At 37.0% G+C, this 72,089-nt stretch overlaps 2 protein-coding genes across 2 annotated transcripts; both read right to left on the bottom strand.

Moving 5' to 3' along the window:
- Window positions 1-36,240: 36,240 nt before the first annotated feature.
- On the bottom strand, window positions 36,241-37,859 carry LOC110797128 (basic blue protein-like). The gene is made up of 2 exons (XM_022002223.2): window positions 37,573-37,859; window positions 36,241-36,697 (listed from the first exon to the last, which is right to left on the bottom strand). The coding sequence occupies exons 1-2, from the start codon at window positions 37,751-37,753 to the stop codon at window positions 36,498-36,500; spliced, it is 381 nt and encodes a 126-aa protein (XP_021857915.2). The 5' UTR covers window positions 37,754-37,859; the 3' UTR covers window positions 36,241-36,497.
- A 19,745-nt stretch (window positions 37,860-57,604) lies between these two features.
- On the bottom strand, window positions 57,605-69,323 carry LOC110790594 (uncharacterized). Its single transcript, XM_021995378.2, has 10 exons — window positions 68,897-69,323; window positions 66,436-66,503; window positions 64,993-65,018; window positions 64,260-64,350; window positions 62,200-62,295; window positions 58,980-59,048; window positions 58,724-58,782; window positions 58,501-58,623; window positions 58,208-58,279; window positions 57,605-58,103 (listed from the first exon to the last, which is right to left on the bottom strand). Exons 1-10 carry the CDS (start codon window positions 68,984-68,986, stop codon window positions 58,039-58,041), a joined length of 759 nt encoding a protein of 252 aa, XP_021851070.1. The 5' UTR covers window positions 68,987-69,323; the 3' UTR covers window positions 57,605-58,038.
- Between the last annotated feature and the right edge of the window lie 2,766 nt (window positions 69,324-72,089).

Genomic DNA, 72,089 nt, shown 5'->3' with positions numbered 1-72,089 from the left:
GTTTTAGGATTTAATCACACTTCGAATCCCGATTGCTTCAGGATTCCCGCACAAGCATTGCACGAGCACCGTACACCCGCGCAAGCCTTGCGGCCCACGCTAGGCGCACAGCGCTCGGCCCACTGTTGTGCTCTCGCGCGCGCGCCCAAGGCTTTGGCTGGGCCTGTCCTTGCGCTGGGCCTGGTCGAGGCTTGGCGTGCGATGGTGCGCGTTGGCTCGCTGGGCGACGGCCTGGCTTCGTGCTGGGCCTTCGTCTAGCGGGCCTCGTCCGATGCTAATTCGTACGATACGCTTCCGATTAAATTCCCGATTCCGGAATTCATTTCCGATACGAACAATATTTAATATTTCCGATTCCGGAATCAATTTCCGTTTCGAACAAATATTTAATATTTCCGTTTCCGGAATTATTTTCCGATTCCGATAATATTTCCGATTCTGACAATATTTCCGTTTCCGGCAATATTTCCGATTCTGGCAATATTTCCATTTCCGATAATATTTTCCGATACGTACCATGTTTCCGTTTCCGGCAACATCTACGACTTGGATAATATTTATATTTCCGATACGATCCATATTTCCGTTTCCAGCAATATCATCATTTCCGGAGTATTCATTTCTTGCCTGTGAGGATCTCAGCTCCCACTGAAACCAAGATCCGTCGATTCCGAATATCCATAGATGGAGTATTTAATGCCATTAAATACTTGATCCGTTTACGTACTATTTGTGTGACCCTACGGGTTCAGTCAAGAGTAAGCTGTGGATTAATATCATTAATTCCACTTGAACTGAAGCGGCCTCTAGCTAGGCATTCAGCTCACTTGATCTCACTGAATTATTAACTTGTTTAATTAATACTGAACCGCATTTATTAGACTTAACATAGAATGCATACTTGGACCAAGGGCATTATTTCCTTCACCTACAACTAATGTAGCATTGCCATGCTTCATTTCCCACTTGTAGGACATTAGTGTAGCCTAGCTTCCATTGTTTGAGTTGTTACCGAAGTAAGAACCTCAAGCGGTATATGATACCAAGGAAGTTTGATTGCTAGGTCACTTCTCTTTAAACATAAACTTATAGGTGGAAACGGAATCGTAAATTCCTTTCATTTGTTCCTTTGTTTTCCTATTTCTTGTACCCTTTCTTATAGTCTTAAGAATTGAATTCTTTAGTGTTGACTTTTATACTTTGTTAGACATGTCCAATGTCACTCCAACAAGGTTCTTACCATTTTATGTTGAATATTAAGTTTCAACTAGATGATCTTACCAGAAACTTCTAAAGTTCTCTAAGCATCAATCTTTTCGAATGTCTAGGGACTAGACTCATTCGAGAATTAAATGGACAAAGATATTAGGTTGTTAACCATTGGTAATTTTGAGCGTTTAAACTCAATGCTTTATGATCTCAAAACTACATTGTATTTTGAATTCACAAGCACCAGTCGGTTTGCCATTCGACTTTGATACTCAAAAACAACCATAAAAGTCGCTATAAGAAACGTACATTTTAAATTGCTCATTTTCTTTCATTTCCGTGAATCGTTCTTGGATTCACTACCAATCGAGGAAATTTACTGTTACCTTTCTAAAAGGATTTATTGCAGTGCAAGATATTTAATTATAAACAATAATTAAAACATACATTGAAGCATGCAAAGTCTAAACATTTATCATGAATAATAACTTGAAATTAAAGCAATCATGCAATTCAAACAAGTTATTAGCATTTTATTCGATTTTATTGTTCCGGCAGGTGTGAATAAAATGATTCCAAGATCCTAAAACCATTGAAGAATTAAGCACAGTTTGTCGACTCAATCCTAAAACATTTTAGGTAAGCAAAAACCTTTTGCTAATAGTCTAGAAACTATTCTTGGTTGATAGGTACGTCTAAGAACTTATTAGGTAAACCTATCGATTTTGCCACGACATAAAAGGACTCCTTACTTATATCGTTGAGTTTCACCAAAACTAACATGTACTCACAATTATTTGTGTACCTTGCCCCTTTAGGACCAATAAGTAACACCTCGCTGAGAGAAAACTATTACTAGATTGATGTAAAGGATATCCAAGCAAGTGTATATTTTGGCATGGCACCTTTTAACTCAATTTTTAAGTTTGGAACTTAAGGCTCTTACTGGGTTGGTTAGATTTTAAGTGAACTAAAATCCTTAATCATGCAACATAATCAAGCCACAATCTCATGCATAATTAAGACATATTTAAAGCAATAAATAACTTAAAACATGCATAAGATAAATGTGAGCTAGTATGGCCCGACTTCATCTTGAAGCTTCAACTTCAAAGTCCGTCTTGAAAATCTCCATGGGAGGCACCATTTTCTTCAAATAGGATAAGCTATAATTAAAACTAATTACAACTATTTGATGGTACGCAGACCATATTTGAATTGAAAAACAATTTTGGTACTATAGACCAATTACATTCAAATTAATGGTACGCAGACCATATTTTCTATCCTATTTGGGTCATACTAGTCACTTCATAACCTGCAAAACAGTACATATACAATATATACCATTCACCCATTCATTATCATGAATGGCCCACATAGCTGGTTAGTAAAACACATTATACATCACATAAACATTTGCAGCATTTAATCAAGGGCACCAATAATCTACAAATTATTCAGTCCTTATTAATTCTAATCAAGTTGTTTTAACCTTAAGGATTTGTAGACCTAATCAAGAGTTTATGACTAAAAGGGCTCCCACTTAAACCAATAAATTCATATGCTTTACTAATTTCAAACATAAAAATGTATTTCTAGTCTAACCGGAAACATACAAATTTAATTAAAATTTAAAGCTCATATAAATTTATAATTGAATCCGCCTATTTAATTTATTTTTCAGTCGTATTTAAATTAATTCATGATTTTAATTTTAGTAAAATAATTAGAATAAATAAAATTTATTATAATTACAATATTCAAAATTAAAATCCAAGAAAATAATTTTAATTATTAATTTTAAAATTAATTAAAATTACGAAAACTGAAAACTTCAAATTAAAATTTTAAAACGATCTAATCGTAACGCAACAACCCCACGCAACGCACAGCCATGGGCCACACGCACATAGCCATCGCTGGCCATGTGCGCGCAGCCCATGCGCTGCGTCGCATCGCTGCTGCTCACCATCGCAAGGCGCGCGCCAGCGCTTGTCGCAACAAGCATGCTGCTCACAATCGCTGGGCGCAGCGCTCGTCGCACGCGCACGCTGCTCACCATCGCTGGGCGCAGCGCTCGTCGCACGCGTTCACTGCTCACCATCGCTGGGCGCAGCGCTCGTCGCTCACGAGCTTGCGCTCGCTGCGCGCGAGGCAGTGCGCGCTGTGGCGCAGCTCGCTTGCTGCCCACACACGACTGCTCGTGCCTTGCTCTCGCCCTTGCCCATGCGCCCATTGCACACAGCCCACGACACAAGGCAGGGCTGCTGCCTTGTGCTCGTGCACCATGCCCTTGCTCGCTGCATTCGTACCGCATGGGCGACGAGCTCCCTTGCTCGTCGTCGCATGCCCGCACTATACAAAACCCCTTAAGGGTAAAACGTAGCGTCCATTGCTTGGTGCGTGCAAGTTATATGAGCGAATCGCAAAAAAATTAAAAATTTTATTTTCAAAATTAATGACAAATTAATAAATCATATTAATTTCATAATTTTAGGGCGAAAAATCGAAAATTTATTAATTTATTGATTTCCGATTAACATGGATTCAAGTCTAGGACATAAAAATTTAAAATTTAACATAAATTTACAATTTTTATGGTGGTTTTTAATCATAGGTATCTAATTAAATTATAACTAATTATGAAAATCAAATTAATTCTAAATTATTCCAATTTTCAACAAATTAATCATAATTACAAATTAGATTTACATAATTAACAAGGCTAGACATTCAAACTTGTTATACATATACAGTAGGTCAATCAAAAATTCAAGATTTATCAACAAGAATCGCAAATATTTAATTTAACATCTTAAATTTACGAAATTTTGCATTCGAAAAACTAAAACCTCCGAAAAGTCATAGTTAGGCTTCGAATTTGAGAATTCTGGGTTCGGCCGAAAAATACCTTTTTTGTCAAAATTTTAGAATGCCTTTTACATGCGGAATTGACACAAAAATCACTCGATTTGGATGAGTAACGAAGAAACTGCCGAAAAACTGCGTACGTATAATTAAATAAACGCAATTTGCAATTAATTAACAATTACGAAAATTAATCACCCCTTTTAATTCTTGCAAATTTGTAATATTTAACCATGTTCATGCATTATAGATTATGAAAATAATAAGAGGCTCGTGATACCACTGTTAGGTTATGATACATATGACAATTCATAAATCATGCGGAAAAACCAAAAAACCAGGAAAGCATATTATTTACACCATTTAGCAAAGAATAGATGCATACATGTTGTAGCGTGCCTTCCCTAGCTGCGCCCGAACCGAACAAGAACAAGTCTTTAGGACTCCAAATGTCGTCCCTCCGTAGATAGTCCACAGTACGTCCGGATCCGCCTCAAGTTAGACCAACTAGAATCGCCCTTAAGGTGCTTAGGAATTTTGGCCAGTGTTTGCAAGTGTATGGCTGATTTTTATTTCAAAAACTTACCCTTTGAATACTTCAATCGTACCCATAAATTGTGACCCTAGGCACCTATTTATAGGAGTATGGAAAAGGAATTGTAATCCTACTAGGATGTGGATTTGCTAGTTAGAACTTTATTAGGACTCTAAATAACAAAACCAATCTAATAGGATTAGGATTTTAATCTTTGCACAAATCCTAATAGGATTAGGATTTCCCGCACAAGCGTTGCACAAGCCGTGCACCCGCGCAAGCCTTGCGGCCCACGACAGGCGCACAGCCCACGCTGCTGTGCTCTCGCGCGCGCGCGCCCTTGGCTGGGCCTGGCCTTGCGCTGGGCCTGGTCGAGGCGTGCGTTGGTGCGTGCGGCTCGCTGGGCGATGGCCTGGGTTCGTGCTGGGCCTTCGTCTAGCGGGCCTCGACCGATGCTAATTCGTACGATACGCTTCCGATTAAATTCCCGATTCCGGAATTCATTTCCGATACGAACAATATTTAATATTTCCGATTCCGGAATTAATTTCCGTTTCGAACAAATATTTAATATTTCCGTTTCCGGAATTATTTTCCGATTCCGATAATATTTCCGATTCTGAAAATATTTCCGTTTCCGGTAATATTTCCGATTCCGGCAATATTTCCATTTCCGATAATATTTTCCGATACGTACCATGTTTCCATTTCCGGCAACATCTACGACTTGGATAATATTTATATTTCCGATACGATCCATATTTCCGTTTCCGGCAATATCATCGTTTCCGGAGTATTCATTTCTTGCTTGTGACGATCTCAGCTCCCACTGAAACCAAGATCCGTCGATTCCGAATATCCATAGATAGAGTATTTAATGCCATTAAATACTTGATCCGTTTACGTACTATTTGTGTGACCCTACGGGTTCAGTCAAGAGTAAGCTGTGGATTAATATCATTAATTCCACTTGAACTGAAGCGGCCTCTAGCTAGGCATTCAGCTCACTTGATCTCACTGAATTATTAACTTGTTAATTAATACTGAACCGCATTTATTAGACTTAACATAGAATGCATACTTGGACCAAGGGCATTATTTCCTTCACCAACGAAGGTGGTTGGAGTTAATCAAGGACTATGATTTGGATATTCAGTACCATGAAGGAAAAGCCAATGTAGTTGCGGATGCCTTGAGTAGGAAATCAAGTCATAGTGTTAATGCGTTAGTAGTTGCTAACGAGCTGTGTAAGGACATGCAGCGTTTGAACCTTGAAATAGTAAGTGGTGAAAGCCTTGAGGGAATGATGAATGCCTTAACCATCCAGTCGTCAATATTTGATGAGATTAGGGAGAATCAAGCTGGTGATGTAAAGTTGGAGAGAATCAAGGAAAAGATTTCGCAAGGCAAGGAGTTAGATTTCCGAATCCATAGTGATGGAAGTTTGAGGTACAAAGGCAGGAGGTGCGTGCCTGAAAAATGTGGTGAATTGAAGGAGAAATTGATGGGAGAAGGTCACAATACGCCATATTCTGTGCACCCGGGTGGTGAAAAGTTGTATAAGGATTTGAAAAAGGTCTATTGGTAGCAAAGAATGAGGAATGAAGTAGCTGAATTTGATGCAAGATGCTTGACTTGTCAAAAGGATAAGATTGAACGTAGGAGACCTCAAGGAGAGGTTATACCATTAGAATTCCCAAGTTGGAAACCAGACTATATTTCAATGGACTTTGTCACGTGTTTACCCAAGTCAAAGTTAGGAAATGACACCAATTGGGTTGTGGTAGATAGACTGACCAAGCCAGCAGTGTTTATACCAGTGAAGAAGCTAGAAATATGGAGCAACTTGATAAGGCTTGCATTAAGTATGTTGTGAGACTACATGGAGTTCCTAAGGATATCATGCCAGATAAGGATTCAAGGTTTCTTTCAATCTGGGAAAGTGTACAGAAGAACTTTGGCACGACATTGAAAATGAGTATAATGTTCTATCCATCAACATATGGACAAACTTAGACACTTGAGGATATACTTCGTGCATGTGAAATAGATTTCCAAGGAAGTCGGGAAGATAGTTTAGATTTGATTGATTTTCCTATAACAATAGCTATCATGCCAGTATAGGAATGACACCATTTGAGCCTTGGATGGAAGGAAATGTAGAAATCCACTATGTTGGAGCGACGTCAGTAAGACAGTTTTGTTAGGACCTCAAATGATAGAGGACACAATGAACCAAATTAGAACTATTCAATCAAAGATTCAAGCAGCGCAAGATTGCCAAAAGAGCTGTGCATACTTGACAAAAGTTTCTAGTGGGTGACAAATTGTTACTCAAAGTTTCACCAATGAAAGATGTGATAAGATTTGGCAAGAAAGAAAAGTTTATCCCAAAGTATATAGGCCCATATGAAATCCTAGAACGGATAGGAAAGGTAGCTTATAGACTAGCCTTACCAATGGACCTGCATAGAATGCATAATGTGTTTCATATATCTCAATTGAGAAAGTATGTTCCGGATAAGTTGCATGTGTTACAACCGGAAATCAATAGAATTAGACCAAAATTTATCTTTCAAGGAAAGACCAGTCAAAGTCCTGGATTGTCAAGTCGTAGTACACGAACTAAGGGTGTTAATATTGTGAAAGTTTTATGGTCTAATGAAGTTTTGTGGTCCCGGGAAGCTTAGGACGATATGAGAAAGAATTATCCCTAGCTATTTCCCAAGGGTAGTTAAGTTACGGGGTCGTAACTCGTTTCTTTTAAGGGGGGTAGAGTACGGTAGAATTTCGCACTTTTACCTTATTTTCCCTCATTTTGTGCTTAATTTAGTGTCTTCTATGGATATTGCACTTCATATTGTCATGTTGAATTACTTAAAGAGTACAACAACTAAAACTTTTTGCAAAGAAAACGCAATAAAGTCTCATAAAGTCTCAAGTTTTTATTTTAAGTTTTGATTTCCGAGCCCAAGTTTCGGGACGAAACTTCTTTTAAGGAGGGTAGACTGTAATACCTCGTATTTTCTGCATTTTATAAATATATTTTATTATATTTATAAAGTATGTTTATGATTTTTAGAATTTAAAACGCATTTAAATGTTATTTAAATGTATTTTATTTAATTAGAATATTAAACGAATTTATTATTTAATGTTGGGAATTTAATTGGGTTTCAAAAGTAAAACGATTTTAAATGAATCTAGCCCAATTCAATTCCAAGTTCAAGTCCAAACAAATTAAACAAGCCCATCCTATGTTTAATGAAGCCCGAAAGGGAATCCTAAAGCCTAGCCCATCTTTGAGTTTCCTAAGTCTATAAATATAGGTGCTCACCCTTAAAATCGCTCCCTATTATTCATTAAACCTAAAAACAAAACCCTAACCCTAAATTCTTCTTTCTTTCGTCGAACTTATGTTTGGCCGTTTTTCTTCTACTTTAGTTCGTTTTCAGAAAAAGGTTTCTTCTTCAAAGTTGTAGATCTCGAAAGGTTATTGAACTTTGCCTCAAAAATTGATCAATTCCGAGTTGTAGATTAAAAGTTATGAGCGTTCTAAAATCCTGCTGCAGTAATTATTCTCCCTCTTGCTCCCTCGCGCAGCGCTCGCCCTTCCCCTTGCGCGCTGCTGCTGTGTGCTATTGTTGTTGCTGTGTGCGCTGCTCTCGCCCAGCCACACGCCCCTCGCCTCACTCTCTTGCTCGCCCCTTGCTCTCGCCCACACCCTCTCGCGCACCGCAAAGCCCGACTTCCCCTTCGTGCTGCTGTGCGCGTGTTGCTGCTGCTATTGCTGTTGTTGCGTGCCCCGTGCTCGCGCCCAACACTCGCCCTCGCCCTCTTATCCCGCGCGCCAGCTGCTGCTGTTGTGCCTACCTTCGGTCCTGCTCGCGCGCGCACACACGAAACGTGTGTGTGTGTGTGTTGTTTTTGTTCGGTGTTCTATCTTTTTCGCCCAACCACTTAAATTCGTGGTTGTTCCGTGCTATAAGCCGGATTGGTATAATTCTCTTCTTCCTTGCCTATTCTATTTCAATTTCGTATTTTAAATTATATTAATATTATTGGTTTTGTTTAATTAAAATGCTGGGATCGGTTATGAACACCGAATTTTGAGGATTTGTATGTTTGAATTATTGAAGGATGTTTTGAATTGAAATATTATAATTTTCAGATTTGAAGTATATATTAAAGCTTTAATTTTTATTAGTTTTAATGGTTTTAATTACAAACTATGATTGGAGTTTTAACCTAAGCCTTATGGGTGATTGATTAGCATAATTAGATGATGAATTTAATTATGATAATCAATTATATTTTTCATAATATTATAAAGACTTAAAACGTCGATTTTTAATGGTTTTATGCATGAAAATAAATTAATTTCATGCTAGGGTCTTAAACGATTGATTGAGACTATTATTTTATTAATGAACGATTAAGCTCTAATTAATTCAAGTGTTTTAAAAATAAACAAAGTTGCTGGAAATTTAGTAAACATGGATAATAATTAAGTTTCTCCATTGTGTTTATATGAGTTGTGATTCGCACAGTGGCCCCCGTACTTAGGTATTCCAGGTACGTACAAGTCTAGGGCGACCACATTATTTGTCATGGGACATTACGTGATCATTTATTGATGTGAAACATATTACGTGAACTTGGTGGATTCATATTTGATTTGGTGGACAATCATGTGAATTATTATTATTATTGGAATTCTCGATTTGTTGATTGAACAAGCATGTTGGGACTATTGTGAGTATGGATTTTATTGTCAATCATGTTGTTCAATATTTATGCATGTATGGTTGTTTCACATGCAAGGGATGAATTATTTATTGTTATGCTATTGTACGGGATGTCTAGCATACTTTTGAGCCAATTATTCGTGCCTCGTTGCACTACTTATTTTACCACATGTGAAGGGTTCGCTCACGTAAGCCACCGCACATGTAGGGTTCAGTTGGGAATATTTTGTATGAAATGAATTAGGATTTGTCGTGCAAGGGCACAACCCTCATGTTAACAGGCATGATGTGGAATCTCACCTTTTGTGAGAAGGAACTTGGTAGTAATTTCACTACGTCTTGATGTATTGATCACAAGTCCTAAAGGATTAAAATAAGATTGTTTTGGTTGTTGTTTATTAATTGTATGCATGCATGTCGTTGAATCTCGAGTTCGCCTTTAATAAAATATTAATAAACGTAAAGTGCAACCAGAACAAGCTTCAAAACTCTTGGAACGTATATACCTTGAGTATGAACAATGGGGGGAGACTTGCCGGAAAGCTTGATCTCCTACTAATGATACAAGACGTTGTTTCATTTAAATTATGCGCTGGAATTCCGTCGGTATGGTCCGACACTCGGTATGGTCCGATATTTTATTATTTATTATGGTGTTTGGTGGGCTCCCAACACCCTTCCTTTATGGAATATTCTTTTGGCCCGTTCGAAGCTTATTCTAATTAAATTGTGAGTCAAGAGTCGAGTCAAGAGTCGAGTCTTGTATTCATGATTTTTTTGTTATTTATTAAATGGCTTTTGCATGTTGATTAGTACTTTAGCGAGTGATGCATGTCTATAGTTTTATTTCATTCTAGCCTTGTAAGTACTCAGCTTTTGCTGACTACGTGCTTTGTGTCTTTTGGTCATGGCCTTCGCCTTAATGACCCTATGATGATCCACCATTTGCACTCGCATTGTTGGGGAGTAGATTAATTTAGAAGGTTGGTAGATCAAAGTACGATCGAAATCATGTAGCTTGGGATGGTTGAGAGAGTTGCATTCTTTTGTGCTTTGAAACTATTTCAAATTATACTTTAATTATGTTTTGGAGTTTATGGATTTTTAATACTTTGGTTTTGGGCCGTTATGGTTCTAACTTGTAGGAGGCCTCAATAAATAGTATTTATAATGGTTTGAAAGTTAGTTGACATTAAATTCCGCTGCGTAATTCTGGTAATAGCCTTAACCGTTATCACGGTGGCGGTAATACTTTAGTAATTCCTTTCTTTTAAGTTGGAAAATGGTTTTATAAAAGCAAGGAATTATTAGGGTGTTACAAAGTGGTATACTAGAGCTTAGTTTCATTCCTTCTTTGTAGTAAGCAATACTACAAAGTGGTAATCGGAGACTAATGCTTCTTTGTAGTAATTCATACTACAAAGTGGTATTTGCGGAACTTTAGGATTTTTAAATATTATTTTCCTAAAGTCAAAACGTATTATTTTGAGTACTCAATATTTTAAAGGTCAAATACCAATTATTTTGGGTCGTTTGAAATGAGTTGAAAAGTTGGGATTAATATTTAATTAGTTTTTCCGAATTTATTTTTTTATTTTTCGAGATTTTCGAATTAAGTTCGAATTATTTTATTATTTTCGGAAATTCTTTTATTTAAATCCGAATTAATTTTATTTATTTTTTTATTTATTTATTTATTTATTATTCGAATATTTTTTCGAATATATATTTTTAATTTTCCGGATTTCTTTTTTTTATTTTTAATTTTATTTATCCGAAATTAATTCGTTTAATTAATTAATAATTCTTATTAATTTTCGATTTTAATTTAAATAATTTCAACTAAGTTAGGGGTTATTTCTTAATTAATTTCGAAAATTAATATTACTTCCAAGTGAGGAATGGGTAGATTAAGAAGGGCATATTTAGACTAAGTGTGCATTTAATCTAAGTATGCAATTTAATCAAGTGTTTATGTGATTATGCCTTGATTTTGTGATCTTTTTTTTAAGATTGATCATGTTTTATGTTGCTTTATGTGATTATTTGCATCACGATTCATGATTATGCATGTATTTGTGCATTGAAATTGTATGGCTCCACGAACTTAAACAGTTTTCTCTCCTTGGGGGTTTAATTTTGTTGGGAACACGTTAGTGAGACTCTTAAGTGTGTGTTTTTGGGACTTAAGAATGTTGCCTTCAAGGTTTCCTAATCCAGGACAGTTAGAGAAGATTGATAGTGAAACTCCACTTTAATTGTGAAAGAAGATTGAGTTTGCATGCAATTATTTTGCTATACTTAAGAATTTGCCATATTTGAGAAAAATTAATGTTATGCCTTGAGGTGATTGTATATTGTTTACCCCATATGACGCCTTATATAGAGCTTAAGCATAGTTTAGTGATATGCATTTTGAGGATGATACACCTAACTGGAGGAAATATGGAATTGTAGATGGTAAATGGAGGTATGATTCTGAGGTTATGATTACTATCACTGAATTAGCAGAAAGGTGCTATGAAGATGGTATGCTTCCTATGGGATTAGGCCTAGGTGACATAGATGATTATGATGGGTATGAGATGGTGATAATGATGATGATGATGATGATGATGATGATTGAGTATGAAATGGAAAAAAAAATGAGAAATTGAATGATGTGAAGGAAATAATGCCCTTGGTCCAAGTATGCATTCTATGTTAAGTCTAATAAATGCGGTTCAGTATTAATTAACAAGTTAATAATTCAGTGAGATCAAGTGAGCTGAATGCCTAGCTAGAGGCCGCTTCAGTTCAAGTGGAATTAATGATATTAATCCACAGCTTACTCTTGACTGAACCCGTAGGGTCACACAAATAGTACGTAAACGGATCAAGTATTTAATGGCATTAAATACTCCATCTATGAATATTCGGAACTGACGGATCTTGGTTTCAGTGGGAGCTAAGATCGTCACAGGCAAGAAATGAATACTCCGGAAACGATGATATTGCCGGAAACGGAAATATGGATCGTATCGGAAATATGAATATTATCCAAGTCGTAGATGTTGCCGGAAACGGAAACATGGTACGTATCGGAAAATATTGTTGGAAATGGAAATATTACCAGAATCGGAAATATTACCGGAAACGGAAATATTGTCAGAATCGGAAATATTGCCGGAATCGGAAAATAATTCCGGAAACGGAAATATTAAATATTTGTTCGAAACGGAAATTAATTCCGGAATCGGAAATGTTAAATATTGTTCGTATCGGAAATAGATTCCGGAAATGGAAATTTAATCGGAAGCGTATCGTACGAATTAGCATCGGACGAGGCCTGCCGGACGAAGGCCCAGCACGAAGCCGGGCCATCGCCCAGCAAGCACGCACGCCACAAGCCCAGCGCGCACCAAGGCCACGGATGCGTGGGCCGCGCTGCATGGGCTGCTGCTCGCATGCGCATGGGCAGCCCTTGTGGCTGCCGTGTGTGTGTGTGAGTTTGTGCTCATGCGTGATTCCTAAAACTGCAAGAGTTAGTGTGTGATTAAATTCCTATTCCTAATTAGATAAATTAATTAAATAGAATTCATGTAGGATTCTAATTTCAATTAATTCGTATCCTACTAGGATTGCGATTCCTTTTCCATAACTCTATAAATAAAGGCCTAGGGGTCATTATTTATATACAAGTTTCAAAGTATTCAAAAGTGAGTTTTTTGAGAGAAAATCAAACACACATCTTGCTCAAAAGTGCCGAAATTTTCTAGTACCTTAAGGGCGATTCTAGTTGGTCAATCTTAAGGCGGATCCGGACGTGCTGTGGACTATCTACGGAGGGACGACACTTGGAGTCCTAAAAGACTTGTTCTTGTTCGGTTCGGGCGCAGCTAGGGAGGGCACGCAACAAAGAGTATGCATCTAAATTATGCTATATGATTATGTGTAAATAATATGTTGTCCTGGGTTAATGGTTGTTTCCGCATGATCTATGTAATGTCATATGTATCATAACCTAACAGTGGTATCACGAGCCCCTTATTATTTTCATAATCTAAATTGCATGAACATGGTTAAATATTACAAATTTGCAAGAATTAAAAGGGGTGATTAATTTTCGTAATTGTTAATTAATTGCAAATTGCGTTTATTTAATTATACGTACGCAGTTTTTCGGCAGTTTCTTCGTTACTCATCCGAATTGAGTGGTTTTTGTGTCAATTCCGCATGTAAAAGGCATTCTAAAATTTTGACAAAAATAGTATTTTTCTGCCGAACCCAGAATTCTCAAATTCGAAGCCTAACTATGACTTTTCGAAGGTTTTAGTTTTTCGAATGCAAAATTTCGTAAATTTAAGATGTTAAATTAAATATTTGCGATTCCTGTTGATAAATCTTGAATTTTTGATTGACCTACTGCATATGTTTAACAAGTTTGAATGCCTAGTCTTGTTAATTATGCAATCTAATTTGTAATTATGATTAATTTGTTGAAAATTAGAATAATTTAGAATTAATTTGATTTTCATAATTAATTGTAATTTAATTAGAAACCTATGATTAAAAACCACCATAAAAATTGTAAATTTACGATAAATTTTAAATTTTTATGACCTAGACTTGAATCCATATCAATCGGAAATCAATTGGATAATAAATTTTCGATTTTTTCGCCCTAAAATTATGAAATTAATAATATTTATTAATTTGTCATTAATTTTAAATATAAATTTTAAATTTTTATGCGATTCGTTCAAATAACTTGCACGCACGAAGCAATGGACGCTTCGTGTTACCCTTAAGGGGTGTTGTATAATGCGGGCATGCGACGACGAGCAAGGGAGCTCGTCGCCCGTGCGGCACGAATGCAATGAGCAAGGTCGTAGTGCACGAGCACAAGGCAGCAGCCCTGCCTTGTGTCGTGTGCCACGAACAATGAACGAATGGGCATGGGCGAAGGGCGAGCCAAGGCAGTCGCGTGTGGGCAGCAAGCGAGCTGCGCCACAACGCACGCTGCCTCGCACAAGTGCGCGCAGCCTCGCGCGCAGCGAGCGCAAGCTCGCGTGCCACGAGCGCTGCGCCCAGCACTGCTCGCGCGCGCAGCGCGCAGCGCGCGATGTCGCGCCCCAGCGAGCGATGGCTCGCGCGCGCAGCGCGCGATGTCGCTCGCCCAGCGAGCGATGTCGCGCCCCAGCGAGCGATGGCTCGCGCGCACAGCGAGCGAGCCAGCGCGCCCAGCGAGCGATCTCGCGCGCGCGCACTGCGAGCGATAGCTCGCGTGCGATGGGGCGCTGTGCGGAGGCTTGCGATAGGACAGCAGCAGCTATGCGACGAGCGCATGGGCTGCGCGCACATGGCCAGCAATGGCTGTGTGCGTACGGCCCATGGGCGTGCAACGCATAGGGTGTTTGCGTTACGATTAGATCGTTTTGAATGTTTAATTTGAAAATTTCAGTTCACGTAATTTTAATTAATTTTAAAATTAATAATTTGAATTAATTTCTTGGATTTTAATTTTGAATATTATAATTATAATAAATGGAATTTATTCTAATTATTTTACTAAAATTAAAATCATGAATTAATTTAAATGCGACTGAAATTAAATTAAATTTTTGGATTCAATTATAAATTTATATGAGCTTTAAATTTTAATTAAATTTGTATGTTTCCGGTTAGACTAGAAATACAATTTTATGTTTAAAATTAGTAAAGCATATGAATTTATTGGTTTGAGTGGGAGCGCTTTTTAGTCATAAACTCTTGATTAGGTCTACAAATCCTTAAGGTTAAAACAACTCGACTAGAATTAATAAGGACTGAATAATTGGTAGATTATTGGTGCCCTTGATTAATTGCTGCAAATGTTTACGTGATGCATAATGTGTTTTACTAACCAGCTATGTGGGCCATTCATGATAATGAATGGGTGAATGGTATATATTGTATATGTACTGTTTTGCAGGTTATGAAGTGACTAGTATGGCCCAAATAGGATAGAAAATATGGTCTGCGTACCATTAATTTGAATGTAATTGGTCTAAAGCACCAAAAGTTATTTTTCAATTCAAAATGGTCTGCGTACCATCAAATAGTTGTAATTAGTTATAGCTTATCCTATTTGAAGAAAATGGTGCCTCCCACGGAGATTTTCAAGACGGACTTTGAAGTCAAAGCTTCAAGATGAAGTCGGGCCATACTAGATCACAAATATCTTATGCATGTTTTAAGTTATTTATTGCTTTAAATATGTCTTAAAATGCATGAGATCAAAAGCTTGATTATGTTGCATGATTAAGGATTTTAGTTCACTTAAAATCTAACCAACATAGTAAGAGCCTTAAGTTCCAAACTTAAAAATTGAGTTAAAAGGTGCCATGCCAAAATATACACTTGCTTGGATATCCTTTACATCAATCTAGTAATAGTTTTCGCTCAGCGAGGTGTTACTTATTGGTCCTAAAGGGGCAAGGTACACAAATAATTGTGAGTACATGTTAGTTTTGGTGAAACTCAACGATATAAGTAAGGAGTCCTTTTATGTCGTGGCAAATTCGATAGGTTTACCTAATAAGTTCTTAGACGTACCTATCAACCAAGAATAGTTTCTAGACTATTAGCAAAAGGCTTTTGCTTACCTAAGATGTTCTAGGATTAAGTCGACAAACTGTGCTTAGTTCTTCAATGATTTTAGGATCTTGGAATCATTTTATTCACACCTGCCGGAACACATAACTTGAATAAAATGCTTAATAAACATTGAATTATGCATGAATGCTAGAATTTAAGTTTATTAAGAGAAACTGTGAATGGTTATTTATTTGTTTATTCTTTTCAATTGTAGTTTTTAATATGGCAAACAACAATTCATTCAACATTCGATCAATTCTCGAAAAGGAGAAGTTGAACGGGAAAAACTTCCTTGACTGGCAAAGGAACTTGCAAATAGTTCTTATGCAGGAAGAAAAGGAGTATGTCCTAGATGAGGCGATGCCCGAAGCTCCTGGCGACGGGGTCACTCAGGCTGCCCTCAATCGTTGGATTGATGCCAACAAGGATGTGAAATGTCTAATGCTCGCCACCATGAGTGCGGATCTGCAGAAAACGTTCATCAACTCAGATGCTTTCACAATCATCAGTGAGTTGAAGAACATGTTCCAAGATCTGGCTCGAGTCGAAAGATTCGAGACTCATAGGCAAATTCTTGAGACCAAGCTTAAGAAAGGCGAGCCCGTAAGTCCACATGTTCTCAAAATGATTGGACTCATTGAGAATATGAGTCGGCTGGATCAGCAATTTTCTCAGGAAATGGCTATAGACACCATCCTCCATTCTCTTCATAGCGGGTATGATCAGTTCAAACTGAACTACAGTATGAATAGTCTGGACAAAACGCTCACTGAGCTTCACGGTATGCTGAAGACCGCTGAAAAGACGCTCAAAAGTGATAAGCAGGATGTGCTTATGGTGCGTGGGGGCAAGTTCAAGAAATCTGGAAAGAAGAGGAATGCTAAGAAAGGTGGCAACAAGGCCAGCCCAACTAAGCAAACTGGCGCCAAATCTGCAAAGAGGAAGGTCAGTCAACCCACTTCTGAATCCGAATGCTTCTACTGCAAGAAGAAGGGGCATTGGAAGAGAGATTGCTTGAAGCTAAAGGAAGATCAGAAGAACGGAACAGTCGTTCCATCTTCAGGTATTTTCGTTATAGACTGTATACTTGCTAATTCAACTTCTTGGGTATTAGATACAGGTTGTGGCTCACACTTATGTTCCAATCCACAGGGACTAAGAAGAAGTAGAAAGTTAAGCAAGGGTGAAGTCGACCTACGAGTGGGAAATGGAGCACGGATTGCTGCATTAGCCGTAGGAAATTACTATTTGTCGTTGCCCTCCGGGCTAGTTTTGGAACTGGAAGAATGTTTCCATGTTCCAAGTCTTACTAAAAACATCATTTCAGTTTCTTGCTTAGATGCTAAGGGATTTTCCTTTATAATAAAAGACAATAGTTGTTCGTTTTATTTTAAAGAGATGTTTTATGGATCTGCTAGATTAGTCAATGGACTTTATTTATTAGATCACGACAAACAAGTATATAACATAAATACCAAAAAGGCCAAAAAGGATGATTCAGATCTCACCTATCTGTGGCATTGTCGATTAGGCCATATAAACTTGAAACGCTTAGAAAGACTTCAAAGGGAAGGAATTCTAGAACCATTTGACTTAGAGGATTATGGTAAATGCGAATCATGTTTACTTGGCAAAATGACAAAGCAACCTTTCTCTAAAGTTGGAGAAAGAGCAAATGAACTATTGGGTTTAATCCATACAGATGTATGTGGACCAATGAGTACAAATGCTAGAGGTGGTTTCAGCTACTTTATCACTTTCACTGATGACTTCAGTAGGTATGGTTATGTCTACCTAATGAAGCATAAGTCTGAATCCTTTGACAAATTCAAGGAATTTCAGAGTGAAGTAGAGAATCAATTAGGCAAGAAGATTAAGGCACTGCGGTCTGATAGAGGCGGTGAATATCTGAGCTATGAATTTGATGACCATCTGAAAGAATGTGGAATTCTATCAGAATTGACTCCTCCTGGAACACCACAATGGAACGGTGTGTCAGAACGGAGGAACAGAACCTTGCTAGACATGGTCAGGTCAATGATGGGTCAGGCCGAACTTCCATTAGAATTTTGGGGACATGCACTAAATACAGCTGCACTCACTATAAATAGAGCTCCGTCTAAAGCTGTCGAAAAGACTCCATACGAATTATGGTTTGGAAAGCCTCCAAATGTGTCTTTTCTTAAGATTTGGGGATGTGAAGTATACGTCAAACGATTAATTTCAGACAAACTTCATCCAAAATCTGACAAATGTATCCTTGTGGGCTATCCAAAGGAAACAAAGGGGTATTACTTCTACAATACATCTGAGAACAAAGTGTTTGTTGCTCGAGATGGTGTCTTTTTGGAGAAGGATCATATTTCCAAAATGACAAGTGGGAGAAAAGTAGACCTCGAAGAAATTCGAGTCGAACAACAAACTCTAGAGAATGCTCAAGATGACATTCAGGATGAAACTCAGAGATCTTTAGAAGAATCTGGTGAGAATCATGGTCAATCTAGAAATGTTACCCCGCGTAGATCGCAAAGATATAGATCTCAACCGGAAAGGTACTTGGGTATTTTGACGAACGAGAGCTATGACGTTCTATTACTTGAAAGTGATGAACCTGCGACTTACAAGCAAGCTATGACGAGCCCTAGCTCCAAGCAATGGCAAGAAGCCATGCAATCTGAATTAGACTCCATGTCTGAAAACCAAGTATGGGATTTGGTCGATTTGCCAGATGGCTACCAAGCCATTGGAAGCAAATGGGTTTTCAAACTGAAAAAGGACAAGGATGGGAAACTTGAAGTTTTCAAAGCTAGATTGGTTGCAAAAGGTTACAGGCAAGTCCACGGTGTGGATTACGATGAAACCTTTTCACCAGTTGCAATGCTAAAGTCTATTCGAATAATGTTAGCAATCGCTGCATATTACGATTACGAAATATGGCAGATGGATGTCAAAACTGCTTTCTTAAACGGCGTTTTAACAGAAACTGTGTTTATGACACAGCCTGAAGGTTTTGAGGATCCAAAGAATGCTAAAAAGGTATGCAAGCTAAAGAAGTCAATCTACGGATTGAAGCAGGCATCCAGGAGCTGGAATATACGTTTTGATGAAGCAGTCAGTGACTTTGGTTTCATCAAAAACGCGGACGAATCTTGTGTATACAAGAAGGTCAGTGGGAGCAAAATTGCTTTCCTAGTATTATATGTCGACGACATATTGCTTATCGGAAATGACATTCCTATGTTGAACTCTGTCAAGATTTGGCTTGGGAAATGTTTTTCGATGAAGGATCTAGGAGAAGCACAGTACATATTGGGCATCAAGATTTACAGAGATAGATCTAAAAAGATGATTGGACTTAGTCAAAGCACTTATATCAATAAGGTGCTTGATAGGTTCAAGATGGCGGACTCCAAGCGAGGCTACCTACCCATGTCTCATGGAATGACTCTAAGCAAGACTCAGTGCCCAAAAACACTTGATGAGCGTAGACGAATGAATGGGATTCCATATGCATCATTGATTGGTTCAATAATGTATGCTATGATATGTACACGCCCGGATGTTGCGTACGCACTCAGTGCTACGAGCAGATACCAGTCAGACCCAGGAGAGGCGCATTGGACTGCTGCCAAGAACATTCTGAAGTACCTGAAAAGGCACAAAGATGACTTCCTGGTCTATGGTGGAGATGATGAATTAATTGTTAAAGGCTATACGGACGCAAGTTTCCAAACCGACAAAGATGATTTCAGATCACAGTCTGGGTTTGTCTTCTGCCTCAACGGAGGAGCAGTAAGCTGGAAAAGTGCTAAGCAAAGCACCATTGCGGATTCTACAACTGAAGCGGAGTACATTGCTGCACATGAAACAGCAAAGGAAGCTATATGGCTAAGGAAGTTCATAGGAGAACTTGGTGTAGTCCCCTCCATTAAAGGACCAATAGCCCTGTATTGTGATAATAACGGAGCTATTGCACAGGCAAAAGAGCCTAGACACCACCAGAGAGTCAAGCATGTACTTCGTAGATTTCACCTTCTACGAGAGTTCGTTGAAAGAAAAGAAGTCGAGATAAGCAAAATTGGAACTGATGACAACATATCAGATCCATTAACTAAACCTCTGCCGCAAGCGAAGCACAACTCGCACACTGCAGCTATGGGAATCAAGCATATTGGAGAATGGCTTTGATGTCTCTGTTTAATGTTTTAAAGTTTTAGAGTTTAAATCTTTGTAAAACATTATTGGTTAATCATTCACAATAAATGAAAGAAATTCATTTTTCCATTTAATTTGTGGTTTATTAAATGATGAGTCCCTTCAACTTGACGATATATTCAAGATAGACTGTCAGGACCAGTCCTGTGACTAAGAAATGTCTATCAAGTGAACTTGAATGTCAAAGGTTGAAAATGGTCCCTAATCGGAGTTTTCTATAAAATTGGACGCATAGAAAACGTTAGACGATTAGAATGCAAGATGACTAGTAGTTCTGTTTCTTGAACTATGTGGACATGGCAATGTCATAATCATTTGCATAGATACTTACTTTGGGAAGACTAGTATCGGACAAGACCTATGAAACTTTACTGTAAGAGATGAAAGTCTGTCATAAGTAAATTTCATTAAATTATTAGACACTAAATCCTCAATACCTGAGTGATTTGAGATTACTTGTTTGAGAACTGGTTGCTTTGACGTTGACCAACCGTCGCACCGTAAAAGGAGGCTATAAAGGCAACGCTCAGGTAATCACCTATCAAACGAAGTCTAATCACAAGATCGCAAGATTGGGATTGTCCTCCCATAAATCGGGATGAGATGCTTAAAAGTTGTACAAGGCCACTCGGAGAGCTAGAAACTGTGAAATGCATGGCCGTGCTCGGATGAATCATAGGCTATGATTATCTGTTTATTTGATCAGTTGAACTCTGAAACCGAGGAACACCTCTGGACATAATAAGGATGACAACTCTTACCTTATGTTCAAGAGCAAGCATCGAGCGACAAAGGAATTAGGAAATGCACACTTGTCCCTAAGGACAAGTGGGAGACTGAAGGAAATAATGCCCTTGGTCCAAGTATGCATTCTATGTTAAGTCTAATAAATGCGGTTCAGTATTAATTAACAAGTTAATAATTCAGTGAGATCAAGTGAGCTGAATGCCTAGCTAGAGGCCGCTTCAGTTCAAGTGGAATTAATGATATTAATCCACAGCTTACTCTTGACTGAACCCGTAGGGTCACACAAATAGTACGTAAACGGATCAAGTATTTAATGGCATTAAATACTCCATCTATGAATATTCGGAACTGACGGATCTTGGTTTCAGTGGGAGCTAAGATCGTCACAGGCAAGAAATGAATACTCCGGAAACGATGATATTGCCGGAAACGGAAATATGGATCGTATCGGAAATATGAATATTATCCAAGTCGTAGATGTTGCCGGAAACGGAAACATGGTACGTATCGGAAAATATTGTTGGAAATGGAAATATTACCAGAATCGGAAATATTACCGGAAACGGAAATATTGTCAGAATCGGAAATATTGCCGGAATCGGAAAATAATTCCGGAAACGGAAATATTAAATATTTGTTCGAAACGGAAATTAATTCCGGAATCGGAAATGTTAAATATTGTTCGTATCGGAAATAGATTCCGGAAATGGAAATTTAATCGGAAGCGTATCGTACGAATTAGCATCGGACGAGGCCTGCCGGACGAAGGCCCAGCACGAAGCCGGGCCATCGCCCAGCAAGCACGCACGCCACAAGCCCAGCGCGCACCAAGGCCACGGATGCGTGGGCCGCGCTGCATGGGCTGCTGCTCGCATGCGCATGGGCAGCCCTTGTGGCTGCCGTGTGTGTGTGTGAGTTTGTGCTCATGCGTGATTCCTAAAACTGCAAGAGTTAGTGTGTGATTAAATTCCTATTCCTAATTAGATAAATTAATTAAATAGAATTCATGTAGGATTCTAATTTCAATTAATTCGTATCCTACTAGGATTGCGATTCCTTTTCCATAACTCTATAAATAAAGGCCTAGGGGTCATTATTTATATACAAGTTTCAAAGTATTCAAAAGTGAGTTTTTTGAGAGAAAATCAAACACACATCTTGCTCAAAAGTGCCGAAATTTTCTAGTACCTTAAGGGCGATTCTAGTTGGTCAATCTTAAGGCGGATCCGGACGTGCTGTGGACTATCTACGGAGGGACGACACTTGGAGTCCTAAAAGACTTGTTCTTGTTCGGTTCGGGCGCAGCTAGGGAGGGCACGCAACAAAGAGTATGCATCTAAATTATGCTATATGATTATGTGTAAATAATATGTTGTCCTGGGTTAATGGTTGTTTCCGCATGATCTATGTAATGTCATATGTATCATAACCTAACATGATGATGGTGAAGTTGTTGAGGTTGAAAATCTGAATCCAGTTGTTCATGAACCTACTATATTGAGTTGTCTAGGGGCTTTGAAATAGAAACTAAGGCTAATAATGATGTTAATAGAGTGTCACAACAGGATGATGAGGTTATAGATAAATATTCTGATCGGGAAGACAACATGGATGATCCTAATGATCAAGAACTTACTCCAGAACAATACAAATGAAGAGATGATCGTCGTGATGACATTAGTCTTTAAAGAACTGTAATCCTTAGTTATTTATTTTGTTGATTAATAAAGTAGCAAAGCTACTATTTATGGTTATTAGTTCAATTATGGTTTGGAGAAATAAAAGAAATCTTATTGATGGATGTAAGGCCTTTTCATTGAAGTGTTAATAAAAGCATCGAATTCCTTTTGTTATCTCTTGAGTTCAAATCTCGATTAAAAGTTTCGTGGGTATCGCAAAGGGATTATGTGTTTTATTTCTCGAATTGATTATTAACTAAGTGCATCGTGGTTATTTTCCACTTAGCTATGTGGTTCGAACAAGTCAAGGGGGTGGTTAGTAGGTGGCTCCACTTTCCCCATCATGTTCGAAATTATATGCATTGTTGCAAAGTAATTTGTTTGGTTTGTTGGTCTGTAACCTTAGCGTTGTCCATGTCAAACCCAGTCATTAAAGTGAGTCTTGCATGAGCAAGGAATAGCCAATGTTGTTAGGAAACTAGCCGCATTCAGAACCTAGCATAGACTAGGCAAAATTCAATCAATGACCCTGCTGGGGGAATGTCCAAGAAGGTAGTCCAGAATAATCTTCCACTATACCAAGGGGAGTCCGACCCAAATGTACTGGAGAACTGGCTTAGAAAGTTTGATAAATTGATGGTTGTTGTAAACTGTCCAGGGAATCTTAGGGTTAATAATGTTGTGTATTATCTTATGGGAGAAACTGATTTGTGGTGGCAAAGGAGTGAGAACGCTTTGAGAGCTACACCTTGATTTGGATGGGAATCATTCAAAGATGCCTTAAGAACCAAATGTTACTAACCGTACTTGAAAAAAAGCAGAAAGCCCAAGAATACATTGAGCTAAGGATGGATGGGATGGTTGTGACGGAATACTATTTTAAGTGATAGAATTGTCTAGATTTGCACCTGAAGTGGTGGCAACGGAGGAGCTTAGGGCTCAAAGGTTTGAAAATGGATTGTCAAATGGTTTCATAGTTGTTACTATCTAGAGAGACCTCTAATTCTCTAGATACTCTATATATATGGAAAGGCTGCTCATCTATATGGACTACAGGTGAGGAGGAACAAGATTGAAAGTGAAACTGGCAAAAAGGAGAAAGGATGTTAGGAACCAGAGTTATTGAGGTACCCATAATTGTACCAACTGGTAGTATAGCAAGTACCAAGATTCATAAGAATGTGCCTTTGACCATAGCCAAAACCGTTTTCCTGCCTAACCTGATTGAGATTAAATTAGGAGAATCGAAGGTGAGTTTAGTGATGGATTGGTTGGCCATATTCAAAGACAAAATTGACTGCGAAAAGCAGAAGGTTGATTTGAGATCTAGCTTAAGTACAGTAGTACCTATCGTCGTTTTGGTAAGCCTAGAAACATATGAATTATCACGGAAATAGAACTCTTTAAGATGGTCAATGAAGGGAATCCAGTTTCTTATACAACGTGAGAGACCTCGATAAGGAAGTTAAGGATAAACTTGAAGACATTACAGTTACGAATGAATTTCTATATGTGCTTCCAGAAGAGAACCCGGGAATACCTCCTAATCGACCTATTGACTTTACTATTGACTTAGCACCTGGAAATGCGCCTATTTGGAAAGCTCCATATAGAATAACTCCAAAAGAAGTGAGTGAGTTGAAGGGTCAATTGAAAGATTTGTTGGAGAAAAGTTATATTAGACCAAGTGCATCACAATGGGGAGCACCAATTGTGTTTATGAAAGAGAAGGATAAGAGTATGAGACATTGTATAGACTACAAGGAACCCAATGAGATCATAATTAAGAGCAAAGTACCCTTTTGCCTAGGATAGACACCTATTTTGACCAATTTAAAGAAGCAGGAAATTTCTTGAAGATCGAATTGTGATCAGGTTATCATCAATTGAGAATTGCGGATAACGATATACCAAAGACTGCATTTAGGACAAGATTAGTCATTTCGATTTCACTGTTATGCTATTTGGGTTGGCTAGTGCACCTACAATATTCATGGACTTGAAGAATCGTGTGTTCCATGCATTTATGGATAAGATTTTAAGTGTTTTTGTAGATGATATCTTGGTGTATTCGAAGAGCAATAAAGAGCATGTTGGACATTTTAGGTCTATGATAAGTACACTTAGGGATAACCAATTCTATGCCAAACTATCAATGTGTGAATTCTGGATGGAGAATGTCACATTTTGGGGTATCTAGTGTCTAAAGAAGAAGTTGTAGCGAACCCTGCAGGATTAAAGCTGTTAGTGAATGGCCTATACCCAAGAGTGTGACTGACATTCGAAGTTTTCTGGGATTAGCTGGCTACTATAGACGCTTTGTGCAAGACTTTTCTAGGATAGCCAAGCCAATGACAACCTTGATGAAGAAGGAAGCAAAGTTTGAATGGAATAACCAGTGTGAGGAAGCATTCCAAGCCTTGAAGACGCGATTGACAACCACGCCAATGTTAACCTTGCCAGATGAGAGTGGTACCTATGATCTGTATAGTGGTGCCTCTAAGAATGGTTTAGGGTGTGTATTGATGCAGAACGGGAAGGTTATTGCGTATGCGTCGAGGCAGTTGAAGCCATATGAATCCAATTACCCTACCCATGATTTAGAGCTAGCTGCTATAGTGTTTGCATTGAAGATATGGAGACACTATCTGTATGGTGTGAAGTGTAGGATATTTACGGATCATAAGAGTTTAAAGTACATCTTCACACAGAAGGATCTGAATATGCGCCAACTGTTAGGTTATGATACATATGACAATTCATAAATCATGCGGAAAAACCATAAAGCCAGGAAAGCATATTATTTACACATAATCATTTAGCATAGAATAGATGCATACATGTTGTAGCGTGCCTTCCCTAGCTGCGTCCGAACCGAACAAGAACAAGTCTTTAGAACTCCAAATGTCGTCCCTCCGTAGATAGTCCACAGTACGTCCGGATCCGCCTCAAGTTAGACCAACTAGAATCGCCCTTAAGGTGCTTAGGAATTTCGGCCAGTGTTTGCAAGTGTATGGCTGATTTTTATTTCAAAAACTTACCCTTTGAATACTTCAATCGTACTCATAAATTGTGACCCTAGGCACCTATTTATAGGAGTATGGAAAAGGAATTGTAATCCTACTAGGATGTGGATTTGCTAGTTAGAACTTTATTATGACTCTAAATAACAAAACCAACCCCTTGCTCTCGCCCACACCCTCTCGCGCACCGCACGGCCGCCTTCCCCTGCGTGCTGTTGTGCGCGTGTTGCTGCTGCTATTGCTGTTGTTGCGTGCCCCGTGCTCGGGCCCAACACTCGCCCTCGCCCTCTTATCCCGCGCGCCATCTGCTGCTGCTGTGCCTACCTTCGGTCCTGCTCGCGCGCGCACACACGAAACGTGTGTGTGTGTGTTGTTTTTGTTCGTTGTTCTATCTTTTTTGCCCAATCACTTAAATTCGTGGTTGTTCCGTGCTATAGGCCGGATGGGTATAATTCTCTTCTTCCTTGCCTATTCTATTTCAATTTCGTATTTTAAATTATATTAATATTATTGGTTTTGTTTAATTAAAATGCTGGGATCGGTTATGAACACCGAATTTTGAGGATTTGTATGTTTGAATTATTGAAGGATGTTTTGAATTGAAATATTATAATTTTCAGATTTGAAGTATATATTAAAGCTTCAATTTTTATTATTTTAATGGTTTTAATTACAAACTATGATTGGAGTTTTAACCTAAGCCTTATGGATGATTGATTAGCATAATTAGATGATGAATTTAATTATGATAATCAATTATATTTTTCATAATATTATAAAGACTTAAAACGTCGATTTTTAATGGTTTTATGCATGAAAATAAATTAATTTCATGCTAGGGTCTTAAACGATTGATTGAGACTATTATTTTATTAATGAACGATTAAGTTCTAATTAATTCAAGTGTTTTAAAACTAAACAAAGTTGCTGGAAATTTAGTAAACATGGATAATAATTAAGTTTCTCCATTGTGTTTATATGAGTTGTGATTCGCATAGTGGCCCCCGTACTTAGGTATTCCAGGTACGTACAAGTCTAGGGCGACCACATTATTTGTCATGGGACATTACGTGATCATTTATTGATGTGAAACATATTACGTGAACTTGGTGGATTCATATTTGATTTGGTGGACAATCATGTGAATTATTATTATTATTGGAATTCTCAATTTGTTGATTGAACAAGCATGTTGGGACTATTGTGAGTATGGATTTTATTGTCAATCATGTTGTTCAATATTTATGCATGTATGGTTGTTTCACATGCAAGGGATGAATTATTTATTGTTATGCTATTGTACGGGATGTCTAGCATACTTTTGATCCAATTATTCGTGCCTCGTTGCACTACTTATTTTACCACATGTGAAGGCTTTGCTCACGTAAGCCACCGCACATGTAGGGTTCAGTTGGGAATATTTTGTATGAAATGAATTAGGATTTGTCGTGCAAGGGCACAACCCTCATGTTAACAGGCATGATGTGGAATCTCACCTTTTGTGAGAAAGAACTTGGTAGTAATTTCACTACGTCTTGATGTATTGATCACAAGTCCTAAAGGATTAAAATAAGATTGTTTTGGTTGTTGTTTATTAATTGTATGCATGCATGTCGTTGAGTCTCGAGTTCGCCTTTAATAAAATATTAATAAACGTAAAGTGCAACCAGAACAAGCTTCAAAACTCTTGGAACGTATATACCTTGAGTATGAACAATGGGGGGAGACTTGCCGGAAAGCTTGATCTCCTACTAATGATACAAAACGTTGTTTCATTTAAATTATGCGCTGGAATTCCGTCGGTATGGTCCGACACTTGGTATGGTCCGATATTTTATTATTTATTATGGTGTTTGGTGGGCTCCCAACACCCTTCCTTTATGGAATATTCTTTTGGCCCGTTCGAAGCTTATTCTAATTAAATTGTGAGTCAAGAGTCGAGTCAAGAGTCGAGTCTTGTATTCATGATTTTTTTGTTATTTATTAAATGGCTTTTGCATGTTGATTAGTACTTTAGCGAGTGATGCATGTCTATAGTTTTATTTCACTCTAGCCTTGTAAGTACTCAGCTTTTGCTGACTACGTGCTTTGTGTCTTTTGGTCATGGCCTTCGCCTTAATGACCCTATGATGATCCACCATTTGCACTCGCATTGTTGGGGAGTAGATTAATTTAGCAGGTTGGTAGATCAAAGTACGATCGAAATCATGTAGCTTGGGATGGTTGAGAGAGTTGCATTCTTTTGTGCTTTGAAACTATTTCAAATTATACTTTAATTATGTTTTGGAGTTTATGGATTTTTAATACTTTGGTTTTGGGCCGTTATGGTTCCAACTTGTAGGAGGCCTCAATAAATAGTATTTATAATGGTTTGAAAGTTAGTTAACATTAAATTCCGCTGCGTAATTCTGGTAATAGCCTTAACCGTTATCACGGTGGCGGTAATACTTTAGTAATTCCTTTCTTTTAAGTTGGAAAATGGTTTTACAAAAGCAAGGAATTATTAGGGTGTTACAATAAGCATTTACTAAGTTAAACATCAAAGGATCTAAATGAGATTCTTAACCTATATTATATGTCAAAGAATTTAGCTGGAATTAGTATCTACTGAAACTAGATGAGCTAAAGTTACATGATTATAATTTTATTGAGAATTATTCTGCAAACGAATTTATCATTCATGATATAATATGAGGATCGCCAAGAATGTATCGTATGGCTTTAGGCATGACGAACATATACCAATCTCTATTGATCTAAGTGAAGATCAACTAGATTGAGATCAATGAAAACTTATGGTACTTGAAAAGGTAAATAATATTAGTTCTTAATTCAAGGAAATAAAGATATGATAAATATTGATGCTACGCGCATAAACACTGGCAAAGGATCAAGAAAGATTCCTTTGGAGTTAACCATTGGCAAGGACGATCTATTGAGCATCGTGTTTGATATGGCAACATGGATTAAACACCATGAGTTGTTGCTTGGGAAATTAAAAATTAATTTCTATGTTCTAAGATACAGATGGGAAGTCTTCCACATATCCGTGAACTGCTTGGATAAGTAGATCCAAACAAAGCATCACTAGCAACCTAAACAGTTGAAGTAAAATTAATTATTGCCTAAGAAGCAATAAAACAGAGTTGTTTACATTAAAGAGTTCTTCACTGAACTTGGGTGGATCACATGTCTGTTGACTTGATAGTTCTTCATTGCAAAATGCGTAGAACAACTTTTGTAACAAGAAAGACTAGATCACAAAATAAACATACTCAAAAAATCTTATCATCCTATCTCGAAGAACATTCGATGAAAAGGATATTAAGATTGGCAAAGCATGATAACTAAACCTATGCAACAAGTGAGAAACAACACTCACATTGTAGCACTGGAAATCAAGCATAGCTTTGAATTCCACGAACTGTTTTAAAGATGGGTTTGAGGCCCATGGTTGTAAAACATTGGGGTTGAACATTTATCATATATGAAATGTATTTTTCATACTCCATTTAATCTTGGTATAGTATTAAATGATGAGTCCTTTCAATTTGACAATATATTCAAGATAGACTATCAGGACCAGTCCTGTGACTAAGAAATGTCTATCAAGTGAACTTGAATGTCAAGAGTTGAAGATGGTCCAGGTCGGAAGTTTTCTATAAAGGTGGACGCATAGAAAACACTAGACGACTAAAATGCAAGATGACTAGTAGTTCTGTTTCTTGAACTATGTGGACATGGCAATGTCGCAATCATTTGCATATATACTTACTTTGAGAAGACTAGTATCGAACAGACCTATGAAACTTTACTGTAAGAGATGAAAATCTGTCATAAGTAAATTTCATTAAAATTATTAGACACTAATCCTCAATACCTGAGTGATTTGAGATTACTTGTTTGAGAACTGGTTACTTTGACGTTGTCAACCGTTGCACCGTAAAAGGAGGCTATAACGGCAACGCTCAGGTAATCACCTATCAAACGAAGTCTAATCTCAAGATCGCAAGATTGGGATTGTCCTCCCATAAATCGGGATAAGATGCTGAAAGTTGTACAAGGCCACTCGGAGAGCTAGAAACTGTAAAATGCATAGCCGTGCTCAGATGAATCATAGGCTATGATTATCTGTTTATTTGATCAGTTGAACTCTGAAACCGAGAAATACCTCTGGACATAATAAGGATGACAACTCTTACCTTATGTTCATGAGCAAGCATCAAGCGACAAAGGAATTAGGCAATGCACACTTGTCTCTAAGGACAAGTGGGAGACTGAAGGAAATAATGTCCTTGGTCCAAGTATGCATTCAATGCTAAGTCTAATAAATGCGGTTCAGTATTAATTAATTATACAAGTTAATAATTCAGTGAGATCAAGTGGACTGTATGCCTAGCTAGAGGTCGCTTCAGTTCAAGTGGAATTAATAATATTAATCCACAACTTACTCTTGACTGAACCCGTAGGGTCACACAAATAGTACGTGAACGGATCAAGTATTTAAGTGAATTAAATACTCCATTTATGGATATTCGGAATCGACGGATCTCGGTTCCAGTGGTAGCTGAAATCGTCAAAAGGAAAATTATGAATACTCCGGAAACGATGATATTGCCGGAAACGGAAATATGGATCATATCGAAAATATAAATATTATCCAAGTCGTAGATGTTGCCGGAAATGGAAACATGGTACGTATCGGAAAATATTATCGGAAATAGAAATATTGCCGGAATCGAAAATATTGCCGGAATCGGAAATATTAAATATTTGTTCGAAACGGAAATTAATTCCGGAATCGGAAATATTAAATATTGTTCGAATTGGAAATGAATTCCGGAATCGGAAAATAAATCGGAGGCGCGACGTACGAAATAAATATCGGACGATCTTGCTAGACGCAAGGCCCAGCACGAAGCTAGGTCCGCGCCTAGCGAAGCCCGCGCAAGGCAAGCAAGCACAGCAACAGCCCGCCCCACCAAGGCAAGGCCCAGTCGAGCACAAGGAAAGGCTAGGCCCAGCCAAGGCGAGGCAGCAGGCTGGGGCGCCCATCGTGGGTCGCGTACCAGCGCTGCTGGGCCGAGCCAACCCGCGCGCGCGGACAGCGCCCCTTGTGGGTTTTTCGTCCATGTCGTTGTGTTCGTGCATGCTTCGAATCCTTAGGCGTTTAGGATTTTTCCGGTTAGATTATTTTCCTAAAACTACTAGAGTTAGTTGTTTAACTAAACACTAAAAACAAAGGTTTAATTTAAGTCTAATTCTAATTGAATTAGATAAATTGAATCCTAGTAGGTTTCTAGTTCCGATAATCCCACCCTATAAATAGAAGATGAATAATCACAATTTATATATCATATTCTCAAGTATTCATATAGTTTTAAGATTAAACTAAGCTTAATAATTTGCCAAAATAATTAAGTATGAATAACATAAAACCTTAGACTATATTCTAGTTAATTGAATCTAAGGCGGATCCGAACGTGCTGTGGACTATCTACGGAGGGACGACACTTGGAGTCCTAAACTTGTTCTTGTTCGGTTCGGGAGCAGCTAGGGAAGGCACGCGTCACATGTATGTATCCTAGATTATGCTAATGACTATGTGGCAATTAATTTGGATTCCTGGCTTTATGGTCTTTCCGCATGAAATATATGTTTTATATTTGTCATAACCTAACAATAACAAGCTGCACTAACCGCTTCTTCCCATAATCTTCTAGTTAGTCCAGCATTAGAAAGCATGCACCTAGCTCTCTCCAGAAGTGTCTGATTTATATGTTCTACTACACCAGTTTGCTATGGTGAATCCCTGACTGTATGATGCCTAGAAATCCCTTCATTCTTGCAGAACTCATCGAACTCAGACCAACGAAATTCCAGACCATTATCAGTTCGCAGCCTTTTTATCTTCTTCCCTGTTTGATTCTCCACTAATGCCTTCCACTGTCTGAAATTCTTAAAAGCTTCACTTTTATGCTTCACAATGAACACCCAAGTCATCCTTAAGAAATCATCAATCATTGACACAAAATATTTGTTACCCCCTAAAGACTCCACCCGGGAAAGACCTCAACAATCAGAATGGAAGTGATCAAGTGTACCTTTTGTTCTGTGTATACCTTTAGGGAACTTGCTGCAATGTAGTTTCCCAAAAATACAATGTTCACATAATTCAAGATCCGTGACCTTGTGACCACAAAGAAGATCCGCTTTTGACAGAATTTGCATCCCTCTTGCACTCATGTGACCAAGCCTCATATGCCCTAACTTGTTCATGTTCTCTTTATCAATCTCCGAGGATGCAACAGCAACAAAACCTGATAACGTAGATCCTTGAAGAAAATACAAGGTACCACGTTTTACACCTTTCAGAGCCACAATCGAACCCTTGCAGACATGTAGAACTCCACCTTCACCCTGAAAACTGAAACCCTTGTTGTCTAACATACTCAAAGATATCAGATTCTTTGTCATAAGTGGAACATTCCTAACATCATTCAATGTGCAGAATTTACCATCATGTGTCCGAATTTTAATTGAGCCTACTCCAACTGCCTTACAAACTGAACTATTAGCCATAGAAATATTTCCACCGTCTCCTTGCTCGTAGGTTGTAAACCACTCCCTGCGCAGACATATATAGTAAGACGCTCCAGAATCAAGGATCCACACATCACTGTGATGCGTGTGCTCATCAGCAACTAGAGCAATATCCTCTTCAGAATTGGTATCAGCTACCGTAGCAGTACCTGACGATTTATCCTGTTGCCTCTTCTTCTTGGGACAATCAGATTTCCAGTGTCCCTTTTCCTTACAGTAATTACAGACATCATTAGGTTTAGGACCCTTAGAAACTGGTTTCTTGACTTTCTTCTTCCCCAAATTTCCATGCCCATAACTCCCACTGGCCACTAACCCAGCAACCTGATTATCTGATCATGTACAGTCGCCTTATGGCGCAACTCTCTAGTATGGAGGGACGATCTAACCTCCTCTAGAGAAATAGTATCTCTACCAATAATGAAAGATTGCACAAAATTTTCATACGATAATGGTAAAGAAACTAACAGAATTAAAGCAGCATCCTCATCTTCAATTTTAACATCAATATTACGCAATTCTAATAAAATTGTGTTTAATTGATCTAAATGATCTCGGAGAGGCATACCTTTCTGCATTCGCAAATTGAACATAAGTTTCTTTAGAACAACTTATTGGTTAAGGACTTTGTCATATACAGACTCTCGAGCTTAACCCACAGACCTTGCGCGGTTTCCTCCTCCGCGACCTCGGTGATGATATCGTCGGCAAGACACAACAAAATCGTTGAGTGTGCAGTGCCTTCTCCTCCAGAATGGCCATCTCATCGGTGATTTGATCCGCCGACTTCCTAGCAAGTGGCGCCCACAGCCCTTGTTGTATCAACAAGGCTCGCATCTTGATTCGCCATAAACTGAAACTATTACTCCCGATAAATTTCTCGACCTTCACGTTAATACCAGACATCTTTCTCAATGAAATTTCAAACCCTAGAACAGATCCGGCTCTAATACCAGTTTGTTATAACGGATGCAAAGAAAGAATAAATAACGTAATAAAGAACACAGAGAATTTAACGTGGTTCACTAACAATGTGTTAGCTACGTCCACAGGTAGAGGGGAGGAAAGTTTTATTGATCTTGAGGAGTACGGATTACATAATACAACTAGGTTATGACCTAGATAGTTTATATAGTATTCTCTAGACAGATGCGGAAAAGCCCAGAAAATAGGCCCAAAACAGATAACCCTAGTCCAGAATAACAGATACCGTAAAGTTCGGGGGCGTTGCCCCCGAACCCCCATCGGGGACCACGTTGCGTCCCCGCCTAAACCAGGGGCGTCGCCCCTGGACCCCGTGTTGGGGCGTTGCAGTAAGGGGTTTGACCGATTCAAGGCATTATCTAACATTAATGATGTTCCTTCTCGCCCACCTGAGATTGTGGAGTGTGGAGTGTGTAGTTGTAGTGATTGGTTTAGATTATTCATCATATCTCAACATACTCAAGTATCTTTGTTGTATATTCCATATTTGATATTTCAATATGGTTGTGGAAACTTGAACCTAAAATTAGGAATTTTGTTTCAGCCGAGTCTGACCCTAGATACATAGGGGTATTGGACACATAACACTAGTTATATGTAGCATAGGTTGAGGATAGGGGATTGGTAGAGGGATAACTTTGATAATTTTTTGCACTAGCACCCAACAACCATCAAATTTTTACCTCACAACATCTTCAAGTTGTGCAAATTTCTGAATGTAGGCGTTGTTTGCCTGTTTCTAACATCTCAAAAGGGAGATAAAAATACAAGTGTTAGTTGTCTTTTTTTATTTTTTAACCTCTTATAATTGTACTATGGAAAGGCGTCTAGAGTGCCAATGGTTGATATGGAATTTACAGCACGGAGCAAGAAGGATTAAGAGCAGATCCTGTTGAACTAAGCCAGTTTGTAAACTTTGTAAAACGCAACAATCTGCAGACTAAGACCTTCCTCCTTGGGCCAAATGAATGTGATTTGTGTTCCAACCAATGACTACCATCAATTCTGATTTAGTTGAAATAATACCACAAACAAAACCTTTCTTATTGTTGAGTATTGAGTATTCTTATCCTTATAATGATGCTCAATGACATAAATGTATTATTCTCCTTAGACAAATTAAGTGTAAAGTTATGACTTTCAATCAGGTCATGAAAGTGCAAGACTTAATTTAAATGTTACTCCTTCTAGTACACTATTTAAAACCTGGTTTTTTTATCGTAGATTTGGTAAATTCAATTCATAAGAATTGGTTTCATGCAAGGTGTATGAACACATCAAAGCCCTCGGGTGAAGGTGTTGTGGTGATGAAAACAACAACATTTCTCTTGGTAGATATGTAAGTGTAATATTCCTTTTGATCTCTTTATATCTAGTACCACATACTATTGATATTTGACATATTTTATTCCAAGAATATTGCCGAGCAAACCGTTACATTTTGAATGCAAACTGAAATTTCAAGTAAAGTTGCATATATCAGTTCTTTTCTTCCTCACGAGTAATCAACTATTTTCCATCATGTTTCACATATATGAAGAGTCGATAGGATCAGCATCATGTGATACAACTGTTGTTGATAATTTTGCAAATTATTTATGTCGAAAGAGCCTTTGACTTCAAATTTTTAGGATGATAGCAGAAAACTCTGCAAAAGTATTGGTTAGGAGGAACACGGTTATAGATAGGAAAAGGGATTTTCCACTTTATGTTGTTTTCAAAGAAATGGAAAAATAGTTCTTATAAAGGTGGAAAACATTTTCGTTTTGTAACGAAAGGAAGCCTCATTTTTCTTCTCACCTCTGGCCCATCCATCCTCTCCTTTCCATTTCCGTTTCCAGCGTTTTTTTCCCTCTAATTTTTCTTGCAACGAGCAATTGATAAGCTTTGCAGGTTTTCGAGATACTTGAATACTCCTGAAAGACTCTCCACCTCTATGCAATGAGAAATGTTAAAAGAATTTTTGTAGGTCGGTGAGATGCAAAGGACGTAGCTGCCAGTCTATTGTTAGATCCTCAACAATCAAATTGGAGATCGAGGTGACAATTTCAACGTGCTTTTATTAACACGTACATTGCTTGTGTAGCTATTTTACAAAACATTAATAACAAACTTTTTTACTTTAAATTGCAAGTGGAATGGAATGGAAACATTTAAGGAGAATAAATAGTAATGCTAAGATTACATCACCCTTATTACAGAAGACATAGATCATTTTCCGATACTCATATAACTGATCTTTGCTTCCGAAGACCAGTAAGAGGGAAATTAAAAATCATTGTCAAGTGGGTGAGTCTTCAACAAACAATTAACCTGTATTTTTCCTTGTACAAAAAATGAGAGAAAAATAAAAGATGCAAGCAGACAAGCAACAAAAACTATGAAATTAATTGGAATAATTGAGAAAACTAATCCCAACCGAATTGTCTAATAATTCATAATTTTTACATTAACCCCTACAATTACCCAACCACATGAGCCATGTAGAACAGGGGTATTTATATGCAAAGAATAACCAACAGCTACTTTTTCAAACAAAAACCTAGTCGTTGACCATTCAAATGGTTACTTTAAAAACAAGGATATTTGGTAAATTATGTTTTTGAATATAGGTATTTAGTGCAATAAGTTTTAAAAATAGGGGTATTTAGTGAATTTATATTTTGCGCTAAAGGAGCACTATTGTTTGCACTCTCTCTGCCTTTAATATATGGTTGCGCTATATTTTTTATTTCAAATTATTAAAGTTGTTGTATCTTGAATTTTCAGTTTTCACTAATCAGAAATATTAATATTGTTATGTGAGATATTTATGTTCTAAATCGTGTCTTGATAACTGTACAAAAATAAAATGGAGCAATTTTTAGGGAAGAAAGAACTAATGAATACCTACAAGGTTGAAACGTAACATTGTAATGAACATGAACTTTCTTTACAGTAGTAAATTTTTCATAAGGATATATATTATCATGATTTGCAACAAAATTGTAAATATAATTATCTGCAAATTCGAATACAACGTAATTAATTAAGATAATTATTTAAAGTAATCACAACAATGATAAACCACATCTAGTATATGTCATTTTGTCTTATGTTAAAAGGGACGACAATGTTATTGCTCATCACCTTGCGAAACTAGTTCCTTTTGGATTTAAACAAGTTTGGAAAAAACATTTATCCCGAAGATATTACTCTATATATATTCATAGACACTTTATCCTTAAATTAATATACTAGCTGGCTTTCTCCAAAGAGAAATTAATTATGATGCATTAACAGCGATCTTGACCCCGTTGTGGCAGTGGGAAGGGAAAGAGCAGATGAAATAGTTTGGACCTGAGGCCAAGCTGATTTTTTCATTTCCAGTTTGGTAAATTTTTGATGGGGTTGGTTCATAGCATTTATCATAACCTTCCTTGCTTACCACCACCACATTGTGCCTTTCCTTATCATAATTAAATGCTGCAAAATAACATCACATTTGTCAACAACAATTCCATAATTTACTTGATCAAACTCAATACTCCGTAACTAATTAAGCATGATTAAATTTCGTTGCAATGATTTTAGATAACAACAACAATAATAATAAATATAATTGATTTTACATGAGATAGAATCGATTTTACACGAGTCTAGATCTTAACATTGTACATTCGAGTCTTAAAATGAATAACGTCAAAAATAAAATATATATTGATCATCGTGCAATATTAATTTCCAGGATGGGATCTTACTTTAGATCCATGATGTGGGTAGGATCGGATCGTGTGATGGTAAGACCTCATCCTACAATATATGCAATAATTTTATATTGCATACCATTAATTGGATATACCTTATATATTGTAGTTCAAGTGCAATGGATAAGATATGTCGAGGTAGGTTGTCGAGACTAAGATTTAAGTTATGATTAATTTCAAATCTTAATTGTTAAATTATATGAATTTATTTTATTATCCAGGAATTATTAGTAACAAGAATATAATACTTCTAATGGCGTTGAATATGAACTATTCAGTAATTTAAAATGTAAAAGTTAGTAATTATTTTGAAGAATCAGTGTGTGTGTTGGGTCGAATTATTGGATCGTACCATCATATGATCTTGTTAAGATCTCACCTATCCAAAGGGGGATAATGAGATCATATCTACCTAAAATTAGCATCGAGACATATTTTTGGAGCGTAGGATCGTAGGATCGCAAGAATCAAAAGTTTAACAATCATAGAATCATGGTTGGAAAGGTGTTTAAGTCTTAAATAAGACTCGGTGTATGGTAATAATTTAAGACATTCATGGTGAAATCTAAGCGGGAAAAAGATAGGAACACTGACCTAAAACATCACCAGCTTTGAAGGACTTTCCCTCGGGCCAATTTTTGACATTAAAGGTCCAACCCTTAGCGTCGCCTACGGTGAAATCAGTTGCATAGGCAGGCTTGGTAATAGTTAGAAGGTACAATATGCCAACTACAAGCAACAAAACTAGTTTTGCACTGACAATTCCCTGAGCCATTTAAATTTAATTAGAATTTCTAAAAAAAAATTGGGAGAAAAGGCAGGAGAGAGATTAGATAGGGGTCGGGATAGAATTGAGTTACGTACTTTTGTGTATTAGTTGGGATTGAAGAATCATTATTTATAGGGGTAGGAAATTTGATCAATTACATTTATTTGTATTATTAAAGCAAAGTCAAATCAATGAGAGGCCTCCAAACTTCCCAACACTCACCTCTCATGCGTTGGTTAAAAAAAGGAAATCTAATAACATTTTAAAAATAAAGAATAAAACAATAAATATATTATTAAAGAAAAGTAAATCACTGTGAGGCCTCTAACCCCCAACATCCAACTCTCATGCACCGTATACAAAAAGACAATATTTTAACATACACTAACTAATAAAGAAATACAATAAATAAATTACCATATCTTTAAAACAAGAAAGTTGTAACAAAAAGATGATTATTAAAAATTTACAGGTATATATATAATTCATGCGGAAAAACCATAAAGCCATAATTCATGCGGAAAAACAATAAAGCCAGGAATCAATTAATTGCCACATAGTCAATTAGCATAATTTAGGTTATATACAATGTGATGCGTGCCTTCCCTAGCTGCTCTCGAACCGAACAAGAACAAATCTTTAGAGCTCCAACTGTTGCCCCTCCGTAGAAAGCCCACAGCACGTTCGGATCCGCATTAGCTTAACCAACTAGGATTCTTACTTAGGTTTTATGCACTCGGGTTAGGCAATAAACTATGTTGTCCCTTGAACACAATCTAAGTAAAGAATGTGATTGTGATATGTGTGTATATAAATTATGAGGGCTAGCCTCATACTTATAGAGTAGGAAATAAGGAATTTGAGTCCCTCTAGGAAAACAATTACCAATCCTATTAGGATTGTAATTCTTAACCAACTAGAGTTATAGGAATAATTAAACTCCTAATAATCCAATTTTAGTAGGACTAGGAAAACTAAACTTAACACTCAAGTTATTTGGCGACTAAGTAATCGGACAAGGCTAAGATGCACGCCCATACGCAGCCATGAAGCCCACGATTGGCGCGCGCCTGACCAGGCCCAAGCGTGCCTTGCATTCGGCCTTTGGCCCGTTGCTTGGTGCGGCTTGGTTGCTGCTCGCCCACGGCCTGCCGCGGCCCACTGCCCTGCCTGGCCCATCACGCACGGTTGGGCGTTGGTGCTGGGCTTCGCGCCCAGTGCCGTGAGCTCGCCTTTTGCTTGTCGAGCGATGGTCCGGCTCGCTTGCCGGCTTGTCACTCGTCGAGCTTCCAATTTGTTTTCCGGTTCCGGAATCTATTTCCGTTTCGAACAAATATTTACGTTTCCGTTAATATTTCCGATTCCGGAAATAATTTCTTATTCCGACAATATTTCCGATTCCGGTAATATTTCTGTTTCCGGCAATATTTCTGATTCCGGCAATATTTATATTTCCGATAATATTTCCCGATACGAACCATGTTTTCGTTTCCGGCAACATCTACGACTTGGATAATATTTATATTTCCGTCATGAACCATATTTCCGTTTCCGGTAATATCTTCATTTCCGGAGTATTCTTTAATTTGCCTTTTGACGATTTCAGCTCCCGCTGGAACCGAGATCCTTCATTTTCTAATGATCATAAATAGATTACTTAATGAATAATATATTCACTTAAATACTTGATCTGTTCAAGTACTATTTGTGTGACCCTATGGGTTCAATCAAGAGTAAGTTGTGGATTAATATTATTAATTCCACTTGAACTGAAGCGGCCTCTAGCTAGGCATTCAGTTCACTTGATCGCACTGAATTATTAACTTGTTAATTAATACTGAACCGCATTTATTAGACTTAGAATTAAATGCAAACTTGGACCACGGGCATTATTTCCTTCAGTCTCCCACTTGTCCTTAGGGACAAGTGTGCATTTCCTAATTCCTTTGTCTCTTGATGCCTGATCATGAACATAAGGTAAGAGTAGTCATCCTTATATGTCCAAAGGTATTTCCCGATTTCAGAGTTCAACTGATCAAATAAACAGATAATCATAGCCTATGATTCATCTGAGCACGGCCATGCATTTTTCAGTTTCTAACTCTCCGAGTGGCCTTGTACAATTTTCGGCATCTCATCCCGATTTATGGGAGGACAATCCTAATCTTGTGATCTTGAGGTTAGACTTAATTTGTTTGATAGGTGATTACCTGAGCGTTGTCGTTATAGTCTCCTTTTACTGTGCGACGCTTGACAACGTCAAAGTAACCAGTTCTCAAACAAGTGATCTCAAATCACTCAGGTATGGAGGATTAGTGTCTAATAATGTAATGAAATTTACTTATGACAGATTTCCATCTCTTACAGTAAAGTTTCATAGGTCTATCCGATACTAATCTTCTCAAGTAAGTATCTGTGCAAATGATTGTGACATTGCCATGTCCACATATTTCAAGAAACAGAACTACTAGTCATCTTGCATTCTAGTCGTCTAGCATTTTCTATGCATCCACCTTTATAGAAAACTTCCGACCGGGAACCATTTTCAACTTTTGACATTCAAGTTCACTTGATAGACATTTCTTAGACATAGGACTAGTCTTGACAGTCTATCTTGAATATATTGTCAAATTGAAAGGACCCATCATGTAATAAACCACAAAATTAAATGGAAAATGAATTCTATTCATTTCTATAAATGGTTAACCAAAATTTTTTTACAAAGTATTAAACTTTTAAACTTTAAAACATTAAAATATTCATTAAGGACATCAAATTAATTCTCCAACATGCTTGATTCCCATAGCTGCAGTATGCGAGTTGTGCTTCGCTTGCGGCAGAGGTTTAGTTAATGGATCTGAGATGTTGTCGTCAGTTCCAATCTTGCTTATCTCGACTTCTTTTCCTCCATGAACTCTCGTAGAAGGTGAAATCTACGAAGTACATGCTTGACTCTCTGATGGTGTCTAGGCTCCTTTGCCTGTGCAATAGCTCCATTATTGTCCCAATAGAGAGATATTGGTCCTTTAATGAGGTGGACTACACCAAGTTCACCTATGAACTTCCTTAGAAAAATAGCTTCCTTTGCTGCTTCATATGCATCAATGTACTCTCCTTCAGTTGTAGAATCTGTAATGGTGCTCTGTTTAGCACTTTTTCAGCTTACTGCACCTCCGTTGAGGCAGAAGACAAACCCAGACTGTGGTCTGAAATCATCTTTGTCGGTTTGGAAACTTGCGTCCGTATAGCCTTTAACAAGTAATTCATCATCTCCACCATACACCAGGAAATCATCTTTGTGCCTTTTCAGGTACTTCAGAATGTTCTTGGCAGCAGTCCAATGTGCCTCTCCTGGGTCTGACTGGTATCTTCTCGGTACGCAACATTCGGGGGTGTACATATCATAACATACATTATTGAACCAATAAATGATGCATATGGAATCCCATTCATTCGTCTTCGCGCATCCAGTGTTTTCGGGCACTGAGTCTTGCTTAGAGTCATTCCATGAGACATGGGTAGAAGCATCTCTTGGAGTCAACCATATTGAACCTTTCAAGCACCTTATTGATATAAGTTCTTTGACTAAGTCCAATCATCTTTTTAGATCTATCTCTGTAGATCTTGATGCCCAGTATGTACTGTGCTTCTCCTAGATCCTTCATCGAAAAACATTTTCCAAGCCAAATCTTGACAAATTTCAACATGGGAATGTCATTTCCGATAAGTAATATGTCATCGACATATAATACTAGGAAATCAATTTTTCTCCCACTGACTTTCTTGTATACACGAGATTCTTCTGCATTCTTGACGAAGCCAAAGTTACTAACTGCTTCATTAAAATGTATATTCCAGCTCCTTGATGTTTGCTTTAATCCATAAATGGATTTCTTAAGCTTGCATACCTTTTTAGCATTCTTTGGATCCTCAAAATCCTCAGGTTGTGTCATAAACACAGATTATGTTAAAACGCCGTTTAAGAAAGCGGTTTTTACATCCATCTGCCATATTTCGTAATCGTAATATGTAGAGATTGCTAACATTATCTGAATAGACTTTAGCATTGCAGCTGGTGAAAAGGTTTCATCATAATCCACACCGTGGACCTGTCTGTATCCTTTTGCAACCAATCTAGCTTTGAAAACTTCTAGTTTCCCATCCTTGTCCTTTTTCAGTTTGAAAACCCATTTGCTTCCTATGGCTTGGTAGCCATCTGGCAAATCGACCAAATCACAAACTTGTTTTTCAGACATGGAGTCTAATTCAGATCGCATGGCTTCTTGCCTCTACTTGGAGCTAGGGCTCGTCATATCTTGTTTGTAAGTCACAGGCTCATCGCTTTCCAGCAATAGAATTTCATGGCTCTCATTCGTCAAAATACCTATATATCTTTCTGGTTGAGACCTATATCTCTGCGATCTACGCGGGGTTACATTTCTAGTTGGTTCTTGATTCTCACAAGATACTTCTACAGATCCCTGAGTTTCAACCTGAATGTCATCTTGATCATTCTCTAGAGTTTGTTGTTCAACTTGAATTTTTTCGAGGTCTACTTTTCTCCCACTTGTCATTTTGGAAATGTGATCTCTTTCCAAAAAGATACCATCTCGAGCAACAAACACCTTGTTCTTAGATGTATTGTAGAAGTAATATCCCTTTGTTTCCTTTGGGTAGCCCACAAGGATATATTTGTCAGATTTCGGTTGAAGTTTGTCTAAAATTAATCGTTTGACGTATACTTCACAACCCCAAATCTTAAGAAAATACATTTTTTGAGACTTTCCAAACCATAAGTCATATGGACTCTTTTCGACAGCTTTAGACGGAGCTCTATTTAGTGTGAGTGCATATGTGTTTAGTGCATGTCTTGGAAGTTCGGCCTGACCCATCATTGATCGAACCATGTCTAGCAAGGTCATGTTCCTCCGTTTTGACACATCGTTCCATTGAGGTGTTCTAGGAGGAGTCAATTCTGACAAGATTCCACAATCTTTCAGATGGTCATCAAATTCATAGCTCAGGTATTCACCGCCTCTATCAGACCGCAGTGCTTTAATCTTCTTGCCTAGTTGATTCTCTACTTCACTCTGAAATTCCTTGAATTTTTGTCAAAGGACTCGGACTTATGCTTCATTACGTAGACATAACCATATCTACTGAAGTCATCAGTGAAAGTGATAAAGTAGCTGAAACCACCTCTAGCATTTGAACTCACTGGTCCACATATATTTGTATGGATTAAATCCAATAGATCAGTTGCTCTTTCTCCAACTTTAGAAAAAGTATGCTTTGTCATTTTGCCAAGTAAGCATGATTCTCATTTACCAAAATCCTCTAAGTCAAATGGTTCTAGAATTCCTTCCTTTTGAAGTTTTTCTATGCGTTTCATGTTAATATGGCCTAATCGATAATGCCACAGATAGGTGAGATCTGAATCATTCTTTTTGGCCTTTTTGGTATTTATGTTATAAACTTGTTTGTCAGGATCTAGCACATAAAGTCCATTGACTAATCTAGCAGATCCATAAAACAACTCTTTAAAATAAAACGAGCAACTATTGTCTTTTATTATAAAGCTAAATCCCTTAGCATCTAAGCAAGAAATAGAAATGATGCTTTTAGTAATACTTGGAACATGGAAACATTCTTCCAGTTCCAATACTAGCCCAGAGGGCAACGACAAATAATAAGTTCCTACAGCTAATGCAGCAATCCTTGCTCCATTTCCCACTCGTAGGTTGACTTCACCCTTGCTTAACATTCTACTTCTTCTTAGTCCCTATGAATTGGAACATAAGTGTGAGCCACAACCTGTATCTAATACCCAAGAAGTTGAATTAGCAAGTATACAGTCTATAATGAAATTACCTAAAGATGGAACGACAGATCCGTTCTTCTGATCTTCCTTTAGCTTCAAGCAATCTCTCTTCCAATGCCCCTTATTCTTACAGTAGAAGCATTCATACTCAGAAGTGGGTTGGCTCACCTTCTTCTTTTCAGACTTGGTGCCGCCAGTTTGCTTAGGTGGGCTGGCTTTCTTGCCACCCTTCTTAGAATTCCTCTTCTTGCTAGATTTCTTGAACTTTTCCCCACGCACCATAAGCACATCCTGCTTATCACTTTTGATCGTCTTTTCAGCGGTCTTCATCATACCGTGAAGCTCAGTGAGCGTTTTGTCCAGACTATTCATGTTGTAATTCAGTTTGAACTGATCATACCCGCTATGTAGAGAGTGGAAGATGGTGTCTACATTCATTTCTTGATAGAACTACTTATCCAGCCGACTCATATTCTCAATTAATCCAATCATCTTGAGAACATGTGGACTTACGGGCTCGCCCTTCTTGAGCTTGGTGTCACGAATTTGCCTATGAGTCTCGAATCTTTCGACTCGAGCCAGATCTTGGAACATGTCCTTTAACTCACTGATGATTGTGAAAGTATCTGAGTTGATGAACGTTTTGTGTAAATCTGCACGCATGGTTGCAAGCATTAGACATTTTACATCCTTTTTGGCATCAATCCAACGATTGAGGGTTGCCTGAGTATCCCCGTCGCCCGCGGCTTCGGGCATCGCCTCTTCCAGGACATACTCCTTTTCTTCCAGAATAAGAACTATTTGCAAGTTCCTTTGCCAGTCAAGGAAGTTTCTCCCGTTCAACTTCTCCTTTTTGAGAATTGATCGGATGTTGAATGAATTGTTGTTTTCCATAGTTAAAACTTCAATTGAAAAGAATAAACAAATAAATAATCATTCATACATGCTCTTAATAAACTTAAATTCTGGCATACAAGCATAATTCAAAAAAAATTAAGCATATTATTCGAGATTTTGTGTTCCGGAAGGTGTGAATAAAATGAACTCAAGATCCTTATATCATTGAAGAATTAAGCACATTATGTATTTTGACTCAATTCTAAAATATTTTAGGTAAGAAAATCCGTTGCTAATAGTCTAGAAACTACTCTTGGTTAATAGGTACGCCTAAGAACTTATTAGGAAAACCTATCCCATTTGTCACGACATAAAAGGACTCCTTACTTATATCGTTGAGTTTTACCAAAACTAACATGTACTCACAACTATTGTGTACCTTACCCCTTTAGAATCAATAAGTAACATCTCGCTATGGCGGAAAACTATTACTAGATTGATGTAAAGGTTATCCAAGTAAACGTTATTTTGGAATGACACCTTTTAACTCAATTTTAAAGTTTGGAACTTAGGGCTCTTACTATGTTAGTTAGATTTTAAGTGAACTAAAATCCTTAATTATGCAACATAATCAAGCCACAATCTCATGCATAATATTAAGACATATTTGAAGCAATAAATAACTTAAAACATGCATAAGATTTAAATGTGATCTAGTATGGCCCGAATTCATCTTGAAGCTTCAACTTCAACTCCGTCTTGAAAATGGATTGGAAACTCCGTCTTGAATTTCACTATGGGAGGCGCCATTTTCTTCAAATAGGATATGCTATAATTAAACTAATTACAACTAATTGATGGTACGCATACCATATTTAAATAAAAACTTTGGTGCATCAGACCAATTTTACATTCAAATTAATGGTACTCATACCATATTTACTATCCTATTTGGGCCATACTAGTCACTTTCCACAACCTGCAAAATAGTACACTTACAATATACCATTCATCCATTCATTTATCAATGAATGGCCCACATAGCAAGTTAGTAGAAAAATATGCATCACATAAACATTTGCAACAACTAATAAGATATTCCTCAATGCGGATTATTGTTAGGTACCTTAAATCAATCTAAATCACCCTTTGACGATTTCTAGTTAATAGTTGTGCATTAATAGCAATTCAGATTAGTAATGTAGTCTAACGCATGTCCCGTCTTCGTTACATTGAATTAGTAAGGACCGCATAGTGGGCTAATACGTGGCACTCCCCGTATTAGTAAATGTCCCCCGAACCCTCAATCTCTACCCCGCTTGATGTATGTTGAGCGATTCCCATACTAGGAATCACAAGGGAACCTAAGGCCGTTATGGTCAAATATGTTGAGCTTGGGGCTCACAAACTTGTACCCACGTATCACAACAACCGGGTTTTGTCAGTTTTGTAAAACTGAATGGCGACTCCATAAACTAGTAAAAAGAGGCTATTGCCCACAGTGTTAGGTTATGATACATATGACAATTCATAAATCATGCGGAAAAACCATAAACCCAGGAAAACATATTATTTACACATAATCATTTAGCATAGATTAGATGCATACTCTTTGTTGCGTGCCTTCCCTAGCTGCGCCCGAACCGAACAAGAACAAGTCTTTAGGACTCCAAGTGTCGTCCCTCCGTAGATAGTCCACAGCACGTCCGGATCCGCCTTAAGATTGACCAACTAGAATCGCCCTTAAGGTACTATTATTTTCGGCACTTTATAGGCAAATGTGTGACTGAATTTTTCTCTCAAAAACTCACTTTGAATACTTTGAAACTTGTGTTATAAATTGTGAGCCCTAGCCTCATATTTATAGCGGTATGGAAAGGGAATCGAAATCCTATTCAGATACAAATTAATTAAACCTAGAATCCTACAAGAACTCTAATTTAATTAATTTATCAAATAGAATTAGGAATTTAATCATTAACCGAACTCTGCATGTTTTAGGAAACGTGCACGAACACAAACACTTGCACACACACGCACGGCAGCCACGATGGGCCCCATGCGTGCGCGCGAGCAGCAGCCCACTCAGCGCCCGCGCGCGCTGCGCGTGCTGTGCGCGCTGTGCGCTGCGCGTGCTGTGCGCGCTGCGCGCTGCGCGCAGCCTGCTGGGCCTGGCCTTGCGCTGGGCCTGGCGTGGCTGTTTGTGCGGCGCGCTTGGCTTGCTGGGCGATGGCCTGGCTTCGTGTTGGGCCTCGTCCGGCAGGCCTCGTCCGATGCTTATTCGTACGATGCGCTTCCGATTAAATTTTCCGATTCCGGAATTCATTTCCGATACGAACAATATTTAATATTTCCGATTCCGGAATTAATTTCCGTTTCGAACAAATATTTAATATTTCCGTTTCCGGAATTATTTTCTGATTCCGGTAATATTTCCGATTCTGACAATATTTCCGTTTCCGGCAATATTTCCGATTCTGGCAATATTTCCATTTCCGATAATATTTTCCGACACGTACCATGTTTCCGTTTCCGGCAACATCTACGACTTGGATAATATTTATATTTCCGATACGATCCATATTTCCGTTTCCGGCAATATCATCGTTTCTGGAGTATTCATTCCTTGCCTGTGACGATCTTAGCTCCCACTGAAACCAAGATCCGTCGGTTCCGAATATTCATAGATGGAGTATTTAATGCTATTAAATACTTGATCCGTTTACGTACTATTTGTGTGACCCTACGGGTTCAGTCAAGAGTAAGCTGTGGATTAATATCATTAATTCCACTTGAACTAAAGCGGCCTCTAGCTAGGCATTCAGCTCACTTGATCTCACTGAATTATTAACTTGTTAATTAATACTGAACCGCATTTATTAGACTTAATATAGAATGCATACTTGGACCAAGGGCATTATTTCCTTCAGTCTCCCACTTGTCCTTAGGGACAAGTGTGCATTTCCTAATTCCTTTGTCGCTCGATGCTTGCTCTTGAACATAAGGTAAGAGTTGTCATCCTTATTATGTCCAGAGGTGTTCCTCGGTTTCAGAGTTCAACTGATCAAATAAACAGATAATCATAGCCTATGATTCATCCGAGCACGGCCATGCATTTCACAGTTTCTAGCTCTCCGAGTGGCCTTGTACAACTTTTAAGCATCTCATCCCGATTTATGGGAGGACAATCCCAATCTTGCGATCTTGAGATTAGACTTCGTTTGATAGGTGATTACCTGAGCGTTGCCTTTATAGCCTCCTTTTACGGTGCGACGGTTGGTCAACGTCAAAGCAACCAGTTCTCAAACAAGTAATCTTCAAATCACTCAGGTATTGAGGATTTAGTGTCTAATAATTTAATGAAATTTACTTATGACAGACTTTCATCTCTTACAGTAAAGTTTCATAGGTCTCGTCCGATACTAGTCTTCCCAAAGTAAGTATCTATGCAAATGATTATGACATTGCCATGTCCACATAGTTCAAGAAACAGAACTACTAGTCATCTTGCATTCTAATCGTCTAACGTTTTCTATGCGTCCAATTTTATAGAAAACTCCGATTAGGGACCATTTTCAACCTTTGACATTCAAGTTCACTTGATAGACATTTCTTAGTCACAGGACTGGTCCTGACAGTCTATCTTGAATATATCGTCAAATTTGAAGGGACTCATCATTTAATACTAAACCAAGATTAAATGGAATATGAAAATACATTTCATATATGATAAATGTTCAACCCCAATGTTTTATAACCATGGGCCTCAAACCCATCTTCTAAAACAATTCATGGAATTCAAATCTATGCTTGATTTCCAGTGCTACAACGTGAGTGTTGCTTCTCACTTGTTGCATAGGTTTAGTTATCATGCTTTGCCAATCTTAATATCCTTTTCATCGAATGTTCTTCGAGATATGATGATAAGATCTTTTCGAGTTTGTTTATTATGTGATCTAGTCTTTCTTACTTCGATGGTGGTTTTACTCATTTTGCAATGAAGAACCATCAAGTTAGCAGACGTTTTTCTTGCTTCAAGAGTGGTTCTACGCATTTTTCAATGAAGAACCATCAAGCCAGCAGATAAGTGATCTACCCAAGTTCAGTGAAGAACTTTAAACACCCCTGTTTTATTGCTTCTTAGGCAATAATTACTTTTACTTCAACTGTATAGGTTGCTAGTGATGCTTTGTTTGGATTTACCTATCCAGGCAGTTCATAGATATGTGGAAGATTCTCCAACTATATCTTAGAACATAGAAATTATTATTTTAATTTCCCACGCAACAACTCATGGTCTCCAACCCATGTTGCCATTTTCAAAACACGATGCTCTATAGCTCGTCTTTATCAATGGTTAACTCCAAAGGGTCTTGCTTGATTCTTGATCTCAATCTAGTTGATCTTTACTTAGATCAATAGAGATTGGTATATGTTCGTCATGGCTAAAGTCACACGATACATTTTTGGCGATCCTCATATTATATCATACATGATAAATTATTTTGCAGAATAATTCCCAATTGAATTCTATTCATGTAACTTTAGCTCATTCAATTTCAGTAGATACTGAATCCAGCTAAATTCTTTGACATATAATATAGGTGAAGAATCTCATTAGATTCTTTGATGTTTTAACTTAGTAAATGCTTATACATAGTTCAAACATTCTTTACTTAGATTTATTCACATGGGTCGAATATCTCCAATGGAGACTTTCGTGTTTGATTTAGTAAATGCCATTACTTAATCCAAAACAATATCATAAGATCTTTGTAAATAGATCTTAATACCCAGTATGTACTAAGTTTCGCCATGGTCCATCATTGATGAATAATCTCAAATCTAAGTCATTAGCATTTGAATGTTATTTTACAATAGAGAGATATGTGTGTGATACACATAGGACCAATTAAGTTTTTATGTACTCCCACTAAACTTCTTATATATCTATAAGAATCATGTATATTTTATGAAACTAAAATACTTATTAGCTTCACTAAAATACAATTCCAATTCCCAATTGCTTGCTTAAATCTGTACTTAGATTTCCTAAGCTGGCATTCATTTCAAGCATTATTTGGATCCACAAATCCTATGACATGTACATAGTTTTCTTCCAACATTTGATTGAGGAATATGTTTTGTCATCCAATTGCCATATTGTACCAATATGCAATCATTGCTTGATTTATAGACTTGAGCATTACGATTATGCATGAGGTTTCAACACAATCCATGCCATGAATTTGCTTGTAACCTTTTAGCAACTAATCTAGCTTTGTGTTGTGAACACAATTTCATGTTTGATGGTTTTTATCCTTAAAACAGACTTGCAACCAATAGGTGTGAAACTATTCTTGCAAATCAACAAAATTTCAATTTTGTCATCAAAACATTGAGTATGTTTTATGGCCTTTAACCAATTAAACATATAGTCTATATATGGCCTCTAACCATTTTAGGGAATCTATATTTCGTCATAGCTTTCTTACAAGTCACAAACTCATTAATCTATATGATAATAGTTTGACTGCAAGTTGTAGGTTTCTTCACTATTTAATAGAAGAATCTCATAGTTTCATTGACCTGATCTCTATGTTTCTTCACTATCTAATAGAAGAATCTCATAGTTTCAGTGACTTGAATTCTATGCCTACTTGGGTATAGAACATCAAACAATAGAATATCAATAGCCACTTGAAAGTCCTTTGAATATTCTGTTCTCCTTGAAGCACTTGTAAAGTCTTCTAAGAGATGTCTATTCTTTAAAGCCACTTCTAAAGTCCTTAAAGAATAAGTTCGGTTTTTCTGAAGCACTTCGAAAAGCCTCCGGAATGTCCGTTTATGTTTGTTGTTCGCCTCGAAGACTTTCGAGGTCTATTTTCTCCCACTTGTCATTTTGGAAACGAATCTCCAAAAGGACATTATTTCGAGCAAACAAACATTATGTTCTCAAAAATTCGTGGTAGAAACAATACCCTTGTGTCTCATTTGAATAAATCACAATGAAACATATATCTAGACTTGGGCCTTAGTTTGTTGAATAACAAACACTAAGCTCCCACTGAGTTTTGCAACTCTCTAGATATTTTATGAAAAGTTATTCTGAAATTACTTTTCAATAGCTTTGACGAATTTGGTTTAGTTTGGTGGTAGTTGAGCATTTTGTTTTAGAAATTATAGGAAAAGTCTTTATGATCCATCATTGATCGAATCAAGTACTAATTGACTTTGATTATGACATATCTTATGGACCTAGATTGTGAAATTACAACACACAATCATTGATGATCATATTTGGTCTCAAGTAATCATCAACATGATCTAACCTAGATCTTTATGATTTCTTGCCAAGTGGATTTTATACTTCTGAATCTTTGAACTAGCCAAACAGATTCAACTTATATCACATTTGAGTAAATAAACCTATATTCACTCAAATCCATGTGAAATAATAAAGTCATAAAATCTTTCTTTAGCTTTGAACTCTATTGTCTAGGCGTTCTAACAATAGTTCATATCTTTTGTTACTTTCAACAAGTAAGACTAGTTGTCTTAAAATGATCTAGAAATCAATCAACTTTCAAAAGTCCATCAAAATAGAGCTTATGAATGTTAACTTGTTGATATGGTCTAAGCAACAATGCCAAAGATTAGTGGAACTCAAATCAAGGGGTTGATTTGAACCTAGTAAAGTTCTTTAAAGAGTTGTTTGTTTTAATCAAGCATATTGACTCAACCTGTAATTGACCATTTCATTCAAATAAACAAACAAACATTGTCTTTGTTTTTCTTGAATGTGAGTCTTTCTGTGTTTGAAGCAGAAATTTAGGTATGCTGATTATGGAACAAAATAGCCATTAAGTTCCAGCCTTTGAAAGGACTTAAAACAAACTTAGATGACCCTACAATTAATGTAGCAATGCCATGCTTCATTTCCCACTTGTAGGTCATTAGTGTATCCTAGCTTCCATTGTTTGAGTTATTACCGAAGTAAGAACCTCAAGCGGTATATGATACCAAGAAAGTTTGATTGCTAGGTCACTTCTCTTTAAACATAAATTTATAGGTAGAAACGGAATCGTAAATTCCTTTCATTTGTTCCTTGTTTTCCTATTTCTTGTACCCTTTCTTATAGTCTTAAGAATTGAATTCTTTAGTGTTGACTTTTATACTTTGTTAGACATGTCCAATGTCACCAACAAGGTTCTTTACCATTTTAATTTATGTTGAATATTTTGTTTCAACTAGATGATCTTACCAGAAGCTTCTAAAGTTCTCTAAGCATCGATCTATTCGAATGTCTAGGGACTAGACTCATTCGAGAATTAAATGGACAAAGATATTAGGTTGTTAACCATTGGTAAAGCTGAGCGTATTAAACTCAATGCTTTATGATCTCAAAACTACATTGTATTTTGAATTCACAAGCACCAATTGGTTTGCCATTCGATTTTGATATTCGAAAACAACCATAAAAGTCGCTATAAGAAACGTACATTTTAAATTGCTCACTTTCTCTCATTTCCGTGAATCGTTCTTGGATTCACTACCAATCGAGGAAATTTACTGTTACCTTTCTAAAAGGATTTATTGCAGTGCAAGATATTTAATTATAAACAATAATTAAAACATACATTGAAGCATGCAAAGTCTAAACATTTATCATGAATAATAACTTGAAAATCAAAGCAATCATGCAATTTCAACAAGTTATTAGCATTTTATTCGAATTTATTGTTCCGGCAGGTGTGAATAAAATGATTCCAAGATCCTAAAATCATTGAAGAACTAAGCACAGTTTGTCGACTTAATCCTAAAACATCTTAGGTAAGCAAAAGCCTTTTGCTAATAGTCTAGAAACTATTCTTGGTTGATAGGTACGTCTAAGAACTTATTAGGTAAACCTATCGATTTTGCCACGACATAAAAGGACTCCTTACTTATATCGTTGAGTTTCACCAAAACTAACATGTACTCACAATTATTTGTGTACCTTGCCCCTTTAGGACCAATAAGTAACACCTCGCTGAGCGAAAACTATTACTAGATTGATGTAAAGGATATCCAAGCAAGTGTATATTTTGGCATGGCACCTTTTAACTCAATTTTTAAGTTTGGAACTTAAGGCTCTTACTATGTTGGTTAGATTTTAAGTGAACTAAAATCCTTAATCATGCAACATAATCAAGCTTTTGATCTCATGCATTTTAAGACATATTTAAAAGCAATAAATAACTTAAAACATGCATAAGATATTTGTGATCTAGTATGGCCCGACTTCATCTTGAAGCTTTAACTTCAAAGTCCGTCTTGAAAATCTCCGTGGGAGGCACCATTTTCTTCAAATAGGATAAGCTATAACTAATTACAACTATTTGATGGTACGCAGACCATATTTGAATTGAAAAATAACTTTGGTTCTTTAGACCAATTACATTCAAATTAATGGTACGCAGACCATATTTTCTATCCTATTTGGGCCATACTAGTCACTTCATAACCTGCAAAACAGTACATATACAATATATACCATTCACCCATTCATTATCATGAATGGCCCACATAGCTGGTTAGTAAAACACATTATGCATCACGTAAACATTTGCAGCAATTAATCAAGGGCACCAATAATCTACCAATTATTCAGTCCTTATTAATTCTAATCAAGTTGTTTTAACCTTAAGGATTTGTAGACCTAATCAAGAGTTTATGACTAAAAAGCGCTCCCACTTAAACCAATAAATTCATATGCTTTACCAATTTTAAACATAAAAATGTATTTCTAGTCTAACCGGAAACATACAAATTTAATTAAAATTTAAAGCTCATATAAATTTATAATTGAATCCAAAAAGTTTAATTTAATTTCAGTCGCATTTAAATTAATTCATGATTTTAATTTTAGTAAAATAATTAGAATAAATAACATTTATTATAATTATAATATTCAAAATTAAAATCCAAGAAAATAATTTAAATTATTAATTTTAAAATTAATTAAAATTACGTGAACTGAAATTTTCAAATTAAACATTCAAAACGATTTAATCGTAACGCAAACACCCTACGCGTTGCACGCCCATGGGCCGCACGCACACAGCCATTGCTGGCCATGTGCGCGCAGCCCATGCGCTCGTCGCATAGCTGCTGCATCCCTATCGCAAGCCTCCGCACGCATTGGTGCTCGCTGCGCGCGCCAGCGCTCATCGCACGCGGGCTATCGCTCGCAGTGCGCGCGCGACATCGCTCGCTGGGCGCGCGACATCGCTCGCTGGGCGCGCGAGCCATCGCTCGCTGGGCGCGCGACATCGCTCGCTGGGCGGGCGACATCGCTCGCTGTGCGCGCGAGCAATGCTAGGCGCAGCGCTCGTGGCACGCGAGCTTGCGCTCGCTGCGCGCGAGGCTGCGCGCTCTTGTGCGAGGCAGCGCGCGTTGTGGCGCAGCTCGCTTGCTGCCCACACGCGACTGCCTTGGCTCGCCCTACGCCCATGCCCATTCGTCCATTGGTCGTGGCACACGACACAAGGCAGGGCTGCTGCCTTGTGCTCGTGCACTACGCCCTTGCTCATTGCATTCGTGCCGCATGGGCGACGAGCTCCCTTGCTCGTCGTCGCATGCCCGCATTATACAACACCCCTTAAGGGTAACACGAAGCGTCCATTGCTTCGTGCGTGCAAGTTATATGAACGAATCGCATAAAATTTTAAAATTTATATTTAAAATTAATGACAAATTAATAAATAATATTAATTTCATAATTTTAGGGCGAAAAATCGAAAATTTATTATCCAATTGATTTCCGATTGTTATGGATTCAAGTCTAGGTCATAAAAATTTAAATTTATCGTAAATTTACAAATTTTTATGGTGGTTTTTAATCATAGGTTTCTAATTAAATTACAATTAATTATGAAAATCAAATTAATTCTAAATTATTCTAATTTTCAACAAATTAATCATAATTACAAATTAGATTGCATAATTAACAAGACTAGGCATTCAAACTTGTTAAACATATGCAGTAGGTCAATCAAAAATTCAAGATTTATCAACAAGAATCGCAAATATTTAATTTAACATCTTAAATTTACGAAATTTTGCATTCGAAAAACTAAAACCTTCTAAAAGTCATAGTTAGGCTTCGAATTTGAGAATTCTGGGTTCGGCAGAAAAATACTATTTTTGTCAAAATTTTAGAATGCCTTTTACATGCGGAATTGACACAAAAATCACTCAATTCGGATGAGTAACGAAGAAACTGCCGAAAAACTGCGTACGTATAATTAAATAAACGCAATTTGCAATTAATTAACAATTACGAAAATTAATCACCCCTTTTAATTCTTGCAAATTTGTAATATTTAACCATGTTCATGCAATTTAGATTATGAAAATAATAAGGGGCTCGTGATACCACTGTTAGGTTATGATACATATGACAATTCATAAATCATGCGGAAAAACCATAAACCCAGGAAAACATATTATTTACACATAATCATTTAGCATAGATTAGATGCATACTCTTTGTTGCGTGCCTTCCCTAGCTGCGCCCGAACCGAACAAGAATAAGTCTTTAGGACTCCAAGTGTCGTCCCTCCGTAGATAGTCCACAGCACGTCCGGATCCGCCTTAAGATTGACCAACTAGAATCGCCCTTAAGGTACTATTATTTTCGGCACTTTATAGGCAAATGTGTGACTGAATTTTTCTCTCAAAAACTCACTTTGAATACTTTGAAACTTGTGTTATAAATTGTGAGCCCTAGCCTCATATTTATAGCGGTATGGAAAGGGAATCGAAATCCTATTCAGATACAAATTAATTAAACCTAGAATCCTACAAGAACTCTAATTTAATTAATTTATCAAATAGAATTAGGAATTTAATCATTAACCGAACTCTGCATGTTTTAGGAAACGTGCACGAACACAAACACTTGCACACACACGCACGGCAGCCACGATGGGCCCCATGCGTGCGCGCGAGCAGCAGCCCACTCAGCGCCCGCGCGCGCTGCGCGCTGCGCGTGCTGTGCGCGCTGTGCGCGCTGTGCGCTGCGCGCGCTGTGCGCTGCGCGCTGCGCGCAGCCTGCTGGGCCTGGCCTTGCGCTGGGCCTGGCGTGGCTGTTTGTGCGGCGCGCTTGGCTTGCTGGGCGATGGCCTGGCTTCGTGCTGGGCCTCGTCCGGCAGGCCTCGTCCGATGCTTATTCGTACGATGCGCTTCCGATTAAATTTTCCGATTCCGGAATTCATTTCCGATACGAACAATATTTAATATTTCCGATTCCGGAATTAATTTCCGTTTCGAACAAATATTTAATATTTCCGTTTCCGGAATTATTTTCCGATTCCGGTAATATTTCCGATTCTGACAATATTTCCGTTTCCGGCAATATTTCCGATTCTGGCAATATTTCCATTTCCGATAATATTTTCCGACACGTACCATGTTTCCGTTTCCGGCAACATCTACGACTTGGATAATATTTATATTTCCGATACGATCCATATTTCCGTTTCCGGCAATATCATCGTTTCTGGAGTATTCATTCCTTGCCTGTGACGATCTTAGCTCCCACTGAAACCAAGATCCGTCGGTTCCGAATATTCATAGATGGAGTATTTAATGCTATTAAATACTTGATCCGTTTACGTACTATTTGTGTGACCCTACGGGTTCAGTCAAGAGTAAGCTGTGGATTAATATCATTAATTCCACTTGAACTAAAGCGGCCTCTAGCTAGGCATTCAGCTCACTTGATCTCACTGAATTATTAACTTGTTAATTAATACTGAACCGCATTTATTAGACTTAATATAGAATACATACTTGGACCAAGGGCATTATTTCCTTCACACAGTTAGCCCGATTTTACTTAATATTGCTTGCAACACATCCGGGAGGGAAGAAGTAAGAAAATATGCTAAACCCGTCTTTTCCGACCCCCCTCACAGGAGGCTATGGCCCCCGCCAGTAGGGGTGGCAATGGATCGGAGGTGGATCGGGTGAAGCTTCAGCCGCCTCTATCCGTCAAGTTTTTATCTATCATCCAACCCATCCCATCACCCGGTTTACCCCATCCATCATCCGTGGATGAATCGGGCGGATCGGGTGATTAACGGGTGTAATTAAAAGTATCGTCAACTTCATTTATAATAACAATATAAAGTAATATGTGTTAGTATAGTAGACAATGAAGTATAAATTTGATACACCTATATTATTTTTTTATTTATTTTTTTTTGAGGGAATGATACATCTATATTATAGAATGCTAATAATAAAAAATTACAAGGCAATACACACAAAATTCTATTAATAATTAAGTAATTTTAACGGATGAATGGATGGATCTGATGATGGATCGGGTGACGTGTTGGATAAACCTCTACCCGAATCCGACTCGACCCATCAACTGATCCACCCGTCACCCATTTAACATCCGTGTTTTATCCGATTTTCATCCATATATTTGGTTCTGGTGGTTTGGATATCCGTCGGACTCTGATGAAATTGTCACCCCCACCTGCCGACCACCCCCTAATTTCCCTTATTTGGTTGAGGCATATTTTTGGAAATATTCTTGGAATTGACCATGCATACTAATAACTGTAATAAAGAACTGCATTATTCCCTGTCAAAAAAGAAAAATAAATAATCTCTATTCTACTCCACCTCCTAAATCCACATTTGGGAGGAATTGTCAACACTTCGAATTACTTGATTCTCAATATCTTTTGTAACCTTGATAGTCTCCTGATTTGTCTCACCTTCCTTTAACTACTTGGGCCTCAAGTAATGCAAATCTTGAGCCATTCTCATTTTTTCCGAGTAGGTATCCATACCAGATTTTAAACCCGTTTGAGCACCTTGTGTAGCTAATAACATATCAGTATTAGCAAACTTTTTTACTTTAACCGTAAGTGGGATAGAATGAAAACATTTAAGGAGCAGAAATGATAATGTCAAGTTTACATTACCCTTATTACAGAAGACATGGAACATTTTCCGACACTCATATTTTTTTGAGGGAATTTTTTCTGACACTCATATAACTTATCTTTACTTCTGAAGACCAGCAAGAGGGGAAATGAACTTCATAGTCAAGTGAGTGAGTCTTGGACAAATAATATAACCTGTATTTTTCGTTGTCCAGAAAAGGAGAGAAAAATAAAAAGAGCAAGCAGACAGGCAACAAATAATTTCTATATTTGCCTTCACATTTCTAAGTTTACAATCAGTATAAGTACGGAACTCTTTTCAATAAAGGAACTAACTGAGCAGTAGGAAGGGGCAGACAGATTAAAAGAATAAGCGGAATCACTACATTCACCATTTCGTTGATATGATCGATCCACCAGTCAACATTTCCCTTCCTCTGAATCCACTTTCGGTATTTTCCCATTGCCCAAAAAATTAAAGGTAAAAGAATCTGTAGCAATAGGATGGAGAAGGTAATGCCGTATAGGTTAAAAGTTACAAAAGCTCCCACGAATTAACCATCTGGAAAAATCTACATACTTCAAGTGAACATTCATAGCACCTCTTGTTCACAACATGTCCCTACTTTATCTATCTTTCCCAGCTCGTTGTACGTGCTTACTTGACATGTTCAGCCTCAAAATCATAGCCGCATACTGAAGTACAGGTTCATTATATATCTTGAGGGATTAAATCCACTAAGAATAACTGTAGAAGAAGCGAAATGGAACAACAATCAGACAAAATCATAGGAAACCAAATAATGAAGCTGATTTTTCGACTCTAATAAAACAACAGCATCGCATACTTACAAATAGGAGAAAGGATTAGAACAATGCCAATAGGATAGAGGAAAAAGGTTGTCCTCTCCAGAAATGGAAGCACTGCATTACAATGAAAGATTAGTCAAAAAGACAAAAATGTCTTAATATAAGCTTTATATCTACTCTAGAATGACAATGCTTTTCCATTAGCCTATCAACCAATGGTATCATTCGCATTCTGAATCATGATGCCATGAGGAATTAAGCAGCAGTTACAAACATGCTTTGTCCTAGTTCCACCAAATAAAAAGTTTCTAGGCCACAAAAGATGTTAGTCTTACCATCATAACCTAAAAAGTTTAGATAATGGTAGTATGACACAGCTACCATGAAGAGCAAATTTGATAACAGAACAGGTATGAATCCATGTGCCAGAAGAAGTGGTGACAAAAAGTAATGTATCACTGCGACCAAAAAATAAGTCCAGTAAAAATTCCAGTATGCAAGCGTTACAGATGTCCCCAACAACTGAAAACAAATTTCATGCAAACCTCTGAAACTTACCATATAGCAGAACAAACATCGGGAAGAATGAATTGCAGTGCACGTCAAATGCATACAACCTAGCATACCACATCTCGGTCAGGTCAAACGCAATACACAAGATTTAGAATGCAGGAAAGCACAACTAGGAATGGCTTTTATCCCATCAAAACTAAAGATTTAAAAAAAAAAAACTCATGATACCCAGTGCATACATGAACAAAGGCCAATATGATTGATATAATACTCTGCTGAAATAAAGAGAAGCCAAACTCACCATTCTACCCGCTGTTCAACCACATAACTATTAGGAGCCTCTTCTCTTAGGTAGTTATTTGTTAAAAACCTATATATTGAAGGGGGGAAACGCGTCAAGCAACATAATATAAGTACAAGACACTATTAGAAGATCCAGCGGATCACACGCACATTAAGAGATAAAAATAATCATCTAAGACACGTATTTGACTGTTGGTCACATTATTATGCCACTCTCTGTTCATAATATCCTTGATCAAGTACCAAAACATGAAACGGGCTCACAGTACAATTGTACATTGTATAGAACTCAAACAAAGAATTAACAGCAGACCCAGTTACCTATTCAACAGGTACCTTACAGGCTATAGACTAGGCAAATCAGCTATGTAGATGACGCAACTGCATTTCTGCAACTTTTGCGTTTTAAAAATTCATTGGCCAACCCGCCAATATGCGTCAAAGCACAATATATAGATCCCAAACAAAAATTGAGACAGAACCATTTATTCTACAGGTAACTCTGCAGGCTATGTAAATAATGAAATTGAACTTTGATTATTTGCAGTTTTCTCAATTTAAAGATCACTGGCTCACTGGCTAATTGGCAATAAGAGAAATAATAAAGGATACAAAATTTTTACCCCCTAAAAATATCGAAAAAAAAAATTTTGTACCCCCTGAAAAAACTTGTATTTTACCACCTAAAAAACCTAAAAGTTGTGTTTTACCACCTAAAAACGGAAAAATTGAAAAAACCGTTATGTGGAGCCCACAGTAACGGTAATACTTCAGATTTTTTCTCTTACTCGCACGATTTCACGTTTTTACTCCTTCTCTAGCTAGCTTCCGTGTTGTTGTGTTCATTCCTTCTCACGTTCTTTTCACAGTTTTCCTCCTATTAATTCACAAATATTGATAAAATTTCTCAAACTGATTAACTTTTCCAGCTTTGCAAAGGAGAATCAAGAGGTTCTTTAAGGTATGATTTATTTGTGTCAAAAATAATATCTCATCAATTTGTAATGAGTAATTGAAACGATGTTAATTGTGTTTATAAACCAATTTGTGTGTGTAATTGATTCGGCAACATGATGTATGTTCAATGACTAAAACTAACCCCCAAAATTGGAAATAACATTTAGGGTTCATAACAATTTTGAATTGGGGATTTCTTGAATGTGAATTGTTTTTTTCAAATTAAGGTTAGGAAATGCTAAATGAATTGATTATTAACTAATTAGGATCGTTTTTTTATGTCAATTGTAGGGGATAATGTCTGCTCTTAGTTTATCTCCTTCAAAATGGAGTACGGTCACAAATGGAGGACGATCAGGAGTTTTCAATTCCATCTTTAAGACCAGGAGATTCTACAGTGAAGAGCTTCTTGTGTGGGCCCTACTTCCAAATGCTGCTAAGTTTCCATCTTCCACGTTAAGGCAATAGAGGAAGTAGAAGCTTTTTCATCACAAGCAGTAGAAGCTTTTTCGTTGAGCTCGAGAGAACCATTCTCTGGTTCCTTTACTGAGTCGAGTTCATTTTCACAATATGATAATGTTGAGTATGAAAGCCAAGAACGAGCTCCTGATGACACACAACGGTTTCTTCCATTTTTCCGTTTTTAGGTGGTAAAACACAACTTTTAGTTTTTTATTAGGTGGTAAAATACAATTTTTATTTGGCAAATTTGCGAAAGACAACCTTTTATGACCACTTTTTTGCGAAAGACAACCTTTTATATTTTTTTTTGCGAAAACAGACCTAAAACTAAAAAAAATTTGCGAAAAAGACAACCTGAATGCATTTTCAGGCGTTGACCCACATTTTTCTGGTTTGACTTGGCATGTGCCGGTCACATGAGGCCTAATTTTCTTATTTCCACCCTTTTCCCTCATTTTTTCCTCCCATATCAAAGCTACTTCCTTAAAACCTAAAAAAAAGAACCTCTGGGAAGACAAAAAGAAGGTGAACGAACGCCATTAATGAAGCTCTGCAAACAACAAACTTCCATTGAATGTTGTAAGTCATTCAATTCCAAATGTCACTTTCTTCAACTACTTCAAATTATGTTTATTTTCCATTTTTAGGTAAAAAAATATGAACTTTTTGCACTCTTTTTGGGTAAAAACCCTAACTTTTCTTCATCAAAATTACACAAAATTAATGAACAAAACTTACCGAAATTAAGTTGTGGAGTGTCGAAAAGTGGTTAATTGAGAAGCAATTGAAGCAATTTCCTCAGAATGATTCAGCAACAAGATTGGGGGATTCGAAAATTTGGGGGAAGGAAGAACATAAAAGAAGAAAAATAAAGTTTGGGGGTTTTTTTAATTTTTGGTTCCAACTAAGTTTTAAGGGAGTGAAAGAGGGTGTACTTAGTAAAACCGGCCAAGTCAAACCGGAAAAATGTAGGTCAATGCCTGAAAATGCTTTCAGGTTGTATTTCGCAAATTTTATTTAGTTTTAGGTCTGTTTTCGCAAAAAAATTTATAAAAGGTTGTCTTTTGCAAAAAAGTGGTTATAAAAGGTTGTCTTTCGCAAATTTGCCTTTTATTTTTATATTTTTACTCCCAGCTTGCATAAAAAATAAAAATAAAACAACAAATTTTCGACTTTTTTAGATGGTAAAAAATAATTTTTCCAATAATAAATAGCTCACAGAATTACCATGGACCCATCAATAACAGGGTATACAGCATCTAGTTAACAAATGCCTTAGTTTAGATGAAAACCATAAACATTTTCAGTAAATACACGTACAGTCTAAGAAAATAAATAAAACCCACAAAGTAAAGGTGATGTTAACCAACGAAGATATTTGTAGATGTCATTTAGAGCACAGACCTACTAAAGAGAGCCCACCACTTAAACACCACAGACATCCTGAAATGGGCCTAGCATCACTTGCTCATCCAAATGAAAAGGGTACAGGAATCAGAAAATAGGTATTTTTTTTAGCAAAAAAGACATATTTATTACAAAGCCAAGATACTGAAAATCAACCAGTGCGCAGGCTTTCATTTATTTCCCCATCACTGTGGTGCTGCCAAGCACCCTAAGGTTCATTATCATGTAAATTCTAAAAAATTGCACACATGTTATTCATGATAGCTTAGCATGCAAGAGCTACCATACCATTTAATGAAGCAAACAACATAATCCTATTCAATATGGAAATAGAACATGAAGGGACTTCTTTTTTTGAGGGAAACTGAATTGAGGTGAGGCAGTGAACTCACCAGCAACAAGTTGCTAACACCGCTCCAGTTATGACGAAATGGAAAAGAAAAACTGAAAGAACTACATAAACAGCATGTCCTGCGCTATGATCATACCTGCATTCAATAACAATAAAAAGCAACGTCAAAAGTAGGTCACAGTTGTTGCATAAAAAAGGATTGGGTCATCAAATCGGAGAAAAATGGTGAGAGATGGAAAATAAGAGACAATGCATGCTTCAATTGGAACATTGATGCGGCTGTTCAAAAGGTTACACGAAATGGTTCCTTTAGCCCAATTTAAGTAACTATCTGAACCTGTATTATTGACTGTAAGTCAGTTAGGCAATAGAGAATACATGCTTTTTAGCTCCAACTGTGGCAGTGAATTATGGACAATCACGGAGGTAAAAGGCTGTAGAGGCAAAATGTTCTTTCCAAGAGCTTCATGGAACATTTGTCGCCAAGTTCACCGAAAAAATTATCAAATTTTCAGCAATTTAGCTTATGCATCTGAAATCTAAAATCTTACAAGATATTCAAGGCAAAATGTTCTTTCCAAGAGCTTCATGGAACATTTGTCGCCAAGTTCACCGAAAAAATTATCAAATTTTCAGCAATTTAGCTTATGCATCTGAAATCTAAAATCTTACAAGATATTCAATGTAGAATTTGTAGTGTCCTTAAAAACTATTTGTAGTTAGACCGGTTAGGATTTAGCAGTACTTTTCCCCTCTCTCTATTAGACTATTTTAGATATTTTTAATACAAGATACCAACCCTGGTAAAGAGATCCTTGCCTAAGTTTCACAATGTATCATGTTTCCCACCACCAACCAGCGAAGGAGGATCACTAAATTGTCTCCTGAAGTGAGATCCCCTTTTTGCAGGAGACAGTACAGTTGCGGATACAAGGTAACTAGACCTTCAAACAAAGAGAGACGTATTTTTCTGCATAATCCTCTTCTTAGTACGGCCCTCGTTAGACAGATGGATAGCAAAATCAAACTTCGTACAATTTAACACCTGAGTTCTGTTTTAAAAAAGTGAAGCCAATGCAAAATACCCATTTCTTCAGAAAGAGTCATTATAAGTTAAGACTATGTTAGTTAGCTCCTTCTATGACTACATTCTGCAAACATTAGGGGGGAAAGAAACGAGAGAGATTTTTCTAGATAGCCCTGAAGATTGACAGGAAAAGACCCAAACATACCAGTGAAATAAAAAACTAACATAGGTTTGGTAAGAAAGATTATCAACATTTCTCTATTAACCCTTCACAAGAATGGTCAGCTTTGGAAGCTAGAAAAGGATTTTGTTTTTCTTGGGATTTCCATGTACCATCTCTCCTATTGTTAGGAGAGTAAACACATAGGCAAGTTCTGCCTTGGAAGCACAAATGACACAGAAAACTCATATTCATATCTTTCTAAAAAAATTAATTAAGAAGAGGAATATCCGAATATGGTCTTTAAAAAGTCAAATATCCTATCAAGTCCACCATAATTCTTCAAGGCCAATGAAATCAATTGTCCCTCAAATTTGTGCATCTTGGTGCCAACCTTGTCTTTACCATGTTGAATGAGCAGATAGGGTGTTTTATCCAAGAACATGAACAACGTAAGGCATTAGGATAGAGAAATCAGGTACTGAAATCCTACTAGTTATTCTACATGCAATGTTTTTACCAAAAGTTAACTACATAATAAACATAGCGCGTATATTCTACTTTTGAAAGCTAAAATGGACTTGTCAATTTTCGTAGGACTACTACAATTGTGTGGCATAAAATGACTAAAAAGCATAAGACAAGTACTCCCTCACTCCATTATTGTTTGCACAATTTGTTTTTTAGAGGTCTCCAAAAACCATGCTTGACCATTAATATCATTACTTGTCTATTAGTAAAAAAAAATATAAAAATTAAGTAAATAGATGAATCTAACAAGATCTTGTATACCTGTTTTTCCTTGTATATCAATGATTCAATGGTAATTCACGGTCTAAATTGATGACTTTGACTCCAAAAAAGGAAATGGAGCAAACAACAGGGACAGAGGGAGTAGAAGTTGGAGACTTACGCAGCACAAAAAGCCAAAGCCGAAACTGCTAAGAGGAGGCTGCAGATAACAACAAAAGCAGGATCATCACGAGCCCATTGGTTTTTGGTTTCTGAAAGAACGAGAAAAGGCAATTAGACATTTATTTTGCAGTAATCAACCTTACATTCCAGAAGTTTAATTGCCATTTGGACACAAAACATAATGTTTTAATTTCAATTTTAACAAGAAAAGTGGACATGATCCTTCACAACTCACAGATTAGTGTTTCATACTCATACCAGGTTAAGATGGACTGGCAAATGTATACGCCAAAAGAGTAGGTTTTGCAGAAAGCCTAGAAAAGTCCAGTTAATACAACAGGACTTTCTGACAAAAAGAATCTAGACAAATTATCAGGAAACAAGACATACATCCCCAAAGTATTACAGATTCAAAGTATTCAAGTAAACTATGACACTGAAAATAATATGAGTCCCAACAATAAACACCGCATCCCATAATACAAAGGCATGCTAACACTTGTTGCTCAGCCAAAAGTCATGGCCCAATCATCCAAAAAAATAAGGATGTGAAAAGATATTGCCCCTGTCCTCAATTAGAAAACTACTAGTTACAAACTACACCAAAGAAAACATTCCTGCAACAATCTCGAAAAATCAGAAATCAAAATCAGCAGAATCGTACAGTTAATTATCAACACAACTAATCTTGTTGCAGTTACTTGAGAACATGACAAAGGAAGAAAGCTTACGTTTGTGGTACTTGGTGTGCTGATAGCTGCATAATTGAACCATTTGACATGTCAAAGAAAAAACACACGATTAGACAATAGTCAGAATGCATCCCTAAAACCAGTACATCCAGGATTAGACAATAGTCAGAATGCATCCCTAAAACCAGTACATCCGGTAATATGCTGACGTTCTTAATTCTAAATAGGAAAATAGAAGGGGGAAAAAAAAGCAAATTCAGTTGAATTTAAAATAATAACAGAATTTGATGAGAGTGCAAGAAGATTGTAGGCGGCTCTTTTTAGCCAAACTTCTGACCCCCGATAAAGTAGAAAGTGAATTAAAGATTCTCCTAGTCATAGTCATAGTCATAGAGATTAATACACATGTTATCTCTTCAAAGATGATTGACGTAATATAATAATACATCAATGGATATGGTATACAGGTGTCGTATCACTCCTATGTAAGGAAAAAAGCTTCACAAAGAGCATTCTAATTGTAATTTCTTTTCAACCACAAGACAATCATGCTCCTGGCAGTCCTATGTCACGAATCACCTGTCTATTCTCATTCCTACAACTACCAAGTGATCCTCAAATTAAAATAAAATAAAATAAAAATTGTCTTATCTCCAAATCAAATTAGAAGTTGACGAATTCATGTAACTGAAACCCCCCAATAGATAAAGCCATGGTCAAGTTGCTCTGTGCTACTCGTAGTTTTAAATATTCACCCAAGGGAAACCCAATAGACCAAAGACATAGCATTTTCTTTTGCTGGATGGATACTAGTTCAAATGGCCATCATCAGTTATCACAAAGATAAATACCCTAATCTAGTACAGACTATACAGCTACCGTGAAATCACGTCTCCTAAATCAAAAATAGTTAACTACTATTGTTCAGCAATTCACCATATCAGACATTCAATTCGCATGAAAAAACAAGCAGTGACCCTTGATGTTCCCACCCCACCGACCTGAAAGGTATGATATACACTGATGTTACCCCAAAAAACTAAGCAAACAGGAAATTTCTGATTGCATTTCCAGCTCTGTTTCATTTTCCTTCACGAGTAAAATCACTAACATGCCATCGATTCATGACGAGTCTAGTTCTCTGCTTAGCTTAATTCTATAAATAAAAGGACAATTTACTCTCTTTACAGCTCACACCCTGCAATCACAACTTATTCCCATACACTTCCTAAATTTATAGGAGACACGCACATGCTCCCAAAAAAAGGTGAACCAAAGGGCATTTATATATATGCCTTCTTGAGCAAGCAAAAGCATAAAACTTTTGGCTAGAATAATAGGCCTCATAACAACATTTGAAAGGGAAATAAAAAACCTCTGGGCCTGTTCCTCCTCACACAATTCTTATCAGAAACTAGAATCCAACATCATCAATGCAAAAAATTATACCAACAAAACTATAGTAGAGTTCAGATTACTTACACTACTTTCGGTGAGGTACAGAGATGAAGCATTTGCCAGAAGGTGTATTCAACATCCATTTGTTGCCACTGTAAACAATCAACAGAATAAAGGAAACATTTGATGAGCTGAGCTTATACCTTTTCAACCCCCTTCCCCTGGATAATATAAAAATGTGCAGACAAACAATATCCAAAAAACTTTCATGGAATGTGAAAAACAACATTACTTCAACAACGATAAGAATGCCACGTAAGAACTTGAAGTTTTTGAACCATCCATACTTATTGACGGGCAAGCAACACTATGCATTAATAGAACATGACAGTGATTTAGTGCATCAATATCAAAATTAAAGATACTGGACAAGTATACTGCCAATATGGAATAAAATAAATCTGTCAAGATTAAAAAATTTAAACAATCTTTCCTCACATGAAAACGAGGAAACCACTTCCCTCCTACAAGAGGTTCAACTAACAAACAACACAGCAATCCTACAAGGCTACAACTCCATCTACTGTCTTCAACCTGACCTCAGTAGATCCTATTTGATTCTTCATGAATGATGAAATCAGGATAAGAAAACCTTATGACCACCAATGGATTTTGCTAATAATCAAATTCAAAAACCAGAACAGAAGAACCACCCCACCCCACCCTCCTGAGTAAAAGAAATTGTTGGAGTACAAAAAAGAACTTGTGAGAGAACCTACTATCCTAGGCGAAAGCTACAAAAGATTATGACTGTGGCGGCCCATTTCAACTTGAACTTCAATAACACATTAAAACCTTCACCCTATTTAGCTATGCTTCCTCACATAATTTTTGAACAATTACTTTGTAGATACTTGAACTCATTTCCACCGCAAAATATTATTCTGCACTTTTACAAGCCACTTCATCCAAGCTTCAAGAGTAATGCTTGATGCAAATCTCTTTTTACCATTAGTCTTTCGAATCATAAAATAAGACAAAAGTTGAGATAAACATTCTATATTACCAGCATAAGCCATATTCATCTCAAGCTGTCAAGCATCCCTTTAATCCTCTCTCCTCGGATCCCTACAATTTGCATCCACAATCCTTCAATGAAAAGTCATGATCCTGATTGAACTCGTGGAGACATGGTAGCCCCTCAATATGTTTTAGGTTTAATCATCAACCTAATAAATAAGTTCATACTTTGAAATACGAAGTATGTAAGAGTCCCACCATCAAAAGTTGCTAACACCATCTCCAAAAATAACTCACCCTTGACAGCTCTACACCGCGTCGTCATTGTTGTTCCAGGAGCCTTCTATAACTTTCTATTTCCAATCACTAGAATCGCCAAAGTTATTTTCTGATGAGATGTATGTCTGTATCTAATTATCTATCACAGGATTCTCAGGTGCGGTTAACAATACTGGCATCGCCCAGGCATGGTTTAGTGCAATGGTGCATAAAGAGCTGCAGTTGATGCAGTGTGAATTATGAACAAGTCATAAAGCCCAAATTGTATTTGTTGACCGATACATAACAGCTTTTTATGACTCCGGGAAATCATTTCCACGAGTTGGAAGATATGATGATTATTGCATTATCGTCGGATATATAAATCGTGGTTTCTATCAAGATGATCAAGCATCAGTCTTTGTCCACAACTCCACACTAATGGAAGGCTCCTTTTCTATCCGAATAAAAAATACTTGAATTCCGAAAAGCCACAACCCAATGTTCACTGCGTCGTGATGGCTGGTCGTCTCAAACTAATTCCCGTATAAAGAACTTAAATCCACCTCAAATAAAAATATTTCATAAGCAGAAAACAAATTGTATACCATCAACTCTTCAATTATCCACAACTCCACAGAGTGCCAAACGGCCCAATCCCTTGCTCCCGTTTCCTTAGCCTCTATAGAAACCTCACACTGAAGAAGATACAGCCCAATACCACCAAACAAGAGTAGTTCTAAACCTATCGTATCCTTGCAATAATCCAATTGATTTACACAATTCATATTAGGTGAATAAGATATCTTGGATCACCAGTCATCACAGAATGTGGAGCTGTGGCGCACTTCAGAAGTGAAAGGATAAGACAATACCATAAAATTTAAGAACAAGTCGTGTCTTAGGTTCACTATTAAATCATTATCAAGTTCGCCCGTAATATTTCCTATTGAAATTGGCAGTTTACCACAATTTTGTCAGATCCACAGAGAAGGATGCGAACAAAGCAAACTAATTACATCAATTAACAACCCATGAACACATAGAATCAACATAGTTCAATGTAAATTACTGAAAATTAGATCAGCAACAAAATAAAAACCCTCAAATGAGCAAGTTGAATAGCTAGAATCAGGAAACCTGCATACATTTCTTAAAATTTACTGTGAAAATAAGATAAATCCAGATCAATAACAATTGACAGGCGAAATTTCAAAGCCATTGAAAAATTAATCAAAATAACAGAGAGATTGAAAGAAATAATTGCCTTGATAATTCGACGGAGATAATGAGGGAAAACGGGATTAGGTTGCCGAGAAGTGGACGCCGAACGCCCTTTTGACGTTGTCGGCAACATTTTCGATCGATCTCAGGATCTCTTCTTCGGCGCTTTCTCTCTCTTTCACTTTCTCTCTCTAGGAATTACTGGGGAGAAAAAAGAGTGTCGAAATGGGATCAGTTGTAGTCGCAAAGGAGGTGGTAGATGAAGAAGAAGAGCTTCATCTAAGCGTCGCTAATGGATGACTTTCTCTCTCCTCTCTTGTTTGTGTACTCCATTGATGCTCCTTCTCTTTTGCTGTTTTTTTTGCTTAAACTCCACCCTTCCAGAAGATTTGATTACGAATTACTAACTTGTCTAATTTTAGGGATTTTTGCTAATTTTTTGAATTAGGCTTGTAGCTCACTTTCAAAACAAAGTGTTCATTGTAGACTTGTATTTTGTAAGTATTAGAAAACGGAGTATTAGATAGTTAAGAGCATCCACAATGGTAAGCTAATTTGACAATTAGCTTATTATGTCACATAAGATTTCAAGTTATTTTATTGTCTAGCTAATTTGTGCCCCAATGGCTAGCAACTAGCTTGTTATTTAAATTTATTCCACTTATCCACTTGTCAATTAATTATTTGGCAATTTTGAGAGCTAGTTGTCAAGCAAATTAGCTAAACAAGCTAATTTGCTTGGCAAAGCTAATTTGTTATTTTCATTCCAATGGTCTAGCTATTAGCTTGAAACTTTTATAAATTTCAAGCTAGTCCCTAGCTACAACCATTGGAGATGCTCTAAAGGTTACGGAGTAAGATGCTTGAGTATCTATAACATAAATAAATTTAAGGTATTTACATCAAGAAATATTACGGAAATAACTCAAGAATTAATCTTTTGTTCAAAATAATTATTACATTTTTTTAGGCATTTTAAAGTAGGTTATCTAGTGAGAAATAAATTTCAAAAACTCTTGTATGCACAAGGTGTACAATAAATTAACTTTTACCAGTTTTCTCTAACTTGAAACCCATTTTTCTCTAACTTTTATATTATTAAAAAAATTAATAGATAAACATCTAAAAGTGTTAAATGATTAATTTTATACATTATTAGTGATTTGATGAAAAATTTTATCACTAAAAATATATATAACTCTTATCACTAAAAAATTACCCTTAAATATAAAAGTTATATAAAACTCTAAGAGTCATCTCAAAGTTTTTTCAAGTAATTTAGAGAATTGGATGACATAGTGATGTCAAATCGGGTCATCGGTTCGGTTATAAACGTTTAAGGTGTAACACCCCGACAATTCCTTTTTTCTAAAATAACCCTTTTTATAAATATAACTATAGAGAATTATCAAAGTATTATCGCCTGTGTGAAAACGTAACGGCTTATTCAGAATTTTGCAGCGGAAAACATAAAACTAACTTTTAGGTTCATAAATAATTAATTGCATATTAAATCCAAAAACCAATTAACGAAAATAAGGAAATATAAATAGTATGACAAGTTTCAAGTCTAAATTAACAAACCAAGTCACTTAGCAAAACAAAAATAAATACAAGCTCTCTAATCCCGATCCCAATGATGCATCATCTTCAAACCTGTAGATGGGCAACGCTTATTGATCCTTAGAGACTGCTCACCAAAATGGGTCATCACAGGATCAATAAGGCATAGCCATGATCAACACACACAAACAAAGCACGTAATCAGCAACGCTGAGTACTACATACTAAAATACTAGCAATCCTAACATGATATTATTAAACGAACAATCCTAACATGATACTAATGAACATAAATAAGGGCAGACAAAACGTGATAATTTGACGACCATACTTGACTAGACTAGGCTAGACTTATAACAATAATATTATTTTAGTTGAAATAGACAATGGACCGAGTTGTCCGTCCAACAGTCTTCACTAAGGAAGACGAGGTACGGGCGCGACTCCGTAACCTCACTGACCTGCGATATCGAGGAACGTTTGAATAAAAATAGAACACGGTGATCAATCCGGTCCCAGAAAAGGCCATGGGCTACCACCATGAACCCCAACTCATGTTTGTCCGCCACTTTAGACGTGCACAGTCTAAAGCTATTGCTACTCAGTTTCACTTTACATGATTTACAAATTGAGACCCTGTTATGACTCAACAATCACATAAGGCATACAATCCACATTTGTTCACAATTGTTTTTATCTTGGAATTAAGTAAGTGATCATAAAGGCATAAATCAAGACTCATTCCAATTTACCCAACCTTTCCTTTAACCATGATTAACCCTGTATATGGGTATAAAGTTTCAACTTACTAAACAAGGTCCACCGCCCTCATAAAGTAGTGAAAAGCTAGAAAGGGAACAATAACCAATCGATCCAAACCAACATATAGAATAATCTAGTGTTCCCAACCAACATGTTTGTATCAATCATCCATACTAACATGTTACAATTCTCATAATGCAATATAAGTTCAATATGTCCGTCCAACAGTATTAAACATGCAATTTCAACATAACCAAGTTCGTCAATAATATCAACATCACCAAGTTCAACAATAATATCAACATAACCAAGTTCAACAACAAATTCAACATGGTTTCAACAATTAGCACACATTCCAAGCACACATGTATGTATGTACCTTGTGTAAACAAATTGATATGCCACTAACAATCTCAAAATTCGTCTACAGAGAATTCTCCGCCTAACACAACCAACAAATATTCCCAATCAATTTCTAATCATTCGCAACCATAATAAAGCATTCTAAATACATCCTAAACATATTTAGAACCTTCCCTAACATTAAAACTTAAACATTTGATTTCCTAGCATCATAATTATTGAATTAGTGATTGAAATTCGTTGAAAAATCTTTGCAAACATTATACTTTAAATTTCCAGCAATATAAATTCATTTAAAACTTCGCCAAGACCAAAGTAACATGCTTAGAACATTGAATCAATAATTTTAATAATCCACAATCATCCTACCATGGTTTAAAACCATTAAAACCTTAAAATCCATGCTTTAAGTAATTAAAAATCATTATTTCAATGCAATTACATAATCTGGAAATTAAATTATTATTTAAGCATAATATATAATATGAAAATTCTAACTAAATCATAAAAAGTATAATTTAAATTCAAGAACATAATTTAAATTATTA

The sequence above is a fragment of the Spinacia oleracea genome, chromosome 4 (genome assembly GCF_020520425.1).
Source record: "Spinacia oleracea cultivar Varoflay chromosome 4, BTI_SOV_V1, whole genome shotgun sequence".
Lineage (NCBI taxonomy): Eukaryota > Viridiplantae > Streptophyta > Magnoliopsida > Caryophyllales > Amaranthaceae > Spinacia > Spinacia oleracea.
Note: the sequence above shows the minus strand (reverse complement) of the source record. Positions and strands in the feature narration are given on the sequence as shown.

Bases quoted from the DNA above. Each gene is read 5' to 3' on its own strand.
- LOC110790594 (XM_021995378.2), bottom strand. From the start codon at position 68,986: ATGTTGCCGACAACGTCAAAAGGGCGTTCGGCGTCCACTTCTCGGCAA. The intron at 64,351-64,992 runs GTAAGCTTTCTT...TCGTTCTTTCAG, and splicing joins GCACACCAAGTACCACAAAC to AAACCAAAAACCAATGGGCT. The intron at 58,104-58,207 runs GTAAGTATGCGA...CTTCTTCTACAG, and splicing joins TCTAATCCTTTCTCCTATTT to TTATTCTTAGTGGATTTAAT.
- LOC110797128 (XM_022002223.2), bottom strand. From the start codon at position 37,753: ATGGCTCAGGGAATTGTCAGTGCAAAACTAGTTTTGTTGCTTGTAGTT. The intron at 36,698-37,572 runs GTCAGTGTTCCT...GTTATTTTGCAG, and splicing joins CAAAGCTGGTGATGTTTTAG to CATTTAATTATGATAAGGAA.